Here is a 72,089-nt window from a genome sequence, read left to right on the forward strand (position 1 = left end):
TGTCACTTTAAGAGCTGCCCCGGATCCAATATACTTTTACACATGTGTTTTCATTCTCAGCTGTTTTTTCACTTAAGACCTTAATTACTGTGTTTACAATGCTACTTGCAAAGACAGGCATTTTGACACAAGTGTGTTTATTTTACCGCTCAATGCCTATAAAGCAGCAAAATTAACTCAATACTCAATACTCTGAGTCTTCACGTGCATACACCTCTCTGACAGTGCTCAGTCAGTGTGCACATACAGTATAACAAAATTTGTTTTTCTTTCAATGCTGACTTTTTTCTAAGCATTTTAACAGAATAAATTAACTTGTTTTAAAACCACAATTCGCAGAAGAAAAATCCGAATTGTGAAATATAAACAAGCAATAGCGAGAAAAACAAAAACAAAGATAGATGTAAACTCTCTTAATTGCTAATTTATAAAGTAATCATATTTGCAGAATTATAAACTCAGAATTGTGAGTAATTTCCATCACAGAATGGAAAAAAGGTAAAGGACTTCTTTCTCACAGTGAATGGCAACTGCAAGTTTATATGTTGCAGAGTTTATTTATGTTTGTTTGTTTGTTTTTGCAGAAATTGAGTTCCATAGGTGATGCATCTATTCTGGCTGGTATGTGAAGGCTTAAACTGAATTTCAAGCGAATGTTCCTTGAAAAAGAAATCACGTGGTCCACGTTAAGTCGACACAGACTAGACAGTGCAATCCCTAGTCGGTATTCTTATTATATCAGTTATGCTGTTCTGTTATTTGGCTTCATAATTCACTGAGACTCTGCAGCCTGAAACACTTTCATCATCCCAAGGAGTGCATAAATCAGCGCTAAATTAGCAGGGTGGTTTTATCAAGAGGCTGCAACGAGACTGTCTGGATGAGGCAGACAGAAAATGATCACCAGGACGCCACAAATTTCTCACCCCATGCCCTCTCGTTTGCATTTCATCCCATACATGCTAATTATGTGCTATGTTAATTTGTGTGATTTTTTTTTTTTTTTAAACTGGCAATCAAATTCCACAAAATGTGTTTTTTGTCTGTACAAAGCACCATCTTTATAATTAACTCACAGTTGCCATCCTCTGTATGAAATGTTGCCCATGGACAAATATGAACATCCACTGTATGATGTGAAGAGAGTACGATTGGATTAAGGAGACTATTATGCCCAGTTTGGGGGTGATTTTTCATGCATGATTTTATCTCTTTTCTAAATTTAGTTAATCAGGACCAGACAGACTCTGCAGGCATTTTTCTGCACATATTTTAGGAGACAAACTGCAGAATTTTCTGGAATGAATTTAAAAGTATTGCAGATTCACCTAAGAAGTACGCCACAAGTAATAAATAAATAAAAAAATAAATAAAAAAAACTTGTTTATGTCAGACTCTGTTCCATGTTTTGTGTTTTGCTCCCCACTTGTTCCATGTGCTGGTTTTCCAATGTGCCTTCCTTGCCCTTATTTGGTTTTTCCTGTTCCGGTTCCTGTCCCCATTTAGTTCTAATTGTTCCAGGTGTTCATCTGTCTGCCTCTCTTTATCTGCTCTATTTGAGTTCTAGCCAGTTCTGTTCTTCGTTGTCTGGTATTGTGAATGTCATCACCCTGCTCTATGTGTGTGTGTGTGTGTGTGTGTGTGTGTGTGTGTGTGTTCCTGGCTAGCCTTGGTTCATTAAAGACTGCTGATGATTCTCCTGTGTCTCCTTGCTCCAACACAATGCATGACTGTTTACCCTTAAAAGATACACATCTAAAATGTTCATATTAGTGCCCATTGAAGGGGTACAGCACCAGTGACAGTTTTGTGGACAGTTACCTTTATTTTAAGTGTATGTTGTTCACTGAAAACAGTACATACTATGATACTGTGCAAAATTAATAATAATAATAATGATTGTGTTGCAGGCTGTGTAAAAAAATGATACTTTAGAATTCTTGGCGATTCCCTATTCTGGTTATTATCCCCCTGTACTCACATTTTACAAATGTACTATTTGAAAATGTTATATATGTATATGTATAAATAATCAAACAAATGTATGAATATCAATACATTAAATAATATGAAAATTATATGAATTATATAAAAATGCAATGCATTATATTATTATTTATAAACAAAGAAAAGAGTAAAATAAAATGAATAAGGGGGAAGGTGTTGCCTAACCAATTACCTTGTCCTGTTTAAAGGAACAGTGCAACCAAAAATGAAAATTCTGTCATTTAACCTGCTTTAACTTTTCAAAGTCAAATTCTTATATATCTAAACTTTACTTATTATGCTTTCTTTAATGCTGCATAAAAGCCAGAGTAAGCCTGGTCTGACCCACCTCAGCCCCTATAGTATCAAAGGATACAGTTGTATTTGTATTTGTGTAAATGCATTTATTCCACCTCTAAGCTGCATTAAACACCTAAATGCCATTTCAGAAGCACTCCTGTGCCATCTTTGCAGTGTAAATTTGACATATGATTACACTTACATTACATTAGTGCATCTGGCAGATGCTTTTATCCAAAGTGAGTTATTTTGCACTTTTAAAGTGTGCATTTTATATTTGATGGATTCTGCTGTTTTAAATAGCAGGAAAGTTCTTTAAAAACTCTCTATGTATAGATATTCCATTGAAGGCTTCATTAAAGCATTATAAGTCAACCATTAAGCTACAAGGTGAATCCCATTACAAGACCTTTATTTAAAGAAAAAGCATGTGAAAATCAGACAAAAAGATTAGAAGACTTAAATGAGGGAAAGAAATACATTCCCAAAAAGCACTGCGAATGACGGTCAAATTAAAAACGATGGAGAAAAATAAAATTATTAAATATGAAACTTTTTTTTTATTAACACAATTTAATATTAACTTACAATCTGCACAATCAGCAGACAGTATATCTGGGACTCATAGTTCTGCACAGTTTGTAGTCTTTTATGCATTATTGTCAAGGGTAAAGAAGTAAGAAGCTAACCAGTGTTTTGTAGCAGGAAATAACAACAAGGCAGACTTTTTCAAAGCCAACAGATTTCAAAAGTGCGATCAAAGGAACTATTGAAAATATAATAAACTTGTCAGCCTTTTAGGTAGTTTTTCACTCTGATTGAGAGTTGTTAATACTAAAATGTTCTTTAAAAAAAAAAAAAAAACAGTCAAATTCTGCTGGAAACAGTAGCAGTTGTTGTGAAGCCCTTGGAGACATTCGACTTCTGTCAACATACTAAGAAATATTGCTGAAAGTCCTTGCGTGTGTCACATGTCCAGAACAGCTTAATGAGGTCTCTAATTTGACCCTCATCACCTCAAGCAATATAATTGCATCCCACAGAAATCCCAAGATCAAAGGTTCTTTTAAAGCTTTTGACACCCTACGTAGTTCGCAAATGAGAATCGCACAACGAATAAATGGAAAACACCCAAGCATCCCTTCAACCAACGTGGAATCAGTCATGATGGCAGCTTCTGATTCCTCTTTTTGGTTTCAGACATCAAACCGTGCCCCAGGCACCTGCTGTACTCTGTATTGTAGTTAATGTGCTGTCCTCAATCCCAGCATGCTTGGGAAGCAGCATCTTCTATTACAACAACACAGTGCAACATAAAAGTGCCATTTCTTTTTACATTATTCATTATTACCAGCACTTGGTGGACTGTAGAGCACAAAACACATATTTTATTGTGTGCGTGGGTGTACATCTTTCATGTTTTATCACAGAGACGCCCTTAACATCGGACTTCTCGCCATAATTACTTCTCGCGGGTTATCAGCACAAGCGGGTCAGGTCTCCAGTGGACTTGGCAGGCTACGGCAACACAAGTCTGGACGAGTGGCGGTGGAAATCTAGGGCAAGTTGGAGCTTGATGTTGTGATTGGCATCGCCTGGTTCAAAAGAAGGACTCGGGGAGCTATATATAGATTAATTATTGTTGCACAAAGACGTCCTTCTGGAGTGTTTGCAGATAAGATGTTTACAGACTAGGCTGAAGGAGAGAGGAGGGGGACAGGGCTGTGTGCCATTCAGAGCTGAATCAAGAAAGCCTTTTAAACGTAGAAATCAAATTGGAACAGAGGCAGCAAACAAGATTTGAATTTGAATCTGCACACTGTACATTTTCTGAAAAAAGGTTCAGTTTTGATATGAATTCAAAAAAATTGTAAAAATATCTAATCACTTCTAAAGTCTTCTATCTTTAGAAGACATCATTGAAAAGTAGTTCAAATTAATTAACCTTAAACACTTTATCATATGTACAACATTTCTTCTATTTTAAGAATAAGAATTTTTCGAAGTTTACACTAAAAAAAATAATTATTATATATATTACTTAAGAAGTGTGTGTGTGTGTGTGTGTGTGTGTGTGTGTGTGTGTGTGTGTAGTTTTCTAGGACATGATCAAGAAACGCCATTGTTGAGATTCTTTAGTTAATAGATAATAATTCCATCTCAACTTCCTATGGGGCGTGGCCAATTTGGTTCGAACTTAAATCTAAAGTGATCCAATTCTTAAATTCGGAATTTTCCTTAACTGTTCATGTGATAAAGATCAGCAGCAACACAAACCCCAAGAGAAACGACTCTTGCAACTTTTCATTTCCTCCCAGGGATCGTCATTTGCGTAGACGTTACAATGAGATGGACTAACAGTATGTAGGTTATCAGACGCACTGGAGCCCCCTTGAGCATTTCTGAAATTAATGTCAGAACGACGAATATGATGAAGGGCTGCGATGAATATTTCATGTATGACCCATATGAGGGAACGCGAGAGGGAGAGAGCAGGAGAGATGCTGAGACGCTGAGCGGGCTTCGGCGGAGCCTGGCTGCTGCTGCTGCTGCTGCTGCTGCTGCGTGGCGGCTGACAGACACCGAGGCAGAGGGAGGAAGGGAGGGAGGGTCTGTTCCACGCGTGGATTATTATTGCTCCGCATCGCGCTCTATTCATAAGGGAAGCAGCCGAGGAGAATCGGAAGAAACCGAAGCCCAGTCCCGAAAAGTAAGTGATTCATTTCCAAACCTCTGTGATTTAATGTGATGCATGTACAGTACAGTGTGGTGATCAGGGTTTTCACTGTTTACACTTGACAGCGAGTTACACTTTATATCGCAGTGATACTGTATATTTACTGTAGGCATATTTACTGTATAACTACTGTACTTTGTTATCCATTGTGCATGTTTTCTGCAATTAATGCAGCTTATAGCATACTGTTTACAGACTCGATTCAAACTTTACTGTGTGGATAATGTCTGAGTTGTGTTGTGGTTTAGGCATTTGTAAAAAACCTAAGATTAAAGTTTGTTAATCTCCGGTTCACTTTTACTTAGTTTGAATGCTAGCTGCTGTGATGGCGCCATCATTGTATTTGCATACTAAATCGCAATTGGTCTTCTTCACTGCATTTACTTGCAAGCATAGCTTATTTTCTTATTTCCTTTATTAAAATCAAATTTCATTATTATTATTATTATTATTATTATTATTATTATTATTATTTTCTGTGCTACAAACATTACTGCAAAGATTAGAAATTGCATACTCTTTGAGTAGGTACTTCTTTTGAGTAAGTACTTTGCAACCATTAAAAAAGTCCAGGCATACTACTGTACAGTACATTAGTCATGTTGTCACTGACATGTGACCTACCTGCATCAGTTGTGTCAGCTCTCCTGTGCCTTCATGGGATAGTAAATGTCCACTGGAGTAGTACAGTAGGTCATTATTGTACTGCTGTATATAGTAGGGAAGTATGCATATTTGAGTTTAAAAACAGATGTTTCCCAAGCTCTCACAATTTGTTGTGCTAATGTTGTTGTATCTACTAAAGACACATATTTTGAATCCATTGGAGGTCAATAGTGTCACAGACATAACATCCTTTTAAACTTTTTTTAAGTTGATTATCACGCATTGCAAACAGAGAGCTAGGATGTGACATTGATGTTTTGCAGAACACAGTACCAAAGCCATAAAACTTTATAACTATAGTTTTTACTGATATCTTATAAACTACAGTAACAAAGATTCTGCTTCATTTTCGAATAGGGTGAGGGTGGAGAGGGGTTGGAAATTGAGAGGACTTTGCAACTTGCAAAAATGAAAGTTGTTTCAGAAGCAGTGCAAGTTATTACATTTAGAGAAAAAGATTACATTTGTCAAACTCCAAGTCCCAAATTTATATTTAGAGGTGCAATGGGTGATTGATCTTCAGAAATATTTTTCAGGACCAAGAAATGTTCGTCCAATCAAAACGCTCGGTCCGAGTTTTTAATTGGCTTTCTACCTGCCTGTCAACATATTTATTAGCATACCTCTGTGCACCCGGTTCGCGCAGACAGGGTACATCATCAGTGCGTTCATGCACGCTGTGCAGACAGAGTGAGAATGGCATACAAACATCAATCACCCCATCTTCCTTCCTGGTATTGTAGTACTTTTAAAGTTTTCTCACCGGTGAATGACATATGATGTAACCCAGCGGTTCCCAATTCCAGTCCTTGGCCCCCCAAGCACAACCCCCCTCCCCGTTTTTTTAAGTTAGCATAATATTACTGTTAGCATAACATTAGTCAGTGTTGTTGGAGTGCCTCCTGTTACCACATTTGAAGCCCTTTTTGCATACTTAACTATTTTTTTATTTATTTAAAGCTGCAGTCCGTAACATTTTTTATGCTCAAAATTTACAAAATTGGTGGTAACAGGTAACTGGTGGAACCACTGCAGAGTAACCCAGTACCTGCATGATTCTTCATAGACATAAACAAAGAGAAGTAGCTCTGTCTACAGTGTTCTTCCGCAAGACACACACAGTTCTGTTTATTAACCGCTAGAGTGTCACAAGTTTCAGACTGCAGCTTTAAAATAATAACTGTGTGCAATATGACCAAGAACATGCATTCAGAAAGTAAATAGGGTTCATTCTGACCTTAAAGTAACTTTTGACTGTGTACCTGTGAATGTCAGGCGGACTACAGTAACTGAATTGGACGTTAGTAGGTCAAATGGAAAATAGAGCAGTACTAGTAAACTACTTTTGCTTGAGATCTCTCACTCTTTAGTAAAGATGTCACACCTTCATTCCCGACGACAAGACTTTAAGTATGGATCGCATTCGTCGATCTGAAAGGTCACAGCCTTTGCGAGCAGTCAGTCAGCCTTCTCATTTGAATGCAGCGGATAATGTGTATTAAAGGTTAGAGCACTTTGACTTGCAGCTCTCTCGCAGGGCATCTTCAAAAAGGGGAATATTTGCTCTGCAAGCTTTCCCCCCAAAGCTCAGCCTAGCCAATTTCGGAAGACTGTTTCAGCTTGCTTTAAGCTGCGACTGCATAATGTCCACCCGCTCCAAATATTAACTGTCTGCAGCATTGACTGCCTGCCAAGTTTTCAGAGTCGAGCTTCAGTGATTTCTCGCCGTACTGGTGTCTTTAAACACCGCGGGGGAATAGTCGGTCTGCTGATTAAGGAACCGCGGCCTCAGACTCATTCATATTGTAGGAAGGTATTTCCATAGCAATTAGCTATGAGACCTTTTGGCTCTCGCTTTAGAGAAATACATCCCCAGCTCCCATTTGTAATCGTCCTGCCGAATCCTCATTCGGACCAGTCTCATCCACATTGTTATCCCACTGCATTTATATTCAAATGGCCCACTGAAGCCCTTCGTAATTGAATCTAATCCACTCGGTTTGATCAAAGGCCTTTTACAGGAGTCACAGTTTAATTTGTTGAATCAATAGAGCAGCTATGGTTTTGTCCATGACTGACCTAGATTTCTCTGGGTTTTATTACACCGCCTAAGTTAGCCGGCCTTTTTTGGGAAAGCGTGTTGCAGGGAGTTTCGAATATAAAATCGTCACGGGAAGACAAACGCGTTTTATGTAATCCTCCAGGGAACGGCGATGGCAGAGTTGCATTATGTTCTGTATCATGCGCTCGTGTGCTGAATTCAGGGTTGCTATGGAAATGATCTGCTCTGCTACAGTTGACATTGGCCAGACAATGAGCACAAAGGATTAAGGAAGCAGCAGATGAATAAAGAAGAGGTCAGGTATAGTATTCTCATTCATTTAGCTCTGTTATATCATGATCCTTTGATACTAGCCGTGGGAGGTGGGAGCAAAATTAGATTGCAGGGGAGCTGTTTTATATCAAGATGATGTTATATATCACACTATAGATTTTGTTAGTTTTTGCTTCTTGCTGGAAATTTAACGTATAGTTTTATATATTAAATAACCATGTGGTGATGCCTATTTTTAGGTATTGCAGTGAGATACTTTACAAATGAGAAGTGCTTTCTCTCTAATGGTTATTTTTTTCTTTTTATTTGGAACTTTGTGGTGAAAAGTGAAAAGATTCACATTGTGTGATGCTTTAAAAAAGTACTAATAGTAAGAGCCTTATTTCTGTATGAAGATTTGCATTTAAATCTTGTGCATTTAATGAATGTTATATTTAAATATTTCTGAAAACTTTGTAATTGAGGTTTCTGTTATATATCTTTATGATAGTGACATCATTCTGTGAAGGAATGTTCATTTTTGACACTCTCTAAGTGAGTGAAAACAGGGCTTAATATACTGGTTTAATATGAAGGAAATTTCAATTTTGTTTTGTATTACATATTTTGAATTACGCATTGTATTATGTTGTGTTTTAGAGTCAAAGGTAATAATAGAGGTAAGGCGATATGACCAAAATCTTGTGTCACAATATGTGTCATTTTATTTCATTTATAGATATAGTAAAGTTGTCTTTATGATATTAAAAATTTCATAATTCTTGTCACCAAGATTACAAGTAACAGGACAAAAGAAATGTATTGCTTCCATTGTCCTCATTTATAGTTTGCTTTGTATAAAAGTGTCTGCTGAATCACTAAATGTAAATGTAAAAAAAACTACAGTAGAACAAATAACTAAGAAATCCTAGATACATTGTATAAAGTAATCAAATGTATAAAAACACTGTTTACATTCTTCACTATGTATTTCTTCTTATTAAAGTTACAAAAATAATTTAGTCGAGAGCAGTGAGCAGTTTTCTTTCTTTTGTTGTTTGATTAACATAAATGACAGATGCAAATGTTTGACTGCTGCAAATATTAGGAATATTAAACTGCTGTCACTTTAAGAGCTGCACGGATTCAATATATTTTTACACATGCGCTTTCTGCCTCAGCTGTTTGTTTTTAAACCACAATGCTTAAAAACACGTACAAGCAATCGGTTTTCATGACCATGTGGCGCAACAAGGTCACATGAGCCTGTAACCAAGATAGAGATCATAGACCAAAATCTCTACTGATTAAAAAAGTTCTACCAGTTTTCTGGTTTTGTATATAGTACAGAAGTATATTAAATCGGAATCATAGTTTTTTTTTTTCCTGTCTCCAGTAAATTATGTTAATAAACATTCCTAAATGAAGTTACTGAAAAACTGAATGGCACAAGTGAAAGTGAACTCACATATCATCACAGAGGTGCAAAGAAATTCCAATTAAATTCTAAAAATATTACAATTCCCTTCTAAAATGGCATTTATTCCTATGATTTACCAGCATTTACAAAAAATTAGCCTAATTTGTTTAAGTGTTTCCTGTCTGGTGTACATTCTTACCACATATGAAGCCTTTTTGTGTCATTTTTCACTTATAGATAAAATATATCTATATATCCACATATGAAGCTCATATAGTGATCCTTAGTACTATGCACTTGTAAAAATAAAGATTATTCATTGCCATCAATGGTTCCATGAAGAACCTTAAACATCCAAGGAATCTTTCCAAGGTTCTTTATAATGGAAAAATCCCTCAGACTATTTTAAAAGGTCTTTTTTCAATAAAAATAAATGGTTCTTTTAAGAACTGTTCACTTGAAGGTTCTTTGGGGAACCTAAAATGTATTTTCTATGGCAATGCTGCAAAAGCTTCCTTTATTTTTAAGAGTGTAGCCCATTTTCTAACCGCTGACACATTTCTATCATCACACAGTACTGTCAGAACGTTTTGTCTAATTTGACACTGAAAGCAAATGTAAATTGAAAAAGAAGATGGAACAGAGAATCCCCTGTAGAACTATAACAACGCTCTGCAGATAAACCCTCGTCCCCAGGATCCAGGATCATTTTGTTCTGATTAAGAACCGCACTTTTGTGGACTTTAGTGTTGGCGCTGTTTGAATTCTGGGAGGCTAATTAAATAGAAGCTGATAAACGCTTACCTGCTGGGGCCTTATGGATTCACCGGAGGAGGGAATGACAAGAAGACCTTAAATGGATCATTTGCGTAAAGTCTATTGGATGATACTCGCAACTAATAGCGCAGGTTAGAATACAATGAGGTGCAGAATTAAGCCTAAGTTACGTATTGGGGATGGGAGACTAACTAATTAAAAGTTTGAAAAGGATGCACACTGATTGTAAATGACTTCGGTGGGTGCTCGTAGGCCTACTGTTGATCTCAAGCTGTTCGAGCAGTTAATTAACCAAAAATAGGAGACGTGGTGGAGCAAATCATTACAGATTGCAATTAATGCGATTTGCAAGGCATGCCAAGAGTGAGCAATCCTGCTTCGTTAACAAGAGAACGTCAGCTCGGGTCAAAGGGGTAAGATCGCTGTGATTTTTGTTTGTTTGTTAATACATCATTAAAAGCGAAGAAGGCTTCGACGCAGAAACCCCGGTTCCCGCATTCTTGAGATCATTTCATTGTTTCTATGGCAACCCATCTCTGCATAACGAGTCGAGGGGGAGGGAGGAAAAACGAGACTTGAGAAATGTGTCTTTCCTTGAAGTTTCTGTCTACTCTTGGGTGAGGTGTATGACAGCTTGGCCTGTAAATGATGGTGGAGATAGCCGAAACCCCAGGTGAAAGACTGCGATTGGAATACAAAGGCAGGAAAAGAAAGGCAGAGGGTTGGACTCTGAGGAAAAAACCTTCTCATCTCAGCTCGCCTTTGACAGTCAATTTACATCTGAGAATATCTCCCCAAGATACAGCTCGCCCGGCTCGGCTTCGTGGCTCTTTGTAATTGTTACGTGAAACATTTATTTAAATCTGAACTGATAATCTACACTACAAACGCGCTTCAAAAAAGTATGTTTTTGTCGGTGACTGAACATCAAACAGCTAATTGGAAACAGATCCATTTTTCACATTCGAGGGGGATTTTATCGGAGGATCAAGGAATTTTAGGGGATTGTCTTTTAAAAAGCATACAAAAAGGCTGGTTAACCAAGGGAGGCTTGCTGGTTTGACTGGATAAAAAGCTTAAAAGTTAAAAAGATCTTTACCTATTCATGTGTTTTTTTTCCATGTTATGAGTTTCATTTGCATATCAACATAATCTTTTTCTTAAAACATTTTATTCTGAGTTTTGATGCAACCTTGATCTGTTGGAAGGGTGCTTAGTAAAACAATGTTTTTTTATATATATTTTTCACATTGTTATATATTTTAAAATGTATATTTTTCATATAAAAATATACAAATGTTACATATATATATATATGATATATATATATATATATATATATAATAAAACTAAAACTAAAAGTTTGTGATCAGATGTTTTTTGAGAATACTTTTTAACATGGTTTCTCAGCAAAGGTGCATTAAATTGGTCAAAAGTAATTGTAAAAATATGTATGACGTTACATTTATTTCAAATATATACTGGTCTTTTGAACTCAAACAATTCTTTAAAAAAACATAAGGCAAATGTTTTCAATCATAAATCAATATATGGATAATTAAATATCTGTTTTTCATTCTTACAAACTAAATAAAAAATAAAATGTAGTAAATATTGCAGCAAAACAAATGTTTTCTGAAGATTGGAGGAATGATGCTGAAAATCCAAGAAATAAATTCCATTTTAAAAGTTATTTCACATCATTTCAAAATATTACCGCTTTTACTGTATTTACGATCAAATAAATGCAGCTTTGGTGACAGGGTTTGTATAGTTTGAGGGATTTTTCTTATAACATGATGTTTCTCAATCTCTTAAAATCGATTGCTCCCCTTTGTCTATGTTTGATGTTTAATATACTTAAGGAACGGGATTTTTGGTCCTGTGAGCACCCTCAAGATGGCAATATGTTGAAAGAAAATGAGAAAGTCTGACAGAGTTAGTGATATTTTGAACCTGTGTGCCAGCGCAGGAGAAAGAGACACTGAGAGATCAGCTCATTTCACACTGTGATTGGACTTGATGAAGTGTTCACCACTCTCAGGGGTCTCTGTGTAGTTAACACAATCTCTAGAGGCCCAGAGCTCTCCACCTGTAATAAGCCAGCTTAATCAATAATATCTGATGGCTTACAATAAGAACAGAGCGGCCAAACACTTCTACTCGGTGATCAACTTTTCAGAGAAGCCCATCAGAGATGGGCACTGCGATGGAAACATTTCTGAATGAAGGTCCACACTTTCTGATGACTAGAAATGTAGGCTAATTACAGTAGCAAGCAACACTATATTAACTTTACTACAGTTGTCAGTAGTGTGGCAGTAGCACAACTCTTTTCATAGTAATAAATTTTAGCAGTTCAGTTTTTTTCTGCTTTTTTCCTTTTTTAACACCACAATGAATCATAAAATGCAAGCAACCAGAAGTCATTTGATTTAAATGAAACCTGATCCAGAGACAGAGGTGAGCTTTTATTGGTATATGGAATTAGTGCTAAAAAGGCATGGACACAGTCATTTTTATATTTTTGTATTTCTAGGAGTTTTCCTTTGAGATGCTAAAATTTATGGGTGGAGAGTACTAAAATGAATCACACAATGTGATTTACTAACATTTGCGCTTGTCAAATTACTGGTAGTATTTAATGCCCAAAAAGCATCTTAAAGCAGGTGGAAGTTTAAGCTGCTCTTGGTAGATTGAGCTGGTTATTATGGAAATAATCTGGCTGCTTCTGTGTTCTTTAATGTGCACATTGTAAGAAAATCACACATTGAATTTTTTCCTCCCATCGCGACTTTTATGAAATTGTGCTCTATGCTAATTTATGTTTACATTTACATTTAGTCATTTAGCAGATGCTTTTATCCAAAGCGACTTACAAATGAGGACAATGGAAGCAATCAAAAACAACAGAAGAGCAATGATTTATAAGTGCTATAACAAGTCTCAGTTAGCTTAACACAGTACACACAGCATGGGCTTTTAAATAATATAATAAATAAAAAGAAAAACGATAGAATAGAAAAAGAATAGAGCAAGCTAGTATTAGAGGTCTTTTTTATAATAAATCAAAAGAAAATAGATAAAATATAAAAAGATTAGAAAGTTAGTTAGATTTTCATTTTTATTTATTTGTTTTGCTCTGTTTAGTGAATGGCCCCTGATATGTGAACTACTTTGTTTGTCCAGTGCTTGGTAAAAAAAATAAAAATAAAAAAAGTTAACGGTTTTAAAGATTAAATTAAAAGATTAAATTCCTATTTCAGGTTTATGTTTTAATATTTTGTTAAATGCTGGACTTTCTATTATGTCAATTCATAATATGTATTGCATTTTGATGTATTATAATTTTTTTATGTAGTGTAAAAAATTATGAACAATTTCAAAAATACACTTGATCAAAAATACAATTAAAAACTATTTATATTGCAATATATAACTATATATATATATATAACTATATATATATATATATATATATATATATATATATATATTGTAATATTTTATCAAAATGTAAAATATTTTTATTTCATATTAATAATACATATATATATATATATATATATATATATATATATATATATATATATATATATATATATATATATATATATATATTTTTTTTTTTATTATTATTATTATTATTATATTGGATATGTTTTATTTTTTATTTTATTTAGTTTTCTTTCTTTCTTATTTTTTTTTTTAAATATAATATAAAAAAATGGGGGGGGGGGGTTGTGATGCATTTTATCCCAGATTCCTTCAAAGAACAGCTTATTTACTTTTTTGTGATTTCTTGTCACTTGATGAATTTAATACAACCTTGCTAAATAAAAACAAATAATTAAAAGTGTACAAAACAACTGAAAATAGTTCAGACGGACTCTAATTTACATCAGTTACTCAGTTTCCCTACAGTGGAGAGAGGATGTTTTCAAGCAAGGGTCAGATTGAGACGATTCCTTTCACATAATGAAGCATCTTTGTTGTGTGCATTTAAAAACAAACCAGTTGTTCAATAATAATTGGATTTCACTTTGAAGCTAATATGTGGTTTGTTGACATCTGCTTAAGTGATTAGCTGCAATACTTCAATTTTTTTCCCTGTTATGTTTAAGTCTTGCGCTCAAGCGATGGTTTGTAAGTGAAGGTGACCTGTCATTCAGGAAGCATGGGAATGGTTTCTCAAGGAAAGACGGGGACTTAGGGAGATATAGTGCGGTGAAGACCACAGTTGCCTGGATACTGGATGCTAAGCCGCGGTACAACGGCCCGCTTCAAGCTCATTGTGTACACAGCTGAGGAGAGAAGAACAGTTGTGTGAAATTGGTTGTGTCAATTGAATCAAGTGATGATGCTATTCTGGGCCGTCTTCCATATCTCTGCCTCCACTTGGAGGAAAATAGAACACAAAAAAAGTGTTTGCATAACTTAAGCCATGGACTTCACAGCCATAAATAACACAAAATGTGCCTGTCTTTGTTTGCTGGGATACATAATGTAACAACTGTGAGCTTTTCTTTCTTGGCTGAAGTCTTTGATATGCATTAACTGTCTGTAATTAGTTCCTGTATTATTTGGCTTAATATGATTACACAATAATTGTAGCGCTGTAATAAATAGTGCTTTGTATAGAAGTTTGTGCTAAAGGGAAAACAAAAACAAGCTTTAATTACATAACGTATAAACTATACTATGAAAGTCAGCATGAAATAAAGATGTATTTACTTTATGAAATGCATTGTATATATATATATATATATATATATATATATATATATATATATATATATATATATATATATATATATATATATATATATATATATATAGCATTAATGAAATAATTTGGCTAATATTTTATTGTTGGCTCACACTGCATTGTAGGGGCCATTAACAAACCAAAATTTGTTTTTTGCCTCGATAAACTCCTAATTTGCTGCTTATTAATAGTTAGTAAAATAGTTGTTAAGTTTATGTACTGGGTAGGATTAGGGATGTAGAATATGTGCTTTATAAGTATTAATAAACAGCCAATATTTGAATAAAAGGCATGCTAATAAGCAACTAGTTAGTACTGAGAATCGGTCCCTATGCTAAACTCTTAATGATTGTTGAATAAGAAATGGACAGATTAATCAGCAATCAAGACTGTTTGCCCTAAGAGCATTGGCAATAGCATATATTGGGATAAATGTTACTGAATACTAAATAGAACAGGCTGGAAAAGTGCAGCACACTCCGGTGAAGCCTCATATATATTCAGAGATGTTATGAGATGAGTCAAGCACCATATCCCAGTCAGCCGTGGGAATAGTAGGCGATAGTATGAGAATATATGGGCTTTGCGAATGTTGTAATCACTGTACACATTGTCATAATTGCTGTATGAATCACACACAGTGGATACAGCAGTGACTACTAAACTTCCAAGCTATTGTAGATGTGGGCTGAATGTAGAGTTTGTTTTACAGGAGCTGACGTGAGGAAGGGTGATGACGGTGCCCTCGGCCCATGAGTTTCACTGGCAGAGCCTGGCATGTCTATCCAGCGCCCGCGTCTATCACTCATTGGCTGATGTCGGGGGGCAGCTGTATATGGTGGGGGGTTGCGATGCTTCGGGGCGACCCACCAGCGCTCTCGAGCTCTACTCCCCTGAGGTAGACCGCTGGCTCAGTCTCTCTCCGATGCCCACGCCGAGAGCCGGGGCGGCGGTGGCTGTCTTAGGTAAGCAGCTGCTGGTGGTCGGGGGAATGGGGAAGGACCAGCGCCCCCTGAAGGCCGTGGAGGTGTATAACACAGAAGAAGGCAAATGGAGGAAGAGGTGCTCGCTCAGAGAGGCGTCCATGGGGCTCTCTGTCACTGTTAAAGGTAGAAAAACCTTATTTTATAATCAACATGGAGTGGTTTTATTCAATGAAAATGCAAGGACTTTTATTTTATTCATTTAAATTGACTTATGCTTATTTAATTAATATCTTACATTAATTTGATCTATATAATATATTAATAATATATGAATGGACAGTGAAAAGTGTCTCTATATTACAATTTTAAGAGAAACGTCCAAAAACAATACAAATTCGGATGAAAATGTTGTGACGTGAATATTAAAAGAATAGTTTTGTGTGTACAGTACCAGTCGAAAACGTGGAATAATTAAGCTTTTTCTTTTTGAAGAAGAATAAATGCTCATCATGGCTGCAATTATTTCATGTAAAATACCATAAAAAAATCTAAATAATAATAATGCAATCATTTAAATAAACTTTTTTTTTTCAAAAACATTGCAACTTAAATATATATGTGTGTGTGTGTGTGTGTGTGTGTGCGTGTGTGCATAAATGTATATTTTATGCACTGAAAAAATAAAGATTCTCTTAAACAATTTTCACTCAGAAATTGCTAGTAAACTTAAAGATTTATAGAAAAAGAAACAACAATTAAGATTGTACAATAATCTTTGTTTTATATATCACTGAACTATTTTTGAAACTTTTTAAACTGTTTTGAACAGAGTACAATTGAAATTATATTAGAAAACAAAGCTTATTGTATAATTCAGTGTTAACTGTTGTATCTTTTCTAATTATTTGTAAAGTTTTCTAGCAATGTTTGAGTGAGAGATGTTTCAAAGAAAACGTCTCCGGTTACTATCGTAACCTCGGTTCCCTGAGAGGCGGGAACGAGACATTACGTCAGCTAAGACGTATATGGGAACTCTTCCCTTCTCCACTTTCACTGAAATCTTATTGGCTAACGCCAGCTGGGGACAGCTGGCCAATTGACGCGAAGCATGCAAATACTGGTGGGTAAGCGTGCAGTATAAAATGCATGGGCGCGAAAATTACGTCAGAATCACGACTGAACGCTAGCACAGCTGATCAAACAGCGACCACGGCGGCTAACGTAATGTCTCGTTCCCGCCTCTCAGGGAACCGAGGTTACGATAGTAACCGGAGACGTTCCCTCTCGAGGCGGTAACTCAACATTACGTCAGCTAAGACGTATATGGGAACTGTATAAAATCCCGCCGTGAGAGCAGTGAAGATAAGCCCTGAACGGAGTCAATCACCCTCACACAAGCAGTACAGTTCTAGCCAATGGCCGTGTCGCTAAGAGTGCTTGCATCTGATAGGCGGAACTAGGCCAATGAGACATCTGCTCCGACCCTAACAAAATATGCATAACTTCAAGCAATATATCGAAATCTGCACTAACCAGGGCAGACACAAAGCAATAAGCACTCAAGCATGAGAGTTAAACAGAGTCGACGGCGTTTGCAGTGACTGCTGCATAAACCATTTAAACCATAACACAGAGTTAGCAGCCATGGTAACTACTGTATAGCTGGTTATAACAGCTTTAATGAATAAAACTTAACTCACCGAAAAACATGTGACGCTACAGAGGGTACATCCAGCTTGTAAAACCTGGCGATTGTGTTCTGGGAAGACCAGCCAGCAGCAAAACATAAATACTGGACAGACATACCTCTAGACCAGGCCCATCAGGAAGCATTTATAATGTCCTCGCAGAATGAGCTCTGATGTTGAGGGGGTAATCCTTCCCCTGGCATTTGATAGCGTCCACGATCCAGTGAGAAAGTCTCTGTTTAGAAACAGCACGTCCCTTATTACATCCACCAAGCACACGAACAGCTGGTCCGACTGACGAAAGGCGGCCGAGCAATTCATATACATCCGTAAAACCCTAACAGGGTCCCGGCGCTCTGAGTATCAGCGTCGCGCGAGGCTGACGGCTCAACAGATAAGGCGGGCAGGGAAACAAAACGGTGTATTGAGTGACTTCGAAACGAAACCCGGTCTCGGCCGGAGAGTGACATTACAGTCGCCAGGCCCGAAACCAATGCAATATCGTTCACCAAACACTCACGAAATTCTCCAAGGCACTTCGCTGAGGCGAGAGCAAGAGGCAAGGCAGTCTTCAGGGAAGCTCCTTAACCGCAATCGAAGCTAATGGCTCGAACGGTAATAAGAGATAGAGCCCTCAAAACTAGAGCGAAATCCCACGGCGGCACGGAGGGCGGCCATGAAGTACACAATCTACTTGCTCCCCTGAGAAAACTGAATACCAGAGCGTGCTTACCGATCGTTTACCCGTAACCGGGGAACGAAAGCGGCAATAGCGGTCACATACACCTTCAGCGTGGATGGTTTCAAACTCCCGCTATCCAACTGTGCTGTAGAAAGCGCAAAACATCCGACACGGAACAGGTCCCCGGGTCAATATAAATGTTCTCGCACCATTTTGTGAAAACTCACCACTTCTGCGCGTAGCAGCGAATGTTTGATGATGCTCGCGTCTCAGTAAGTGTGTTTAGCACTCGTCAGTGCAGAGTGTCCCGCTCATTTGGGTCCCCGCAGCGGCCACACATGAAGGTTCCACAGCTCGGGGCTGGGGTGCTATATTGTGCCATTCGCCTGAGACAGCAGGTCCTGCTTGAGGGGGATTCGCCATGGGGGAGCCCTCAGTAACTCTCTCAGGTCCGCGAACCAGGGCTGATTCGGCCAGTTCGGGGCCACGAGTATAACTGATGCTTTCTCCTCCCTGATTTTGCACAACACAGGCGGAATCTTCACAGGAGGGAATGTGTAAGCCTGGCTTCCGGCCAGCGCGATGTCAGAGCATCTCCCAGCAGGGGGGAGTGAGATAGCAAACGTGTTCTCGCTCGTGGCAAACAATCCACTTCCTCCCTCCCAAATCATTAGATCTGATCTTGGGTGAAGCCAACATCTCCTTAAGGAATCCCGTTCCTCAAAAGCATGCTCACTCCACGGTTCAAAGTACCGGGGATGTGCGACGCTCCTATGGAGATTAAGTGTCGGTCCGCCCACAACAGGAAACTCGCTGCCTGTTTGAATAGAGCTCTGGAGCGCACGCCGCCCTGGCGATTTATGTACGAGACCACAGACGTGTTGTCGGTTTGAATCAGTACATGTTTCCGCTCCAATTTCGACCGAAAGGCTTGCAGGGATATTAGGACACCGCTTCCATTATTCCAAACGGTTTTGTGTCACCTTCTCTGTGACTCCGACCACAGGCCCAGACGCACTGCTCCCCGGCCTAGATCGCGTTCGCAGAGAAAAGAACTCCTGGGCTGAACATATCCGGGCTGTTCCACGGTCTCAGAGTGCTGACGCAACCGTGAATGACCGTAAGTGCTTGTGGACCGAAGACCACGCCCTCGGCGGAACTCGAGTTACAGCCAAAACTGTAGCGGCCGCAATGTAGCAGACCCAGATGGCACACTGAAGAAGCCGCCGCCATCAGTCCCAGAAGCCTCTGAAATTCCCTCAGTGCAAACGACCTGCCCAGTCAGAAACAGCGCAGAGTCGATGAAATGCTCTAGAGAGAGATGGGCTCGCATCGCCATCGAGTCCAAACATATTCCCAGATATGTTACAGTCCGACTCGTAAAAACACGCTCTTCTGCATATTCACACTCAGTCCCAGCGTATCCAAACGGCGAAGCATTGTTTCCACGTGACTGATAGCACATCTCTTGAGTGGGCTAAAATCAGCCAATCGTCCAGATAATTCAACATGCGCATTCCGCTCGATCTGAGGGGAAATTTCGCTCTATCGCTCTCTCTCGAGCAGACTGAGAACTTCCTGTCGCAGAACAGGACGGTTTTGGGGCAAAGTCAGTGACGGGACCACGCCATTGAAGTGGGGAGGTATGCGTTTGAATTGGAGAGAATATCCGTCGTGAATTATTCCCAGTATCCACGGTGAAACGCCCGGGATAGCCCTCTTACCGTCCATGAGATGACACGGCGGACGCGTTACGTCTACAGCCACTGATGGCTTATTTTAATTAGGGCCCCGCCCCCGCGAGGCTGGAAGCACTGGCGGGAGGGCGGGCGCGTCGCGAAATGGTGTGACACTCTTGCGCCATCATGAGGCTATTATAATCATGGACTGTGGCTCTGCGCTGTTTGAGACAGGGCGAGTGACACAACGTTGGGTGCAAGAATTTGTATATATGCTTCTTTAGTACAATTTTTACTCACAAAAACATCATTTAAACACATATAGCAATCGTCACCCATAGTGATGTGGGGGACATGATGCATGTGTCTTTGTGGTGTTGGCACTCTCGCTCCTTCGCGAGGCCATTATAATAATAGGTTGTGGCTCTGCACTGTTCTGATACAGGGCGAGTGACACAGAGATGAGTGTAAGAGGAAGTAAAGCTCTTTAGTTGATTGTAACATGCTTTTATTGTGGAACTCACACAAACAGCATTCAAACAGACATAGCAATCGTCGCCTGAAGAAACATGGGGGACATGATGCATCTGAACATTGAGGGTGACACCGTGTTCATGTGGTGTTGGCACTCTCGCGAGGCCAGTATAATCATGGGTTGTGGCTCTGCACTGTTCTGAGACAGGGCGAGTGACACAGTGATGAGTGTAAGAGGCAGTAAAGTTCTTTCGCTGATTGTATACCTGTTTTTATTGTGGAACTCACACAAACAGCATTCAAACAGACATAGCAATCGTCGCCCGAAGAAACATGGGGGACATGATGCATTTGAACATTGAGGGTGACACCGTGTTTATGTGGTGTTGGCACTCTCGCGAGGCCAGTAATCATGGGTTGTGGCTCTGCACTGTTCTGAGACAGGGCGAGTGACACAGAGATGGGTGTAAGAGGAAGTAAAGCTCTTTAGTTGATTGTAACATGCTTTTATTGTGGAACTCACACAAACAGCATTCAAACAGACATAGCAATCGTCGCCCGAAGAAACATGGGGGACATGATGCATCTGAACATTGAGGGTGACACCGTGTTTATGTGGTGTTGGCACTCTCGCGAGGCCAGTATAATCATGGGTTGTGGCTCTGCACTGATCTGAGACAGGGCGAGTGACACAGAGATGAGTGTAAGAGGCAGTAAAGCTCTTTCGCTGATTGTATACCTGCTTTTATTGTGGAACTCACACAAACAGCATTCAAACTGACATAGCAATGGTCGCCCGAAGGAAATGGGGGACATGATGCATATGAACATGGCGCTTGGGGGCGGGGCCTCCCGCTCACTCACTCTTTCACCGTCAGGGAGACGGCTCGTATGGCGCGCTGGCTCTCTCGCGGCGCGGGGTCCTCAACTGACCCTGACGTTACCTTCCAGGCTCTTACCACTGCTGGTTTCGGCAGAAACGAGCGTCCGGTTCAGAGCGGGGTGCCACTGCGGGTTATTTTAGCTGGTTTCAGAGCCTGGCCCGGTGCATAAGAATCTCGCAGAAGAAGACTGAGGTGAGCGACGGGGTATCACATGGCTCATACTTTGGCGCGCTTTCTGCGTCTCTGAGAATAGCTCCATGACGTCACCAAAGAGGCCGGAGGGAGCAACTGGAACGTTTAGGAGCGGCCTACGGTCCGCGTCTTTCAGGACAGCTAGGGAAGCCATAGGTGCCTGTAAAGATGATCATGAGCTCCGTGAAACAGCTGAGCAGAGCGCTTAATAGCAATCAGCGCGAGATCAGTTGCCGCGTGCAGATCCTGATGACGTCAGCGCTACTGTGCCGCCGTTTGCCTGAAACACCTCGAGTATTGCCCTGGCAAAGAGCAGAAGCTGCACTCGCTCTTTCTAGACTGTGGTCCGGACCAAAAGAAGAGGGAGACGAGCACAGGTGTGTGGTAACAGTCTCCTAGACGGGGGGGGAGGGTTTCCGTCCCGTCCACGTGCGTGATATGGCCTTCGTAGCAGAGTGGGTGCGCGCCGATTGGGGTGCAGCCCACGATTTCACCACGAGCTCTTGCATGCCTAAATGCCATGGTAGCAGCTCGACTGGAGGAGCCACGAGTCTAGTTACCTATCACAGGCTCGTCATGTGCGTTGCAAGCGAGACTCAGCTCCGTGACGACCTTTCCGAAGACCCTGACGAGCTTCTCCTGGAGGTCTCAGGGCCCTCTTGGTCGGGGCGGTCCCACTGAGAGGCCCAAACCTTTTTCGACGTTGAAGCGACATGGAGTCGTTTTCCTCGCCAGCTCCGAAGAGGACGAAGTTCGCGGAAGCTATAGTCCACCACGCCGACGTCAAACTCGTCTTCGGGCGGGTGAGGGCCCACCAGCGGCTCGCTGGCGGCAGTGGGCCTCATTCCCGCCGTCCTCCGAGCCACTCTGGCTCTGAGGGCGCGCACTGGCTTTTTTCTTCGGTACAGTGGGCGCAAGTGTTGTCCGTGTGAGAATCCCAAGCAGGTCACACAGAACTGGGGAAGGTCCGAATCTAGCATTAGCAGCCATCGGATGCGGAGAGGAAAAACAGGGTGAGTAGTCCTCTATTGCAACTTCCACGATGACTTAGATGAGACTTCTAGCGTGAAGAAAGAGATTCTGACGTAATTTTCGCGCCCATGCATTTTATACTGCACGCTTACCCGCCAGTATTTGCATGCTTCGCGTCAATTGGCCAGCTGTCCCCAGCTGGCGTTAGCCAATAAGATTTCAGTGAAAGTGGAGAAGGGAAGAGTTCCCATATACGTCTTAGCTGACGTAATGTTGAGTTACCGCCTCGAGAGGGAACCCTTTTTCAAATGTATAAAATATACCTTTTATTTCATTTGAAATAATATGTACTGATGTATTATGCAAAATAAAAAAGAATGTTTATTAAAGGATGAAATAAATGGTTTTATTTCATGTTGACTTTAAACAACAACAAAAAAAAACATGTCAGTCACTTTAAATAGTCACCTCTATTTAGTGGCAGTTCTGTCAGTGCATGACATTTAAAGCATTTATTCATTGTTTACTTGACATTGTATTTGACACTGTAAGGTGAAAGACTGTTTTGTTCAAGAGTTCTTTGTTGTAAATAAAGACCTTGATTTGACTCGCTTCACCTCTGTTCAGACGGCAGAGCTCTTGCTGTTGGGGGAATGGGAGCAGACCTCCTGCCTAGAAGTATTCTCCAGCAGTACGACCTTCGCAAGGACGTTTGGGCGCTCCTTCCGGCCATGCCCACCCCGCGCTACGATACCAGCGTCTGCCTACTGGGCTCCAAGATCTACGTGGCAGGTTTGCTGAGCAGAGAGAATCCTTGTGTATCTGCAATCTACCCTTGAACATTACTTTACGTCTGTGTGTGTGTGTGTGTGTGTGCCTGACCTCACTGTAGCTGTGGGGACAACACTGCTGAAAATGTCTCCTGAAGTTCGCTAAATCTGAACAAAATTAATTAATGAGAGGGTTTCTACAGGTCTTAGAAAGTCTTCTACAAATTAAGGCCTTAAAAGGGTCTCAAAATGGAGCAGTAGGTTGTAAATTCATAAAGTCATAGCATTACATTTTGCATATACTGTTAGTTTTGTCTTGTTTTCCAAATATCTACATCCTCAAGATACATTTACATGAGGAAATGAAGATATTAGGTCATTTTCTGAGAAGCTGAACAAAACTAATTGGGTTTATACTTACCCAAGAACAAATATCCACCGCTTGAGTAGGAAAACTTGTTTTCCTTTGAATTTTTCTGTGCCCACTGGCAGATATTTGCTCTTGTTTTAAAGTTTCTCTGAGAACAAGACTTATTATATTACATCATTTTGCTTATCAAGTAAATGTGTCTTTATTTAAAAGTCTTTAGGCATTTGCAATGGAAAATAGAAATACTAAGGAAAAGCATTTTTTTGTTTTGTTTCCAGTGTGGTACAATAAAAAATATTTCAATATTCTAGCAGTTTTTGTAAAGTGTTTTTTTTTTTTTTCATATATTTGGCAAAACTGTTTCTAATACAACTTCTTTATTCCCTAGGCATTTGTATTTAGAGAACATATTGATATAATTGGTTATCTTTATAATTTGCCTTTATAAAACATGCGAAAAACCTGAAATAAAATACAACTCCAAATGATAAACTAAAACATAATTGGCTTATAAAATTTGTGTTTACTTCTAAATATGCCTGCTTCTCCATGCAAAAATCACCATTTACCATCAATACCTGTGTTCCTTCAGGAGGACGTCAGTGTAAGCGTTTGGTGAAGGTTTTTGAGGTCTTTGACATGGAAAGCCGTACCTGGTCCTCTCTACCCAGCCTGCCTTGTAAGAGATCTTATTCTGGGGTCTTGTGGGACAGCGCCGGGCGTCTCTGCTGGTTGGGAGGGCTCAGACAAGGAGGAATACACCAAAGGTCCAAGTTTACCAAGAATGTTAACATCTTTGACACCAACCAAGGTAAATTAGCTAGACATGCCAACAGAATGAGTACAACTATATCTCTCATATTTCCATCCAAATGACCATTAATTCAGATAGAACAAACCCAAACTTCAAACTGATGCTACAAAATGGTTAAAGGGTTAGTTCACCAACAAATTAAAATTACCCAATGAAAATTATCCCTTTAAATTGTCTGTATTCGGTCAGATTTGGGATTATTCTGATTTTTTTTTAGTTTTAGAAATGCATAATTTGTATCTGTTTATTTCAAATAAATGCTATTCTTTTGAGTTTCATATTCATCAAAGAATCCTGAAAACATATGCAGCACGGCTTTCATAAAATTATTAAGCAGCTTAACTGGAAGACTGGAGTAATGATGCTGAAAATTCAGCTTTGCATCACAGTAATAAATTACATTTAAAAATATATTGAAGTAGAAAATATTTCACACTACATACTGTTTATTATTATTATTATTATTATTATTATTATTATTATTATTATTGTTGATCAAATAAATGCAGCCTTGGTGAGTGTAAAATAAATTTAGCAAAAGATTGTGTTGATAAATAGGTTAATAGTGTATTTTATTCACATTGCTATGTTGAAAAAGGTCTGAAAGATTGTCAAAACCCCAATAAAATCAATATCCTAGACCAGCTTAAGCAGGCCCGGAGACTAACTAATACCATTAAACCATCTTATGCTGGTTTAATATGTTTTTTTTTTTTTTTCACTGGGTTTTCAGCACACAGTGCATTGCACAAATACGCTTAGTGTTGAAACTCTGGATATACTGTAACCTGTGAATATAAGCACCAAATTAAATCAGCTCTGCTTGTGCATGTGGCATGAAACAGACCTTAGTTGTAATCTGTGAAATCTCCGAGAACAATTGTTTTAGCTGTTGAATGCATATCAGCAAAAATGTTTTTAACGCACAAATATATTAGTAATCTCGATAACTGTTCCCTTTTTATTAGATTTTATTTTTCTCAGATTAACCCAAATAAAGGAGGGTGGAAAGATACAAGGTGTGACAAAACGTAAGACCTGCTGAAATGAGTTATTGATTTCTCTCCAGCTTCTCACGCTTTTTCTTCCTCTGCATCATTTCCGCTCAAATTTGATCTTTTCTAATCAGATTTAGCAGATGGGAAAATGTGACTTTTTTGCCCCCAAGGGCAATAAAAAAAGTTCCTATCGTGAGTGGGCACCGAGGAGGTCATCTGGAAACAACTGAACTTTGCACACTGCTGTGTGAATCATTTCTCTCTTTTTTAATTATTCCATTACTGGCACATGTGTCAGTCAACAGGTGCTTGAGCCGCCGTTCACAGAGCAGCACGAGGGATAGCCTCGCTATCTAATTTCCTTCTGCCCAGATCCGCCACTGTCTCCCAGTCTAATATAACTAGGCGATAAGATTATGGGATAGGAAGGGGCCGTTAAATGATGCTGTTCAGAAACACATTGTCATCCCTTAACCAGAGCTCATCCAGATAGATAGTTGAGCCCATCTGCTCTTTTGTCTTAACACTTGCTGCCATGGAGAGGGTTATGTCCCGAGAAAATCCCAGTTCTAGGCGAGATGGATGTGCTCTTTATTAAACATCCAACTTGACACTGTATACTTGCTAACTGAGCAGCGGTAGACCCAGAACAGCAGGTTTTTATAACTTTATGCCAAATAAACAGGCACCAGGATGGACTCCACCACCTGTTTGAAGGGAATATGAGTTTGCATCTGAATAAAAAGCATGCTTGGCATCAGAAAAAGTGAAAGGGCATCACAGTAAAATAGAAAAAGCGTCTGATTTTTGGCCAACAACAGAGCGAGCGTTGCACGCCAAGGGCTGAAATCAATATCCTGTCCAAAGCTGACAGACCCTTCATTGCTCATTCAACTCGGACACTTTGATCCTGATCCAAATTGCCAAATTAGCAGCAAAACATCAATAAATGATTTAACTGAAATCAACTGAGAAAAAGAAACTCAGCGAGCATCCTTGTTGTCCACTGACTACATAGGCAGCTAACTTTAAAGCAGCTTCCTGGATGAATATTGCATAAGGTCTTTAAATACTATAAAGTGAACATAGCAGCTAATTTAGGGGGCGAGAAGCACTCACTTATATCAGAAAAGAACATCTTATGCCGCGTTTCCACCGAAATTACCCGGAACATTTTTACCAGGAACTTTTTTCCCAGGAACCTTTTTCCCCCCAGACCTGTTGCTTTCTGCGTTTCCACCGCGGTGTAAAGTACCGGGTAGATTAGGCAAATGACTGGTGACGTAGGTCTGCGCGCGTTTCTCAATACAAAGTACCTCTGATATAAAAAAAAAAAAAAAAGTACGCTGATTTTGGACGTGCATCCTCTGTAATTAGTTCAGACTTTGTGCATTCGACTGGGGAGTGTGATGTCTGCAACTACGCAAGTCCGGTAAATCTATAAACAGCAGCGTAACTATATACTATATATATATATGATACTTGATAACTTCAGTCAGCTCATCTTGGCTACTGAAATTTTCCCTACTGTATATTTACAATAAAACGAAATATGATATCAAATACCACTGCCTCCTTTCGTTTTCATTTAAGCATAATAACAACTGCAGAAATGTACTTAGGTCAGGGAAATGTGTATATGCAGCCATTACAATGAAAGAAATATTATATAGACTTGCCTTTTTTATTTTCATTTTAACATATAGATAAATTGAATACAGACCAAAGAAAACCTGTTAGATTTACCCCGCAGCTGAATTATATTTTATGTTTAACCACTAAAGACACATCAGAGCCAGCGGCGCATATCAGAAGGTCTATCCCAGGAGAGGCTGCTCTCTGCGGATACATGAGGACTGAGCTCCCGCTGATTGAGTGGAGCTCACCGTCTACGAGATCGGCGAAACACATTTTTAAATAGGCGCTGTCTTTATAAATAAACCATAGATTTGAGTTTTAAACAACTACATTCTCGCCTGAAATACTTTTAAAATTACATTTCATGACACAATAACAGTAATATTTGAAAATTATCCGAATAAATGGTGGTTGAACTCAACCAATGCTGCATGAACTCAGATCGCTTTGGCTACTGCAATTTTCCCCTCAGTATATTTACAATAAAACGAAATAGGATATAAAATACCACTGCCTCCTTTCATTTTCATTTAAACATAATAACAGCTGCAGAAATGTACTTAGTTCAGGGATAAGTGTAACGTTATATACAGCCATTACAATGAAATAAATATTATATAGACTTGCCTTTTTATTTTCATTTTTACATATAGATAAATTGAATACAGACCAAAGAAAACCTGTTAGATTTACCCCGCAGCTGAATTATATGTTATGTTTTAACCACTAAAGACACATCAGAGCCAGCGGCGCATATCAGAAGGTCTATCCCAGGAGAGGCTGCTCTCTGCGGATACATGAGGACTGAGCTCCCGCTGATCGAGTGGAGCTCATCGTCTACGAGATCGGCGAAACACATTTTTAAATAGGCGCTGTCTTTATAAATAAACAACAGATTTGAGTTTCAAACAACTACATTCTCGCCTGAAATACTTTTAAAATTACATTTCATGACACAATAACAGTAATATTTTGAAAATGTTGATCCGAATAAATGGTGGTTGAACTCAACCAATGCTGCGTGAACTCAACCAATCAGCATGTTTAGCGCCAAAGTCCCGCCCCCGAAAGTTCCGGAACTTTAAAAAAGTACCACCTCGCCAGCAGGGACTTTCTGGGGGGCATTTTTTTACCCGGAACTTTTATTTAGTTCCTGGTTCCTGCGGTGGAAACACACCAAGTACCGGACCAAGTCCCTAGTTCCTGGGTAAAGTTCCTGCGGTGGAAACGCGGCTTTACTGACATGTAAAGCAAACAACCACAGTTTGTCTACCTTTTTACAGTACCTAACCTTAAAAACATTTTTTTTTACAGCAATGTCAGCATGATGCTAAATTAATGATGTTAGAACTATAGGGTAGAAAGTAATTACTGGGTCAGTTTTATTTAGGATGATCTTTTTTTCAAATAAATAAATATATAAATGGACACACATACAGTATCAGAGAGGCAGTGCATCCTCAAAATATTGAATAAGAAAAAAATCACAGTACAAAAATAAAGCAACACTGATATTACAAAATATAACTGTAATTTTATATATATATTGTGACGAGTCAGCTGCCTCCTCCCTGATTGTCACCGGCACCCCGTCCTAAATCGCCGCCCTTCACCAGGCTCCCGACTGGAGTGGGTGTGTGAGAGGAGGGGCGCTGGACGAGTCAGGGCTGGCGGCGTGTGATGGGGCACACCTGATGTGAATGGAGCCTCATCCCCGCCGCTGTTTAAAAGCCCAACGCGCCTCTCCTCGGGAGACCGGTCTCTTCCCCGTGCATGCACACTGGTGTCCTCGTGGGTCCAGGAAGGGTGCGTTGAGGGACTCCCGCGCCACAAGAGACGTGAGCAGCCGGACCCGCGATCCGGAGGAGAACCGCACCCGTTTACACGGCCGACGGGCCAGGATGCCGGGCCGTCCATCCCCTACCAGCGCCGCGGCCGTCGAGAGAGATGCGGCCGCTAGAGGAAGCCGCCGCCCCTCGCGCCCCGGACCAAGGAGGGGAGCGCGTGCGGCCGCCGGACTCCGCCCCTTACCTGGACCCTTCCTCCATGAACACTGCCCGACCCACACGAACCCCGAAGCACAACGAGGACACCAGATCCCCTGTTATTTTGGACACTTCCCCCTTTTGGCCACTTTTATTCCCTGTGTTATTTTATGATTTCTGTTAATAAAAGCCTCTCCGAGGCCTGACGCCATGCCCACTGTGTCTGTCTTGTGCTCCTCCCGTGACACTGGTGGAGAATGCGGGCAAGGCGGAGCCTAGACAGCGCAGTTGGGAAACACCTGGTGACGTCACTCCCTCTCGCTTGCAAATGTTCATGAGAACCCGGACTGGGACGGAGGAAAACTGGGGACAGCCTCCCAGCCACAAAAGGGGTAAGTGACTTCCGTTATTGTCATTTTACCCTGTGGTTGGTTGAGGCTGTCACTAAAACCCGGTTTCTCTGTCCCTGTTCCGGTGCGCTGCGAGAGGGAGGACCGCCCGGAGAGGAATCCCCGCCCACTCCGACCGTTTGGAGTCTGGTTGAGGATGGTAGCACTCCCATGTGGGTGGCGCTCTGGGGACGGGGATGTCGCTTGGGAGGGGGAATGTGACGAGTCAGCTGCCTCCTCCCTGATTGTCACCGGCACCCCGTCCTAAATCGCCGCCCTTCACCAGGCTCCCGACTGGAGTGGGTGTGTGAGAGGAGGGGCGCTGGACGAGTCAGGGCTGGCGGCGTGTGATGGGGCACACCTGATGTGAATGGAGCCTCATCCCCGCCGCTGTTTAAAAGCCCAACGCGCCTCTCCTCGGGAGACCGGTCTCTTCCCCGTGCATGCACACTGGTGTCCTCGTGGGTCCAGGAAGGGTGCGTTGAGGGACTCCCGCGCCACAAGAGACGTGAGCAGCCGGACCCGCGATCCGGAGGAGAACCGCACCCGTTTACACGGCCGACGGGCCAGGATGCCGGGCCGTCCATCCCCTACCAGCGCCGCGGCCGTCGAGAGAGATGCGGCCGCTAGAGGAAGCCGCCGCCCCTCGCGCCCCGGACCAAGGAGGGGAGCGCGTGCGGCCGCCGGACTCCGCCCCTTACCTGGACCCTTCCTCCATGAACACTGCCCGACCCACACGAACCCCGAAGCACAACGAGGACACCAGATCCCCTGTTATTTTGGACACTTCCCCCTTTTGGCCACTTTTATTCCCTGTGTTATTTTATGATTTCTGTTAATAAAAGCCTCTCCGAGGCCTGACGCCATGCCCACTGTGTCTGTCTTGTGCTCCTCCCGTGACAATATATATATATATATATATATATATATATATATATATATATAAATCACTAGTTTAAAAAAAAAACATTGTCCAACAGAGACACATGCAGGTAAAGTTACAGCAGCGAATTAGCATCTGTCATCCTCCCAAGTCCATAGACAATTTTCTCAAGATAGTGATGATGATGCATTTCAACGATCATCAGCATCGTAAATCCTAAAAAGTTTTTTTTTTTTTTTCTATTTAGTTTTTTTTTTTTTTTTTAGTATTGTATGTACATTCCTAACACTACACTTTGTACCATTTTGTTACATCAAGACTTGAAATGGCCTGAAAACATGATCCGTGGGGGTTTTAGTGAGTAATTAGCTTGCTGGAACTGAAGGTAAATCATCGTGTCTGTGACCAATATTTACCGAGCTTTGATGAACGCCCTAATGAAAAATAAACATACTAGAATGTATTTGAAATAAATTTATTTAATAACAAGTAGTACTCCAAATGAAGTTAAATTATAATTTTTATATCAGTAAGTTTCGAGCGATGTCAGTAAATATTGTATGTTTGTGTGCATGTGTGTTACTATCAGAAATAATTAATAATCAATTAATTAATAATTGAAAAATAATATTTCTCTCCACTCAACCGCCATATTTTTTCACAGCACTTGTTGCAGTGTTTTTAGGGTTTCCTGATTTGTGAAAATTGCCTGCATGAAAAGATGTGTTGCTCTTGCATTTTGAAATGGTTTTGATCAGTAAAATATACTTAAGTGCTGTGACCATCCGCATACATGTCTTTGCAATCAAAAGCTCATCACATGTTTCCCAACAGTATATAAACAGGCATGGCAGAAGGAGTTGGCATCTCTCAAACAACCATCATTATTCTAATGCCGTTTGTGTGTTATTAGCTGTAATTGTGCTTCTTGGCTGATTAGGTTGACTGAGAAATGTAAATAATGTGGCAAATTAACGTTCTACATCTGTGAAACACAGAAAGCTGCACAGCTCTAACCTCCTTTTCAAAGCAATTAAAGTGTTCTAGCTCAGTAATTTTTTTTTAGGAATGGTGCTTGCATTTATTACAGCTAGCCATTGGCTTAGACAGATATTAGATCTGCAAATGGAAAACAGTCTGTCAGCTTTAATCGACAAGCTTGCAGGCTCTAATCTGCAGGAAAGCCCTTTATTTCCATTTCCTCTTTAGACATTTTAGGAAAAGCTGTCAAATAAAACTGTTTCAAATCACATATAAGCCAGTTCATTTTCTTTCACTCGTTGTATAAATCTGATTTCTTTTGTCAGATTTTAAATCACACCATGTTAATGGTGAATAGTGTGTAATTTATTCCAAGTTAAAATACTCTCTTGCATCCCATTTTAATGTACAAACTATACATAAGCCATTGCTAAAATGACATTTTGTAAATTGCTGCTAGAGGTGGAGAAATTACCCACTTCATCTTTAATATTTATTAGCATTTTATTATTGTTATTTGTGTCCGTTTTGATTTGTAGGAACTTGGTTGAAATCAGAGGACACCATACCCTTGAAAACCAAGCGAGCAGACTTTGCCGCAGCCATAGTGCGAGGCAGAATGATTGTGGCGGGAGGCTTAGGTATGGAAGTTGCATCATAATATATTTATCTACTGCACAGTTGCTGTCACGGTTGGTGTCATCCAAACATCTGCTCTCTCCTACAGGCCATCAGCCATCAGTGCTGGACACCGTCGAAGCCTTCCATCCAGAAAAAAGAAAATGGGAGAGGCTGTCGCCCATGTCGACACCACGTTGCTCTGCCTCCAGCATTGTGATCCGTGATCGACTACTGGTAGTAGGAGGTGTCAATCAAGTCCCAAGCTCCGCCCATGAGATTCTGTATGTAAAAGAGGAGGAGATTCTTTAACCATAGAACTTTAGGTTTACACATCAGAAAAAGTTGCCTTCAATGATCAAGTAAAACAAAAAATGTCACGCTAAATGTGTGGTCACGTTTACCATTGCTTCGTGAAATTTAGCATCAAAATCCTGTCTGTGCAACTGGGAGTTTCACATGAGGGCGAAAAAGTTCTCGATGCAGTTTTCACTCATGTTCAAATTTTCATAACCAACTTGAATTCTAGCGAAAACTGCGTGAAGAAGTTTATCAGAACCAAGAAGCTTCCTATTGGCCTTACTAACTTCTCTGCACTGGGAACTATATTTGTCCTCATTGCGAAACTCCCAATCATATGGAATAGATTTCGCCAGCAAAATTTTGCTAATGTGACCGCACCTTAAAGCCTGAAATATACTCTACTCAAATACGCAAATGTGAATCATGCAATGCACTCCAAATGCAATAGGCAAAGGTATACAGTTTCCTTCAAATATTTGTCTTAAATTGAATTCAGGTAGCTAGCTACAAACATGTCAACAGTTTAAATTTAAAATATAATTTTTGCTAGCCCTAGCACATGATTCTCTTCAAACTGTTGCTCCGCCATGACTGTAGTTTAGCTGATACAGAAAAATTACTGTAGAAGATGTTTAAGGCCCCGGTATACTTCAAACAAAATTATACAAACTGATATGATGTAATTTTTAACAATTTCAATTTCAGGCTGAAACTAAGTTTGTTTTGAGTTTGAGTGTTTTGAGCAGATCCCAGAGTGAACTTTCTGGGGGAGTTCATTTTGGCTCCTAAACACCTTTGAGTTTCCATTGGTCCATGGCGGTTACGTAATCGGTGGGTGTGTTCTGAAACGCCCCCTTCTTTGGCATGCTATTTCTTTCCCGGTTCGTTTCTCATTCAACTGAGGTCAGGCAAGAGAGAACAGTGTCCACACCTGTACGATCGCTCGAGGAGAGACTTTAAAGATTCAAAGAAAGCATTTCATTTCTAAAAAGAAATTGCAACGAAGCTTGGTGTCGACGACACAGAGTTATGCTAAAATATAATATGGAGAAACATTCGAGACAAGTTTTCCAAAATCCATGAAAAGAATGAAAGAAAAGAATAAATACAGTATATAAGGTAGCAAGTACCAAATACATGAGTTTCAAATAAATGTTACACCATAATGCTGCTGTTGTTTTTCTTTCAGTAAGCGAATTTAAAAGCTATACAATAAATGAAATGCCAAATGAACATAAAATATATATATATATATAAAATAAATATAATATATATATATATATATATATATATAAAATAAAATAAATATATATATATATATATATATATATATATAAAGGTGTAACAATTTATCCAGTTTAATAAAATAAAGTAACTAACGTTTTACAGACTATGAGACATTCACACTTCCCATGAAGGACTGATTATGGTTATTTTGCATTGCAAACATCATACTTGACTCTGAACTGCTGCTAATCATTATTCTTTTGTCTATAAACTTGACTGTTGGTGCCCATCTCACACCTAGATTTCCTACAGTTCATCATTTAACCATCATTTAATCGTTGTTGTGTTTAGGGGATACGCACGAGTCATGTTTACATTCATCTGCGGAATGGATGTCGGAATGTTTGAAAACAGTAAACCGTCAGGCCTTTTCGAACTTCTTTTTGCCCCCAAACATAGAACGAAAACAACCTTTGTTAGAAGTATACTGGGGCCTTTACACTGATGCCTACTATAGCGCCCCTTGTGGCAATGCTGATATATTTCATATGACAATGCATGAAATCAAACTAAGCTGTTTATGTACTTATGTAGACATGTTTTTGGGCTCATTATCAGCACAACATGGTTCTTGAATGCTAGACTGTTCAAACAAAGAAGCTGCACTATGTGACGAGGAATAACTAAAGCACATTATAGGGAACAACATGTATTTTAGTTCCACGAAGCTCACCGTTAATTCCATTATTACAAAATGCACAGCAACGACAATCTGCCTTTTAAAGCCAACAGCACCAAACACCCACTGAATGATCTAAGCCAACAACATATATGCACAAACACACAGAGACACGATAAATCAGTGTTTGAAATAGAAACAGATTTAGCAGTCTCCCTATAACAGTGTCTTCAGATATTTTTAGGGTATTTACAGGGTTGCTAATTAATCTATTGCTTTTTTTTTTAGCATGATCATTGAATAATACAGCAGAGGTCTTGTTAATAATAAGTGTTAACTTTAGGATATTATTTGTGCATACCTCACTGTATTAGTTGTTTAGGAGGTGTTATGTGAACAGATTTTGGTGGTTTGTATGATGAATATTTTTGGTTGTTTTCATTCTGGTCAGTTTCATCTTTGTCAAAGGTAACTTGCACTGCTGTAGCACATAAATGCAATCATTATTCTATATATTAACAGGGTCTTCAGCAATTTTCAGTAGCATCAAGTACTTTGTCTTTAAAAACCCCTTTGAAAATAGGTAGTTTTATTACCAAGAAAAATGCCCCAACATGACCAAAAACTCCAAGGATTTCATGGGGTTTTTAATTCTATACTAATAAGTATTATAAGATACTAAGTGTGTTTACATGCATTACAATCCTGGCAATGCAAGAAACGTTTACATGAGTTTAGAAATGATTGGATTGTGGCTTAAACAGTTTATGACCTTCAACTGATAAAAGATAACCATTTGTGTGTTAACATGACCTTACATGCTGCTGGGTTATTAAGCATAATCAGTGTAAGACTGTGCAAGTAAACACACTGATTGTCAGTACGAGGTTCAGAGATGCGGTATTTTGAATCGAAATAAAGTTGAAAAGCCTTTAGGGAAGTCATCATAGCTGTGCCAATATCATTAAATGATGGTTACTTTTTTTCTATTATGATATTTTCACTTAGCAATTTGCTCTCATTTTGTTAGAATAATGTCTTGGATGCACATAGCAATAAAATGAAGCACTGTTATATGTGGTTTTCTACAATGCTTGTACATTTGTGGTTTTGCCATTAAATGAACTTGTCTCCTGCTCTGGTCTTCTTGCCTCCTTGTTTCTTGGTTGAAATGCACTCTTATCTGAGGGAACAACCGTTGGGTCCAAAATTGCATCATCGAAGTTACTGTAAAAATTCATAAATTGTGTAACAGTGAACATAATGTCAAACAGGGGCTCTCTTACTTGAGTCTTGAGTAGGATGTCTGGTTGACACAGAATGAGGAGCGACTCCAACCATGTGGACTCCTGGCCTGAGGTTTATTTGTCTCTATTGATTTCTTTCACCTCAGTAAAGGTTGAATGTGTCTCGCGGTCCTGTCGGCCACGCTCAGTCCTGCTGAAACACTGCAGAGATGCCGTTAAAAAGTGCTGCAGTGCTTCTTCACAGTTTATCTGCAAACTGAGGCTAGTGCATGTGTTACTGTGCTTGGAAGACTTGGCCAGCTTTCCAGGGAGTAGTAAACCAGTCTGAATTTCAACAAATACTGTCACTGAATTTATCAGTTATAAGAAATTAAATGATTGGTGAATCATTACAGTACAAACATGCATACAATTGATGTAGCCTACCAGAAAACACAAATGATAAGCATCATGAACAAACAGCAATTTATAATTGTACATTTGTATCTATGTCCACTCATCACTTTGTTTCATTCTGTGCTCCAGTGTGAGTGCAAATTGAGTGTCTGCAGTGTCCGATTTGTGAATTGTTCGTTTGATCGAACCAATTTGTGGGCAAATTAGTGATGGGTCGATGGAAAGTTCAGTTTAACTTTGAATTTCTTTCAACAAAATGACTTGTAGGCTATACATTTTCGTTCCTTGAACGACAAAAACACAGCATTTCTGATCAAACTCCAAACTATTATCATTATAATACAGGCAGCGAGCCAAAGATAAATGATAAGAAACAAGAAATAGTCTACCTCGTTCATTTGTCACGTGACAAACGTAAACCGAACACGTAGCCTACTGTAATTCATATAAATGAAGGACACGGAGAGTAAAAGTCTCTGCAAAATGTATCTAGTGCTGGTGTGTTATATGGAGAGATGCATTTTAAAAGTTATTTAGACCTTCCTCAAAGTCTTCAAGATGCCGTTTCAAACCAGCCTGACAAGGAGGTGTTTAACCGGTTGGCCACTAGCTGGTTTCCCCACCTGGCTTGATGAAAAGTTACTAAAAGCCAACAGACCAGCTTTACCGTGCTGGAAAACCAACTATAACTGTTACATTGTTGTCTCGTGTGTGCAGGTTGTGAATATGAAATACAGCGATGGAAAGAATCAATGAATTTGAACCAGTTCATTGCAACGAACCGACTCGTTCAAGTGAATCGTACTGATAACCCTTCTGGTTAGTAAGCCTGCATTTATACTGTTTACCACATGGTGACACTGTTAATCAGTTTATGAATGCTTATAGTCACTGAAAAGTCTTTTTTATACAAATGCCTATGTAGTTTGGCTCTAAATATGGCCTACTAATTAGTTAAAGTTATGATATGAACTCTAGAAATCCTAGTAATATCTGGAACATCCGGAATTCTGCATTGCACTCAGTTTTATCAACAAACTTGCATTCTTTTTTTAACAGGCACATCATTTTTGTCTAAAGTGAAACAAATCTCTAAACTCTCAGTTGGGAATCACTTCCTATTCTGGACATGAAGGCGCCCCGAGGACACACAAGGTGAAATGTTGTGGGGCTGAAGTACCTTTTTAAGGCTACTCTGTGACCAAAGCTTCCTGTGTGAGGTGCCTCCTGTCTCCATCAGCCTGGTCAGTATTCTGATCACGTGACCTCGGCGAGCTCAGGACCACCGGGAGGCCGTCAGGGACGACTTTTGCACCTCAGTGGAGAATTTTCCACATTAGTAGCGTTAAGCTATCTGCCGCACACCTCTGAATGTGTTAAAGCAGAGCTTTAATGATGTTTAAGAGTAAGAACAATAGGGTAAAATTTAGCAAAGTCTGTCTGAAGTGGAAAATGCTTACACTCTTTGCCAAACTAGCACGCTTATGACTCAGAATGGGGAACAAATTATATGATTTTCTACTATTTCAGAAAACATGATTGCAACAAGCACGGTTAGAAATAATATTCTGTTATATTTAATAACAAATCGAGCGCTCTGATATAACACAATTTTCATTCCTCATATTGAAACAAATAGAAGGCATGCTGCTACACGCTGAAGCTAAGTAAAGTCACATAATGGGATTTGCGAGCTTGAATCAGATATGTAACTCTCGCTGAGTTTGGGGGTGGAAAGAGTAGCTGGAAGAAAAATAAAGCAAACGTCTTTATCTACCAAGAAGGTGTTTGTCATAATCATGATGTAGAGCTAGATTTGTGAATCCTAACCACCTGGGATAATCTTTAAATCTGGACAGATATGAGAGTTTGTCTCTGAAAATGGAATATAGTATTATCGTTGCTTGGTGCTGTATTTGAAGTTTGTATCAAACTTGGGTGCATAGTTCATCCAGCACCTCATGAAGATGCTTCAAATCGCATGGATGTTTGAGGAGAGCTGTGCTATTACTTTTCTAAACCATTAGACATCCTTTAAGTCTGGTAGATGATAAAATAGGAACATGGTTTTAAGGAGAGGCCCAAACTGTCACATACTGTTGCAGACACTCAGAAAACCCCAGCAAATGTTTAAGTAACATGCTTAAAATAACCATTAAAAAAATATAAAAATATAAACATATATAGAGAGAGAGTTTAATTAATAATTTAATTACTTTTAACCTAATTTACATATTTAATTTAATTTAATAATATTTATTTATTTTAAATCATTAAAATATTATATTTTACACATGTCCTTAAACTAATATACCAGCAGGACAAATGTATGAACTGCAAAGTCACTAGGTTAGTGAATTACTTTATATATAATGATAATATTTTATACAGAGGTGTGGTATTTCAAATTTATTATTTACATAACAAACATACATTATATATATATATATATATATATATATATATATATATATATATATATTTAACACAGACAAAAGTATGATATCACATCACATTAACTTAGTGAATGTCAGTTCGTACCTTTGTCCTGCTGGTATGTATTTATAGAGTTTAAGGTCATTTTTATTTGCTCAGCACTGAGTTAGATCCTTGCATGTTCTTTGTTGACTGGGTAATGACCAAAGGTTTTACTCACGCTGACATCTGAACTTGATGACTGCAAGGTGACCATGTACAGTATGTCCTTAAATTCCATAAATGTAAAATTAAACCTCACACTTCTCTAAACTATAGTCAACAGGGACAAGAACATGTTAAATCAGCAGTTATGGCTGAAACTGATGAGGTTTTAAAAAATTTAAATATATATATACATTTATAAATAAATAAAACCTTGAAACATTTTATTTTGATTGCGAGTAAAAGTGAGTTTATCTTCAGAGTAAATGGCTAGTATTCTAGCTCTCTCATTGGTATTATTGTAATTGGTAAAATCGTTTTTTTCATGTGGTCTTTCAGGGTAAACAAGGTCAGGAGGTACATTTCTGCACACCACTATGTAGTAAAACACCCGGTTCCCCACGATCAGATAATGCCATCAGAAATATGGCCAGTTTGTTGTCAAGTACGCAAAGCAAACAGTTCATGTTTCCAGTAACTCATGTCACTAAAGCTGAAAGGAGGGCATGTCAGGAAGGACAGCAGGAGTTTAACATACGTCAGATGCTATTATTTATTCAGAATGATGACCATGTAACTCATAGAGCTGAATTAATGAAAAACATAATGCATTGAAAAAACATTAAATACTGTAAGTGCTAGTGAAAACCATACAAATGTAATTCCTTGAAATAAACTTACTACATATATATATATATATATATATATATATATATATATATATATATATATATATATATATATATATATATATATATATATAATTTGGTTCAGAAAAATACATTTTAGAAGAAAAATTGAGTTGGCACTTTTTTAGCATGAACTCATCATATATATATTTTATTTTAGATAGTTGCTAAGCTTGTTTTCATTTAAATGAAGATGATCTACTAAAATAACTCAAATGGAATTAAAAATGAATAAAAACTATATAGACATATTGAAAACAGCATTTAAACTATATAGACAAATGTAAAAAGAAATAATAATGATTACTAAAACATTAATAAAAACCTTGACTATCATCTCAATATTAAACTTACATGACATAAAAAAAAAAAAAATTGTAAGTTTTGTTAAATTTTGATTGTAAGATGGTGTATGAACTTAGGCCCAGAATAAACAGATGTAATCTGTAAAATCAATTCTTGCTGTTCTTTCAATGCAATTCGAAATGTGTGCAGTTATGTCATTTGTGGCATTGGACCTTGTGCCAAATGTCATCTCAGATGTGAGCTGTGTTCACCCTGTTCTGAAATAGAGAAACCCTTTTACATAAGAGTATTTACACATTCGGAAAACTTTTTTGTTCTCCACAATGCATGCAAGGTTTACGTTTTTGTAGTTTTGTTTCCAATGACATTTCTAGTGCCATGATATAAGGTGTATATAATTTAAAGGGATAGTTCTCCCCAAAATTAAAATATTAAAATAGAATATATACCTGTATAAGTTTCTTTCTTGTTGTAGAACAAACAAAGATATTATGAAGAATGATGTTAACCAAATGGTTGATAGGCCATTAATTTCAATAATATGAAAAAAAAAAAAAAAATGTCTTCTTTTAAAGTCACAAGAAAGAAACTCATCCAGATTTGGAACGACTTGAGGGAATGATGACAGAATTTTCATTTTTGGGCTGAACTGTCCCCTTAAGAGACGATTTACACTGTTTAACTGCTTTAATAGTGAGTACCCAATTATACAATTTAGTAACAGACTGTCCAAATCCAAGTGAACATTGCCAGGAGAGAGTATTGGCCATAATAGTGTTGCTATGGATGGATTTGTTAAGGAGTGAAAACACTTCAATACTTTGCTGGTTTTTAGATTTAGATACATAGGGTTATCACTTGACTAGAGCAGGCTGCGCTTATCTCAGACCTAGAGAGCAAAAATGATGAACCCTGTCTATCGAGTAAAGTTATGGATTGTGAGTAGAGTTTCTGTTGCTTTAGTCTCAAATGAACACAATAGTTTAATACCAAACATACAGATGATATAACCATCCGTTTTGTGTGAGGGAAAGCTGTGGGTGTGAAAACAACAAGATATGGTGTGATAAAAATATTGCACATCTAAACATGGTGTTCTGAAAATATTACAGTTTGATTTGGATTTGCAAAAGTCTAGTTTTTGTGTCAAATGAGAGTATATTTCTGGCAAACAGTTTGTGGCCAAACATAAAACAAGGAAACGGTTTATTTGTTATATATATATATATATATATATATATATATATATATATATATATATATATATATATATATATATATATATATATATATATATATATATATATATATATATATATATATATTATAAATAAATACTTTTATTAATGATGCTGAAAATTCAGCTTTGCATCATAGAAATACATTTTAAAATATGTTAAAACAGAAAACAGTAAACATTTTACTTAAGGTTTGATCAAATAAATAGATAAATTGGTGAGCATGACTTTTGAACAGCAGTGTATGTGGATTAAAACGTAAATTCAATAAAATCTTTCTGTTGGTTCCATATACCCAGATCAATCAGTTCCCATTTTAATCCGCATTTATTTGTTTTGAAATTGTGTATTATGTACTGTTTCTGGTCACTGCATAATTATAATCTATAATTATAGGTATAGTTATACTCTGTTTTTCACTGCAGCACATACAGTACAATGAATCCCGCTGGCCCCAGGCTTATAATTAAGATCCTATTCTATTCATTTATATTCTCTTATACTGGGAATGCATTCATAGTGATGTTTCACTTCTGAGTTTTTTACTCGCATTTCTTAACCTAGATGAGTCTTGCTGAAATTTGTCAGTGACCTTTACATTCCATTCATTTAGAGCAGTTCAACAAACTCAACTACTATCAGCTGATGTGTACTTACTGAATTTAATGTGACAGAATTTAACTCCAAAAAACATTATCTGCATGCTTTGGTTAGTTCTCACGAGAATGGCAAGTGTCTTTTGTAATGTGTTATTTGGGCTTTACAAGCACATAATTAAAGTCAAAGTCTTTTGAAAGTGTCTTAAAAACAAATACAAGCTTCAAAATACAGGTCCGTAAGGTCACTAAAGAAGCAGGGCAAGTAGCAAGTAGCACAGGGCAGTAAACACATGTAACTTTTGAAATAATGTTTGTCCTTTAGAGGGAGACAAGAACATCCAATTAAAAACCACAAAGGACTCAGTTTTGATTTCTTGTAAACTGATTTCTTAGATCTTGCCCAAGGCTAGAAGCTTTACGAGTTCAGGTTTTCAGAAACAGCTACTTTGGAATTTACGATAAACATTCTTAGTCCTCTTATTCTTAGACATTCTTGTTGGCAAGCAGAATAATGACTCCCAAAGCAACTTCTCCTTTTTTTTCTCTCTCTCTCTCAAGTCCCCTGAGAAGCAGTCCTGAGCACAGAGCACCAGGGGATCTTGTTAGGGGTCAGTTTGTGGATCGTGTTGATGCCTTGGGGCGAAAGCATGTTGTGGTGTCCCGGTTGGCCAGCTGAGATCAGCTTCCCATCATCCCGATAGCTCTCAGTATAAAGCCATGCCTTGTGACTTCTCAATACTAAGGCTTATACCGCATAAAAAAAAAAAAGGTTTTAATTTTGTTTTCTTAATGCAGGCATTCTACTGTTAATAAATAAATAAATAAATCAATAACATTTTAAGTTTTGTTAAATGCGCATTTAAATCATTAAGGTTTTCCAGGAGTTCTTTGGAGTTCTTCTATTATAATTGTATGGCTGTATGGGGTTTTCAATTCATATAATGGTTCTTATGAGAACATATTATATATATATTTTTTATGTTCTTTTTAAGGTTTGTCAAGTCAGTGTTATGGTTTCAGCATGTTAAAGCATATTTTACCATAGCACTGCACACACACATGCTGGGTTTCCAAGTTTTATGGGGACACTCCATATATGCTTTTTATACTGTAGAAACTGTATAGTTTACCAGGTCCACATACACTCAACTATATAGCCTACATAACTATATAATATTAACTGTAAATAACACCATATTCTATTAGGAAATAAAAATCCATAAACATTCATTTAGGAGTTTATTTTCTAAAAGCAAAAAAAAAAAAAAAAAGGAAAACGAACCACACACATATATACGTAAACATATATAGGCCTACATGTGTACATATGTAAATACATCCTTTAAATTAATAGAAAAAACAATAATGGATAAAATATAAAATAAAACATTTCCAGAGATTGCTGCTACATTAAACCAAATATTTTTATTGCAATTGAATAGTAGTTACCTTAATAGTTTCCTCTAGTGTGAAGAATAATTCATATTGATTCATTTTCTATGGGTGTACTGGGTGCAGTGAATGTATTACAGCCGTCGGAAACATTTTCAGGAAGACAAACATTATTTAGTTTAAATGATTATCCAGGGTGTTGTTAAATTAAAATCAACCGCTTCCTGATGCTTGTAAATGAACTCGTATTATTAACACACACGAATCCCGCGATCTCGGCTCGACCTACTAAAGCGAAGGCTTGTCTCATGAATTGTTAATTATATGCGGTGACGCTCGGCTTTCTGATTGGCTGAAAATAAGACTCTTCTCAAGCGTGTGCTCGTCAGTTCGAGCGAAGGCTTTGGGTTCATGAATATTAATTATGTTGCGTGACTGGACGCTCCGGAACGGTTACCAAGCAACGCCTGTGCAATCTATTTAGATATTCATAAGCTAAGGGTTTTCCATAGTAGGATTCGTAATTCGCCAGCGTTGCCCGCCTAGTGATTTCCTCCGGTCATATAGATGCGCAGGATCGAGCGTGTGTCAAATGGAACAATGTAACGGATCAGAGTTGACAGCCTCAGACGAGAGGTTACTGATTAATCTCAGTCCGGCTCCATAACCATAGATAAGGGCTCGAGATCCGCCTGATTGACGGGAGAATGACCGCAGGTCTGCATTGAGCATTTAGTGTCTTCTTTTCAAGGTAGGCGCAAGATGCGACTAATTTACCTGGGTCTTTTAATACCACATTGTTAACTGTTATGACAAATAAATCAGTTTAACTGTAATTTGTTAGGCTATTTATTTTGCTTCACTGGCAATATATTCGAACACTGCATTAGCTTGTATAGCCGTAAACGACACTTGGTTTGTAATGGTCTAATATACACTGAGTCTTTAAACTATTTAAAACTCTCTTTTTTAAAACCCTTAAAATTCTAAATATAAAAGTTCCAATCTGAGTCTAAAACAGTTGCGAGAGAATCTTTGACAGTGCCAGAATTTTCATTAGTTTGTCTTAAAAAAAAAACTGTAAACCTCAGACCACTGATGCTATATTCTGAATTAGTTTTAAAGGACTTTCTACATCTCTAACCGTGTAGCAGTCATGGACTCAGGTGCATCACAGAGTTTTGGGTTTTAAAAGAGCCAGATAATATTACACAAGTTGTACTGTTCGTCCCTAAAATGTAGGCTATTTTCACCACTTTGTTCCAGTTTGAGTTCTGAAGTCTTAAATGAACAGAATAAATTTTCTTTACTGAGGGATATGGGAGCGAGAAGCAGAGCGAAGCGGCACCGAGCCGTGTTAATTTACGTCGTCCCATGCTGCGCTGGATTTGATCGGACTACTAAATAGGGATTTTGTTTAAGTGTGGAGGTAATGAGCAAATTGTTGTTGGCTCGTATCCTCTCTTCCTTCTGCCGTGCCGAAGAGACTTTTCTGGGTGCTTGTTTCTCTGAAGAATCGCCCTATGTTTAAGTAATTTTTCAGTGTGTTAAATTACGCACTAATTTCCATGAGTATAATAGCTCAGTCATTTCTAGACAGGTTTATAGTTTTTCAAAATTTTTACTTGATTACCATCTTAAGTTGTTACATAAAAATTAGCTTATGGCTCATTTAATTAAATTAAAGCAGCAATTAAACATAAGTTTTCAATTTAGTAGGTGTATGTGTATGATGACTTCTGAACAAAACTATACTTTTTAAAAGCTAAAATAATTTAGGAACTTATAATAGATGTAGTGCCCGTTGGCAGCTGACAGGTCGACCTTATCAGACTCAGTGAGTTGTAACATTACCCTGGCTCCAGAGACCTTTAAATACATTTCAAAAACCAATTTACCACGTGGTGTAAAGTGAGACTTCTCCAGCCCTCAAACTGCTCAGAGCTGGTTAGAAACTTTTAGCCAAGTGCCTCCATAAGACTCTAGCAGTGGATGTTCATTACAACACTCAAACCCATTATTTTATTTTTATTTATTTTTTTTTTTTTTTTTCGTTTTGTGACATTTTGCAATTGTGGGACATCGGCTTTGTGAAGAATATTTAACTTGGATATTTATTTATTTTTGCACACAGACTAACATGTGGCTTTCTGTTGTTATGTCTTAAAGGAACATTTGCTTTGAATGGGGAACGTAATTTGCATGCTACCCAAGTTCAGGCAGGATCTTACACAAGCCTGGAGACGGGGAACGCACCTGCCTCTCTTCCTCCACCTTTAGACTCATTCATCAGCACCAGCCGTCCGTCTTTAATGGGATAAACTATCTCCAGAGATCAGGTGAACGGCTGATCTAAAGTCAAGTTAGAGCCTCAAGCTTCTTAATTTCTTCTTAATTAACACTTTACATCCTAAGGTCTCCGCATGGTACTCTGGTCGAAAGATCAAGAAAAACTATCCGACATGTCCGCCGGGATGGAAAGGATAGAGATGAAGAAGGAAGGGGTGCTGCCAGCTTTCCACCACTCCAACGGGTCGGTCCATCCAGTTATACTACCTGACAACCCAGAGGAGTTACCCCAGACCCCCGGAGAGTATGAACTCACAGAGGTGACCTCCATACCGGACCGCAGTGATCAGGAGAACGAGCGGCCAGACATGGTGGTTCTTGACTGTCGGGCCAACGCAAAGGGCCAGAGGGAAGAGGACGCGCTCCTGGAGAACAGCAGCCAAAGCAACGAGAGTGATAACACTAGTATGGACCAAAGCCCGGTGCCACCGGCTCCACTAAAGGAAACGTCCTTTTCTATTGGACTCCAGGTGTTGTTCCCTTTCCTGCTGGCAGGGTTTGGGACAGTTGCAGCTGGCATGGTTCTGGACATTGTTCAGGTGAGTAAAACCCAATTTCTTGGTGTTTAATGTTGGATTACAGAGTTCAGTCAATCAATTCAATCAATAAAAAGATCATAATATTTGAATATATGTGAACATTTTATACTCCAATTTCTGGAATACAGCTATTTTTTGGGACTTTAGTTCGCTATTAAAAATAAAGGCTCCAAAAGTTTTTTTTTTTTTTTTTTTTTTTTTTTTCAGTTTGTCATATTTCGATCTCCCAAAAATAACTTTTCAGTGAACCATCTTTCTAAGTGTAAATACATTTTTTTATAATTTAAATGAATTTTTTTTTTGTATTGTTTTTTTGTGCGTGTAATGCAAAGGTTTCATAGATGTTAAAGGTTCTTTATAGAACCATATAATCCAATAAAGAATATAATTTCTGTTTAAAGAAGCACGTTATTAAAACATAAACTTTATAAATGTTAAAATCCTTTAGCAACTCATTCATAGGTTTGCATGTTTGTGATGCAATTGATAGATAGATAGATAGATAGATAGATAGATAGATAGATAGATAGATAGATAGATAGATAGATAGATAGATAGATAGATAGATACATACATACATACATACATACATACATACATAGACAAGACAAAAACATTAAAACCCATTATAAACAAGGTATTTGTGGCATCCAGTGGGGACATAATTACATATTATAATGACTTATACTGTCTTTTTACACGTTGTGTTGCGTATCTCACAACACATAATTGTAAAACCATGTCTACATTTGTGATCAGAGAAACGACAAAAAACAAGTGCTGCTCTACACTGCTCAAAACTCTTGTCTGAATCATCAGTGGCAAATTCTTTACATATGAAAACAAACTTACAGACTTGCAAAGTTGGAACTGCCCCAAGTATAGAATCAGACATCGACATTGTAGTCTACTCTCCCAGGATCAGGAAACAGTGCCTCGCAAAATGCGCCGCACACATCAGAATATTTGGGTTGAACTGTTCTGGAACAGAGTTGTAAATACAACTTAACCACTGATTTCTAGTTGTGTCCTCTTTTGGAACGCCAAAACAGTTACACTTTCACAACGAAACACACAGCGACCTGGCGGCGGCGAGAATAAAAGTGACATCTTCTTTCTTTGCATGAACATTTGGGTGGTGTTATGCAAATCTTCCCACATTGTGATGTAGACATGTGGGGGCGTGTTAGAACGAGGTGTTTTAGAAGGGCGTGGTTAACTCTTAACTTTTATAAAGAATATATATTTGGATTTGAGACTTTAGTCTTTGTAACTTTACAGATCTTCTTTATGCACCAAGAGCTTGTAACACTCCAAAGAGAATGGAAAAAATTGATATCACATCATATGACCCCTTTAAAAGAACCATTTTTTATTATTGAAGAATATTTGAATGATTGAAATGAACCTTTTCCACTATAAAGAACCTTTTTAACTATTAAGAACCATTTTCCACTTTTTAAAGAACTTGTAAAGGTTTTTTATGGATCTATAGATGCCAGTGAATAACCTTTATTTTTAGGAGTGTTAGTGGGTAATCTTTACTACCTTCAGAAAATGCATTACTCTAGAGATAAAACATGACTTCCTGATGTACCCTGGTAGATGCAAAAATAGTTAACCGCTTGGCGTTTTCAAAAAAACCCAAAAAACTGTGGGTGCAGATTCTCTGAAGAAGCGGGTTGTTCCATGTAATATACCTCACTTCCTCAGTTTCCTCTATGAAAGATAGATATCACATATTTAAAAAGCCAAAGAGTTTATTACTTGTTGTTTTTTAAGGAAAGGGTGTTGACCTGTGGATTGGCGTAGGGTTATTTTATAACCAATTGTGAAAGAGAATTCACTAGTTGTTATTCACGTACAGCATTGTAGAAGCCATGAGGTTTTACTGCACTACATTATACAGTCCAGGGCTCCACATCCTTTGTAGTCTTAACCAGCATGGAAACTTGTTTTTCCGCCGACTTGGTGATTTTGCCTTTTAACCATCTGATGTGAAATGTATTGTCCTAGAAAACCTCTAGTAAGACCTGTTTGTGCTAAAGTCTGAATGTATGAAACTATTTTTACCACAAGGACAACAGACTAAACATTAAAGCCTGACAGGAAGCCAGTAAAGGTTTACCACATCCACCATCGTCTGATTTTGACAGGATTCGATGCAGACAGACAAGCATAACCTGCCCTGTCCTAACCTTCCATCAGCTGAGATCTTATAGTGAATTTCAGTGTATTTCACTTTAATGGTTGATCATATCATTGGCTTCTATGATTCAAAAGTGCAGCTGACTGATTTTGTGTTTTGTGCCAAATGTCCTGTGGGGACGGGAACAAGTGCCGAAATTGTGCAAGTGTCTGAAAGATCAAACAAATTACTTGTTTTGTTTGCTAAACTGCTATAAATCATTGAAGTTTCTTAAAAAGTTAACATGTAGATTTTAAATGAATACGTAGCCTAGCCACGCTACTAAGGCTAGTGTCAATATAACTAAGGATTTAGGGCAGGGATGCCCTGTCCAGTTCCCTAGAGGTCTACTGTTCCAACTTGGCTCCCCGGGTTTAGGGTGTGTTCACATCCTTTCCGTATTGACTTTTACTTATCCCTCTGTGTTGTTCATCCCACATTGCACATATATAGGTATTCATGTATTTATTAATATTTTGCATTACTCATTGGGAAACCCAAAATGGTTCTTTTATGTTATCACTCTGAAAATCCCCTTTAGAAACCTTATTTTAAATAGCATAGGTTTGGAACAACTTGAGGTTGAGTAAATTATTTTTTTGATAATCTGTCTTGAAAATTGTAGCATGCACATAGACCACTGCTGGTGATTCACAAGTGGTGTTAAACACAACCCAGGTTGGTAGAACGTCTTCAGAATTCCTCTGTGACCTTACACACTGAGCCTTGGAGACCAAGGTGCTGTAACCGGGGAGCGTTGCCAGCCAACATTACACAATCCTGCAATCCGAGCCCCTCCTTCGGTTGCATGCCTGCACTGCTGTGCGTCAAGTTCGCAGAACCCTTGGAGGCACATGGAGGCATTGGCCAGGACTGCGCTGTTCCCTGAAGACAACACCGTACTGGGGGAGGGAGATCGACAGAGTAGAGGAGGATCAGTCACAGGGAACCGAAGACCAAGTGGCTGGGTGCCAGCTCCCAATTGATGTTCGTCCTTTTTTAAAAGTGGCCCCTGCACTGCCAAAGACTTAAGGAAAAAGAAACGGCCATTAAAACCCACCCACTGGAAGCTGAGCTGTTCAAACTCCTTAACTAGTGCTTTTTGCTGCTATTTGTAGAAGATTTTGAGTTGTTGTGTTATGTTTACCATTCGCTTTTTCTTCAATGTTATGTTAGCAGTGCACGCCACGCTTTCTCGCTCTCTCCATCTGCTGAAAAGATGTTAGAATTGATTTAACTAGTCAGTGTCAGGGCTGTAATTGCTGTGCACCAGTGGGAATGAGTCTAAAGATAAGCACTCCTTCTATGTATTGATCTATACTGCCTGCTGCTGCTGCATTGCATCTAAGGCACTGCAGCCTAATGGAAAAAAACAGCCTGCCAGTTACCGGAGTCATCAACTTCATACGTCTCAAGTCAGATGCTTGGAAAAGGTTCAAATGAACGAGGTCATCAGTAGATCTAAAATTGGCCTGGATTTAACTTTGGATGATAAGATGATAAACCCATTGAAAACTATTTATATTTGTTAGAAATGGAGAGGTTTTGTTTCTTCGGGTCTAATCGTACATGCAGTGATCCTCAGAGGAAGGTTTAAGTATTGCTTCTTTATAGCTCAGGAGATATAATAAAAAGAGATTTCTGTATCAACTTTATCACAAAAAAATCTCTTAAAATACAGTAGCAAACAGATCTCATTAAAATAACCTTTCATTACAGATCTAATTAAAAAAACTAGAAAATCAATTTTCACAGCTATAATACCATCGTAGTTTGCAGAAGATCTCTGGCTGTTGTTGGGCTTTAATGTTCAGTGAACGTTCGAAGTAAAAAGTGTCTCTTTCTCAATAGCATTGGACGGTATTCACAAAGGTGACAGAAGTCTTTATCCTGGTGCCTGCTCTCCTGGGCCTGAAGGGGAACTTGGAGATGACCCTCGCGTCCAGACTGTCTACCGCGGTAAGTCCTTTAGTATTAAATTCACCACATGAGCTTTCCAATGGGAATGATTCAGTTCGATTTTGAGCTTGTGTATTCTTGAGGTCAGCACAAGATGCAGATAAAAACATGGGACCTTTAAATAAAATCCAGTCTTTAAAAAAATCACATACGCAAGCATATTTATTGACTCGTGTCACTGAGATGTTTAAATCAGTCTGAATCAGTATATGAATTTCATGATGCAATTTCGGTTGCATTGTATTCTTTCTTTAGTCTGTATGGTGACTTAATATTTACTAACGCTTTACTTTCAGAGGTGTGTTTGAGTTTTATGTAACTTCAGCTTGAAATATGAAGAATCATACCTGTTGTCAGAATTAATGCTGTAATATTCCCTTTTGAAGGAAAATATTGGTATACCAGGGGTTAGAGTATTTCAATAATGAGCCATCTGTGGGCCATCATGAGACGTGTGCTATTACTTTTAATTCAAAAGACATACAATTTTTAGCCTTTCTCTTTAAACGTGCCCGGATAAACACTCCAGCAATGCCCTGGCAATGACCTCAGTTATACTACTGTTCTAAAGCTGGTCAAAAGTGACAGCAAAGACACTTATCATTAAAAAAAACTTTCTAATCATCAAAAAATCCTGGAAAAAAAACATCTCAGCCTTTCCACAAAAAATCATGTGACATTAAAGACTGGAGTAATGATGCCGAAAATTCAGCTTTGCGTCACAGAAGTAAATTGCATTTATTAAGGAGAAAAGTTATTTGAAATAACTTGAAATAATATATCACAAACATTACTGTTTTTACTGCATATTTGATAAATGCAGCCTTGGTGAGCAGAAGAGACTTTAAAAGTCATTGTAAAAAATCATAACACATCTTTTGAACAGTACATATTTAGAATATGTTAAAAGTAAGTTTGTTTGCATGTTTTCATTAGTTTTTAACTGTATCTCTGTACTCAGTAAATGTGAAAAAATGTAACATTTTCACAATGCTTCATTGTCCTTCGCTGCAGTATGTTAAAAGTAGGGTAATAACTTGGGCCATCTGCCCTGTTCTCCAAGAGCTTAATAGGACATCATGTAGGACACTATGGTCAAATTAACATCATTTTAATCCTGTTAAGCACATGACCGTGCACTTCCCCTCACTCCGTGTGTCTCGGCTAGACGTGGATGTGCCAGGTTTGTGGCAAAGCCAGACATTCTTCTGGGCTGTGGTTCTCTGCTCTCCCACCACATGATTACAGATTTAATCATAACACATCCTTAAGCAGCCCACGTTAGTTGGTTAAATCTGGAAGCAATGCTGTCAGATAACATTGTTTTTCATTATTTTTGTGAGCGATGATTTAAAGTAACTATAATTAGTCATCCCAAAGTTTAATTTTGTCATCATTTGCTCCTTTTCATGTCATTTTGACCCTTTATTCTTGTTTTTAGAAAATAATGTGGTGTAGGAGCAACATGAGAGTAAGTCAATAATGTGAACATGATTGTTTTTTGGTGAACTGTGCCTTTAAACAGTTCCTAATTACATTTTCTTGTTAAACGCTTTAAATTAGGTGCAAACCCACACTCAGGGAAAGTTTGTCTGCCTTTTACGTGGAATCCAGTGATGCACAAGTAGTCAGAAATGTGTCAGAAAGTGTCTAGAGGTCGTCTTTGTGCTGTAAATCTACACTGTGTGCTCAGTTTCTCCGAGCCACTGTTTATTATCAGCAGATTAAGAACACTGTTGGTTTCTAACGCTGTTACTTCAAAAACAGAATGAATTCCTTTCATAGTCTGAATTTTTTTTCATTTCTTGCCTTTGAAAATTATTCTTCTTGTTCATAATTGGTGTAGATGCTCATCTCATTGTGGGTCTTTTTGAGGCATTCGAACTTGACCCTTTTGAACAGCCTATCAAATGGTGTGACTTATTTTCAGTCCTGTGTCAATGTATTTTCTGTGGTAACAGGAATGTGGGACGTATCAAAGGGCTTGTACTGGTTTTTTTTTTTAATAGCTTTCAAAGGGTTTGTCCTTTTTTCAAATAGCTATGATTTGCTACTCTGTGGCAAGTTACATTCCTAGTGAGCATTTTATTGGACAAAGCTTAAGAGACTGTATAATGTCACAACAGTTTTTTTTTTTGCCTAATTTTTCTGGAAGAGAAACACTTTATAATTTAAATGTGTATATTTTCTCAATTTTGTTTTGTCAACATGGCCACAGACAGGCCATGAAATTTAGTTTTTTTTATTTTTATGTGTGTGTGTTTGTGTGTGCATACATAGGTTTTTTTTTGTTTGTTTGTTGAATGAATTAAATTGACCAAAAGTGACAGTAAAGACATTGATAAATATTACAATTTTAAGTAAATGCTGTTGTTTGAAATTGATGTCCTTAAAACGTGTACCACAGTTTAATATATATATATATATATATATATATATATATATATATATATATATATATATATATAATTTAATTTAATTTAATTTAATTTAATTTAATTTAATTTAATTTAATTTAATTTAAATTTAAACAGTTTATTAGTAACAATCAAAGCTGACTTTCAGAGCTGAATTTTTAGCATCATTACTCCAGTCACACAATCCTTCAGAAATCATTCTATTATTCTGATTTGCTGCTCAAGAAAACATTTATTATTGCTATTATTATCAATTTTGAAAAGAGCTGAGAATATTTTTTGATGAATTATGTTTTCATCACTGAAGTAATGATCTAGTAATGATCCTGAAAATGTAGCTTTGATCACAGGAATAAGTTACATTGTTAAATATATTCAGATTCAATAATATTTCACAACATTACTGTATTACAGTATTGTGATCGAATAAATGCAGCCTTGGTGAGCATAAGAGACTTTAAAAATATAAAAAATATATATTCAATTATTATTATTATTATTATTATTATTATTATTATTATTATTATTATTATATATATGTTTACTGCTTATTTTATTCAAATGTTCTCTTTGCCAGAAAGAAGCTTTTCCTTTATTCGATGTAACACTGGATGTTTAAAAAAAGTTTGAAAAGTTTGTTTCTGATTCTAGCCATTTTGAAATATGAGGTCATTAAATCTGCAGTGATAGTCTTGTTTGTCTTGTGTCATTGCACAATGTCTGGAAGGTGACGAAGCGCTCTCTCTCTACAGTGTTCCAGTAATATTAAGTCAGAGGGTGTTAGCTCTTGATCCTATTAAGTATTACATCCCATAAACCCTGTGCTCGCTTGACAACTTGTTTGTCAAAATGTTAATAGTCACATAAACGTATATCTTCTTTCTACAGCACAAAGCACTTGCTCTGGCTTTCTGCCATGCGTCTTTTTATCTGAGTTTGTGGACTAAATACCAGACTAAGCTCAACGTGTCTCCAGCCGCTGCCAGAGGTTCCTCCCATGTCTGCTTCAGAAGTGTGCGGTTTATCGTTTGTAGAAGTGTTGTGTGCGTGACCACCACAGAGTGATTTGCGTAAAGCTTATCATCACTGCTCGGACCCCCACTTATCAGTAAGCAACACCCTGTTGAAGGAATAGTTTACCCCCAAATGAAAAAATGCTATTTACTTATAGTATATACATATCATTCCAGTTTTATTATTTTATTATTCCTGTGAAGCAAAATTTTTAGATTTTAGGCAGATTGTTCACGCTCAAAAAATCACAGAAGCTAAAGCTCCATAAAAGTATCATAAAAAGACAGCTAGTGAGATTTATTAAGTCTCCTGAAGTCATATAATAAAGCTTTGTGTGAGGAAAGATCAAAATAATGTCACTTTTCCTCTTTCCCTCTAGCAAAGCCAATTATTCATATCCAATTTGTGAACAATACTTATACTTCAACTGTTGGGAAATAAAACATCCCAAAAACAGTAACACCACATAAAAATACATTGTTTTATCATGTTTTTCAGTAAAATACTATATATATATATATATATATATATATATATATATATATATATATATATATATATATATTATTATTAGTGCTGTCAAATGATTAATCAAATGATTAATGTGTACTGTGTATAATTATTATGTATATATAAATACACAAACATACAGTATATATTTCAAAAATATTTACATGTATATATTTCTATTAATATAATTTATATTATATATAACTTGTTTTTCTTAAATATGTACATGCCATGCATGTGTGTGAATTTATATATATTTTGTAGTACATAATAAATATACACAGTACATGTACATATATTATGTAAACAAAAATTTTTGATTAAAAAAATTGTGATTACAGCATTTATATATATATATATATATATATATATATATATATATATATATATATATATATATATATATATATATATATATATATACTTAATACATTTTTTATGCTAAATATTTCTAATATTATAATAGTTTTATAATATTTGTTAATATAATATGATATTTAATATAATCATATTTTATAATATTAATATTTATTTATAATTGAGTAAGGTTTATGCAAAAAACACTATGCTAGAAAGAAAATATATTAAATGTAAATGTAATTATTTAGAGTGAACATGTTCAGGTTCAATTCACAGACTCATATTCTGATGCTATTTATTGTAATTCGCTAGGAAAGAGTGACCATCACATTATTCTGAGTTTAGTGGAAGAAATGATGTCATGAGGGTGAGTTAACAATGACAGTATTAAAATGTTTGGGGAATATTTTTTTTAACCTTGCATGAGCAGTGGAAGTAGCTGAGCCAGCTGTTGTTTCCTCTTCACGCTGTGTGTGTGAGTGCTACACGAGGCAGGACGCAGTGCGGAAGAATCGCTCTGACCGCCGGAGTGAGGTCACCTCAACGAACAGCAGGCAGTTGGCACCGACTCTAAAATGTCTTCCTTTTCCCTCATGGAGGCCCATTGCACACACACACACACACACACACACACACATTTACTTCACTTAAACATAGGCGACAACCGCCCCTATTACAAAGGATATTTGTAATATACTGTAGAAGCGTAGCTAATTTGCTCTTATTATAGTTTGAGTTAGAATAGCAATTAGATTGCAGGAAAAAAGAAAGAATTGGTGTTTTTCCTTCTGGTGAACACTAAATGGACTACAGTTATTTGTAGACACGCAGTAGGCTGTTTTATTACTAATGCTAACACTTAGGGTTAGTGATCTGAACAAACCTTGAACTCTGAGAATTAAACTTCACTAGGAATGCATCCTGCCTCAAATTACGCCGTTTGTTTGGGAAATATTATTTGTAGAAGTGATCACATTTTTTTTTCCATTGAGCAATAATACTTACATTTTCAGTGTTTTCTGGTAAAAAAAAAATCCTTCAAACCAAGGTACTTTGATTTGAAAGCAAAATATTTATGCTATGTTTTTTATTATTTATATTTAGATAAATAAGTTGCGTAATCAAGTATTGGTTACACTTCAAAAAAAAAAAAAAACTTAAAAGCAAAATATTTATTTGTTATAAATATTTAGATTTGTGTTAAATTAAAATAAGTAAATAAGTAAAATAATAAAATGTTTTCCAATAAAAAAATACCTAAACATCCTTGAAACAAAAAAACATTTACTTGAAGCTAAATATTTATTTGTTCATTTATTTGATTGATTGATTTAGGATTTGCCAATAGGTTAAGAAAATGTATTATTGGTGGGCTGTTTTCGGCCAGGAAGTAACCACCTAGTGACCATCAAGAACAGCAAAGCAACTGCAAAGAAATTAGTAAAAAAATAAAATAAAATACAACAACAACACCCTGAGCACCTTAGCAGCAGCTAAAGAAAGGCAAGACAGCACCCTTGCATTGGCAGTGACTTTTATACTGGCAAGCAGTGCCAAAATAAAAATCTGGTTTATTTTGCCATGCAGTGAGTAATTGAGTTTTTTAAGCAGTGAAGTTCACAGGAAGCTCAGAAGTGCTACAGCTCTTTTGAAACATAATGAAAGGCTACAGTGAGGTGCACTGAGCGTCTAAAAGAAACTGCTGGGCTGTCAGCCTCTGTGAAATGCATTCTGTCCACGTACTCAGGCTATTCTACTTCCTGTCTCATTTAGGAAAGAGCACTGGTTCCTCCACATTTGTGTGTTGGGCTGCTGTACCAGATTTGCAATTTAGAAAGTGTCTGCCAAAGTGTACCTCTATCATGTAGATTTACAGCTCAAATATAAATTTTGACTTGTCCATTTTTTTTTATATAATTTCCAAATTTTTTAATAGCATGCGGTACCATATCTGCAATATTTATACTGTGCATAAATTTGGGATGCACCCTCCACTATAGCACTGCTCATATTCCACTGCAATAGCCTATGATTTGTTTTACGCTGTTTTATTAGCATATACGTCAACTTTATAAGTATGCTACCATAATGATGACCTTAATGAGTTAATATCCAGAAAACATTTTGTGGTTTGTTATCCTCCTGGGGCAGGTAGTTTTGTCCCAGGTCAGGAAAGTCCTCATCCTATGATACAGTGAGCTTCTGATGGGCCGGAGCACTTTGACATTAGTGTCTGTACAAAGATAAGTAGAGATAGATAAGTATGGAGAGGAGGATAAGATGCATCTGTCCAGCTCATCAAGCCCTCTTTTGTCTTGTGAACTGACCACTGTTTGTTCTAGTGGAAGCTGGCCCGAAGGCGCCTGAGCACCAGCAAAATGTACGTTTCCTACCATGTGTGTTTCATTGTGTCATTTTCATGGAAAGATCACAGATGAATGATGATCCTATTAGCACTACTAGCTGATTTGTGGACAACATGAAATATCTCCTGAAGTGTATTTCAGAGTGAAACAGAATATCCAGTGGGAAATAAAGTAGGACAAAGATTTTTTTATCTACTGAGATTTAAAAGGATCATGGAATGTGTAACTATGATAATATTAGGCTTTTGTATACTCAAAGTATTCTGTTTTAGCACGCAACCCATCATACACCATTCACGCTATGTATGATTCCTCTAAGCATGCATCTAAACTCTTAAGCGAGATCGGGGTTGTTCACTCAGAGGAAAGTGTGCAGCGGTTAAACTATAATGGGAGCATTTGTAAATGGACTTCCTGTGTTCTCTCTTCCCCCTCTCACAAGGCTAATATTGGACAAATGGATACGGCCAAGGATATGTGGAAAATGATCATGGGAAACCTCGCACTAATTCAGGTTGGAGACCTTCTAAAAATATCAATCCTGTTTGTCTAATGCACATTGCCAACTCTTCAATTCACAAGGCTTTGTTCAGACAAGCTGTGAAAATCTGACTGTGAAATAAGTAAATAAGCATATATAAGCTGATGTTTACAAAACAAGTATGAAGTTACATTTTTTTAAATCTGAATAAATTCTAAATGGGTGCTGCCCATGAGGCTTCTGGTGCCGATTTCTGTTTTCGTTTTAATTTTAGTTTACATTTTTGTCATTTTGTTATGTGATTTTTGTCATTTTTATTAGTTTTAAAAAAATATTAAAATACTTAATATTTCAACTAATATTTTAAATTTCCATTTATTTTTTCTAATATTTATATTTTATTTCAGCTTTATTTACAGAAAAAAAATGTTATCGTTTTAGTTAACACAACATGACTGAAGCTGTGTCTAAATGCATATTTTTCACAATCTTTTCTTATGTAGTGAACTATATAACATTCCCTGTGCAGAGCGTGTTAAATTAATGAATGAGTCAGCAGTTTTAGAAGAAACAGATCAGATTTAATTATTTACAGTCGGGGTGGTCATTCCTAAATATCTGTCAGATTTGTGCGCAATGTGTGCGCCAATCATTGGCGCCGGGTCACATGTCCTATGAGGTTTGACTTCTCCAGATTGCACGCTTGACTAAACAATTATGTAATGATTGGGTGATGCATTTCTTGGAAATGACCCCTAAACCCTATAATGGAATGTGTACACTAATGATGAAAGAGAACAAAGTAAACTTGACATGAAGACTTTGAACTTCAGGAGGGTGGGAGGATGTCCGAGTTCATCGTGCCTCTCCTGATTTCAGGTTCAGGCCACAGTGGTCGGCTTCCTGGCTTCCATCGCCGCAGTCATTTTTGGCTGGATTCCAGAGGGAAATTTTAAGATGGACCATGCCATCCTGCTCTGTGCCAGCAGCGTGGCCACCGCATTCATCGCTTCTTTGCTGCTAGGTGAGAGGGTCGTGACATCTAGACTCTTAAAAATATATTTTTTTAATGGCATCAATGGTTGCCATTGAATGAAGTACAGTTAACACCAATGTAACATTTTACTTACACAGAAGGTTCTATAAGGGTTATTTAGATGTTCTTCATGATAAGAAATTTTTTTTTTTTTAAGTGTTAACTGAAAAGTTCTTTGGGGAACCATCTATGGCACTGCCGTGAAACCCCCATTTTGCAACCCTTATTATGGGGAGTTGAAACTCATACTGTGCGCTTAAAACTACATTTGTGTATGTGGCCACATCCCAATAACCATAAAACATTTTAACAATGTTAATCGTTTAAATTATTTTCAATAAAAGTAAAATATAATACAGATCAGTTTTTCCAAAACAATTAAATTAATCAGCCCCAAAAATTCAATATAATATATATATTATATATATATATCACATTAATGTTTCTACGTTGTGTATTGTATTGTAGTGTTACTTAAAAAAAAAAAATCTGTCGTATAATCCATGTAGAGTTTTGAAATTTTATGTCACCCGAAAAAGAAACGTACCAGCTGAGGTGAGTAGTAGCTAATGGTTGCTTTTGAACCTAGAAAGACAAAGCAGCTCTGCTGTCTCATTTCAGCACTAGAGTGGAAATATATCCTCCAACAGGATGTATCAAAAACCAAGAATGTGTAGTCTTCATTGTTTGGGATTGACACAATCTCCTGTGTTAATTCCACCATATCATCGCCAACTTGACAAATCTTTCCTCTTCTCTTCTGGCCAGGTCTGATCATGATCGGGGTTATCATTGCATCCAGGAAGGTTGGCATCAACCCAGACAATGTGGCCACCCCCATCGCAGCCAGCCTCGGTGACCTGATCACCCTGGCGCTGTTGGCTGGCATCAGTACTGGCCTGTATAAGGAGCTCGGTGAGTGGACACCTCAGTTCTTTGGCTGAGCTCTTTGGGAACATTGCCGTTATCGGATATCTACTGTCAGTGCATTTTGTGATCCAAGTGCAGGCAGATATATGAGCAGGAACACTAAAGTTTGTAGCTTCACATACATTTTAGAAACTGAATGGCCTAGAAACTTAATTATCTTTCCTCTGTTTTTGAGTCAAGTTCAGTGGAGGAATAAAAAACTTGGCAGCTCCAGAAATGAAATATTTGCATGTCTTAACTGAAGAGATCAAATGTCAGTTTCTTCTTTAATTAGCCATGTTTTACCACTTTCTGTATCTTAAAACTTCTGAAGAGTAACTGCTATAGTCAGTGAGAAAATGACATGTCAACCTTTGCTTTACTTACTTTTTTCAACAAAACTCCAGAGGAAAGTGCAAGTGTAATCCAAGAATAAGCTCAAGTATGTAAATGTTTATATGTGAACATGTACATTATATTTATATTGACACTACCTTTGAAAGTTTTTTTTTTACTAAATGAATACTAATTTATTAAAGATGCATTACTTTGATCAGAAGTGACAGTAAAGACATTTCAATTACAAACTTTATATTTCAAATAGCTTTCTAGCCATCAAAGAATCCTGAAAAAATCTATCAGTTTCCACAAAAATATCAAGCAGCGCGACTGTTTCCATAACTAACAGTATTGATAATATTTCTTGAGCAGCAAATCAGCATATTATAATGATTTCTGAAGGATCACGTAAAACTTGTTACGTTTCCATACAAAGTTGCATAATTTAACTTATGCTCAAAATTGGAATATCGCACAAAACATTTGCGAACAAGTCCCGTTTCCATCCAACGAATCAAAGAGAACAAAATCATCACTTCCTGATAAACTGTCACTATACATCACTAAGAAAAGTACATGGAGCTACTCAATATGATACTTTTCCTAAATAATAAATTACTTGCATCTCAGAACGAGCAGACGAAATTTTTGCTTTTGGAGGTGGATGCTGCTGTTTGGGAACAACGCAGTCGTTGCTGGGAGGCAATTATACAGAAATATTTTGACAGACTTTGCTGGCATTTCCGAATGACCATATAACAACATTTCAGATGCTGTGATACAAGATCAGTCCACTGGTTAGTCAGGATTTATCGTCCCATAGCGCAAAGTCACATGATTTTTGATGCGCTTGGATGCATTTCCATTTCCCACTATTCACATTAACCCTTTTTCGCAAAAGTCAAAAACCATCGCAAGCGAGCGTAAAACCGTTTTTGCTATATTCTAAATTCATCGTTTTCAATCACTCAATTCTAATGCGATATTACAAAATGCGCATAAAAGCATGGTGATGGAAACATAGCTACTGAAGACTGGAGTAATGATGCTGTAAATTCAGCTTTGCATCACAGGAATAAATGACATTTTAAAATATATTCTAATCTAAAACGGAACACTTAACCGTTTCTTCTGTTGAGGGTTATCAGGGCTTTTGTGTACTTTTGATTCTCATGAGTAATACATTCAGTCAGATTTCCCAAAGTCATCATGCTGAGTCATGTTAAAGCATAGTGGGGCTTGTTGGGGCTTTTGAACACCACCTGCTTTGTGAGTTTCTTTGGTGCATCTGCAGTCTCTCCCTTTAGACTCCATAAAGAGACAACACCAAGTGGCAGCAAATATTCTAATTTAGATTGCGCTTTGCAATGAAACAACACAAGAACATATTTATTGTTCGTAGAGCATTCTTGTGGCAGCCCTTTTGAATGCATTATTGAATTTTGTGCATAACAATGCGATTAATCACAATTTAAAATTTTAATACTTGCCCAGCTCTAATATATAAATATATATAACATTATATATAATATACTGTATATATTTAAAGTATTTAGTAGGGCTGTCAAAAATAGCGCGTTAACGGCGTTAATTAGTTGTTTGTCGTTAATTACGTCAACATTTTTAAAGCATTTCACGCATGCGCAGTGTGACAAATTATTCAGGTTAGGAAAGTCTCGTCGATCTCTGAATTCTCAAGATAGTAAAAAACAGCGGCGAGCGCCGCGACGAAAACACCGAAGAAGCTTAAGGTTTTACCCCAGTTACTCTCAAATACATTCATGCCAAGCGTGAAAATATCGATCCTAAAGTATTGTGGCAGAGCAAATGAACACCTGCCAAAAACAAGAGTGCCCAGAGTGCTGCTTATGTGATTGTGGCGCATGTTTTTGTTTCTGAGTTCATTCTTTCGAGTTTCTCTATCCATAATTTCATAGATATGTGGCTATATTTAACCACTGGTTCACCTAAAACTCTTACACTATCTGTAGTTAAATGGCATGGTTTGATATAGTGCTCAGGTAAATTTGATCTAAGTAAATGTTAAATTTTTGAAATTCAGAAAAAAAGAACCACATGATGAAACAATACATGAAAATTATGTATCTGTATCTGTGTCCTGTTATAAAAAAAAATGGTTAGGATTCAGGTGTAGTGGCAAATAGTGATTAATCATGATTAATCCACTGAAAATTCTGATTAATTTGATTAAAAATTTTAATCATTTGACAGCCCTAGTATTTAGCCACATATAGGTGTATATTTATCATTTATAACTAATGAAAATGTATTAAATTAATGTCAATAAATTTTTATTTATTTTTTTCATTACAGAATTCAACGATTATGCCAACCCAATGGTTTGTGCCTTCTTCATCGCCCTGACACCCATCTGGGTACTTATCGCCCGGCGGACACCTTCCACCCGGGAAGTGCTATACTCAGGCTGGGAGCCTGTCATTATAGCCATGGCTATCAGCAGGTAAGAAGAACACTGATTAACAGAAAGATGCTCCATTTCCTCATTCCTCTTTATGATGGATGGATTACTCGCGTGCGGCTGACAGCAGTATGTCAGTCATTCACCTGACACCACAGATGCAGTATCTTTGCGTCGTTACAATTAGATTTGACTTCTTTTGAAACAGTGTTGGAGGCCTCATTCTGGATAAGACTGTATCTAACCCCAACTTTGCTGGAATGGCAGTTTTCACTCCTGTCATTAATGGTGAGACTCCTTATTACCTCGTATGTCACGATTCAGTGTTTCCATTAGTTGTGTTTACTAGCCACCTGAGATCATTTCACACTTTGTTTGTTTTGCCCTGCTGCAGGTGTGGGCGGCAATTTGGTTGCGGTTCAAGCCAGTCGAATCTCCACCTACCTGCACATGAACGCCTTGCCCATACCAGAGCCAAACCCAGCGCCACGGAAATGTCCCACTCCCTGGAGCACGTTCTTTGGCTCAGGTGAGCGATGTAAACAAACAGCAGCCCTATTTTTAGCAAAGACGTAAATATTTATAGTTACATATTTCCCTGTATTGAGTTTCAATAGCTATGGTTCCATCTGCACATTTTGGCGTATTGCATAAAAAACCCCTGGATGGAAACACCAAGATGCACATAAATTCAAAAAATGTGCATAAAATCTTATGCGTTCAACTAATAGCGCTTTTCCACTGCATGGTACGGCATGGTACGGTTCAGTATGGTTCACTTTTGGGGGGTTTTCCACTGGGTACAATACCTGGTACTTTTTGTAGTACCACCTCGGTTGAGGTTCCAAGTGAACCGTACCATTACCAAAACGTGACTTGTAAACTCTGCTGATCACCCATTGGCCGGAGAGATTCGTCACTACCTGTGTCACTGAACTTGCGACACAAACACAGAAGAAACTTCGATTTAATCAGCACAGCCATGGAAGGAACGCAACTGTTTTGAACGAGTACACCTTTCTTTAACAACTTAAAAGTTTCGTTGACTGTTGCGGAAGTATAGACATTCCTCTCGTTGATAGCAGAGGAACAGATCCAGCGAGAGCTTGATGGAGACGTGGAATGAAAAAGTTTTTATCAGTTGCAGCAGTAGAGCCGGCGTAACAATAAGGACGTGAATAATCCCATTGCTAGTTTTGTCAAAGTGTTTTCTGTGTGCCCAAACAGCAGGCTGCAAATCATCTGCGCACTCTGATGCTTGGAATTTATTATTTACAAAAATGATTATATACAGTGTCTTCTCCCACTGCCCCTTATGAAACAAAAATATATTGCAGTATATTGGAAAATATCATGTAATATATTAGCATATATTCTTATATATATTTATTTTTTTCCAATATATTGCAATATATTGAAAGCGGCAATCATTTGTATATTTTGCAATATATTATAGAATATATGTATCATCAATATATTATTAAATGTATTCAAAAATATAAAATATTAGAAAATAAAAAGGGTAAATAATATATTACAATATATCACAATATATTTTAAGAAATATATTGGTAAATATATTTTCCTTTCGTAAGGGGCAGCAAATAACATTTTTCTTCAATCAGGAAGTCAATATTTTGTTCTCTTCGACTCAAATGGATGGAAACGCTGCTTTATTTGCAAAAGTTTAATGCAATATTCAAATTTTGCACATAAGTTTAATTCGTAACTTTGGATGGAAGCATAGCTAATGACTTCAGTCATGCTCCTGTAACAGTGCTTACACAGACTCGCGCTACATTTACTCTCTCATCAGGTGTAAACGGACGTTCTGCCCGAGTGCTCTTCATCCTGGTCGCTCCTGGTCATCTGGTCTTCCTCTACACTATCAACTCTATGCAAGGTGGACACACGTCGATCACCTCTGTCTTCATTGCATTTTATCTGGCCGCAGCTCTGCTTCAGGTATAACCTGAGCTTGTTTCTCATTACATGGAAATGGTTCAAATGCATTAGAGTGTTTCTGACCTAAATGAAGGAAGTTTGAGTCAATTGTGTGGGGAAAAAAAATGTCTGGGTCATGTTTCAAAAAGAAAATAATTATACTTTGCATGAGGAACATATTAACAAATAAATGCAAAAACATTAAATAAATAATTACCAACCCCAAACTTTGAAATGGTGTATATCAGACCCAAAACAAATGTATTTATTTATTAAAAAGTTTTCATATGTTGAATTACCCATAACTCCATTATTTTGCGTCCGTTGACACATTCTCTTGTCTTTCGGTCTAGGTTGTGATCCTGTTGTACCTTGCAGACTGGATGGTAAACTGGATGTGGTGTCGAGGGATGGATCCTGACAACTTCTCCATTCCCTACTTGACTGCTCTGGGAGACCTGCTGGGGACAGGCTTCCTGGCTCTGTGTTTCCACATCCTGTGGCTAATTGGAGATCGGGACACAGATGTGGGTGATTGATCCACACTGCTTCCTTTGACTCTGTCCAAGCAACATAATCGTCTTTATTTATAATGCCACATAGATAAATAATATCTATATTGTTATGGCTACAATGGCTACCATGATTTTATTGATGACAATTTTGCTTTAGTATTGATATGTCATTTCGTTGTTGTTTAGCTACTGGGAGAACAACGATCCTCATTATTTTTCAATGGGGATGTTCGGCCCTATCTTATGGCCAGTCGCATTGGCTGCATGTAACGATGACATCGACCTAAACTTGAAATATTTCACGAGAGGCAAATGAACATAGAATGCTAAATCACCAAGTGCTACAAAATAGTGATTTGATGGTGGAACTGAATCTCTAAGGGGACCTTTTAATGATAAAACGCAGAGAAAACAGCCCTATTTAACATGCAATTTTACGTTTTCATGCTCTAAATTTGCTTTAGTAGCTCTGCTTATGGTTACAGAGAGAGATTGTAACCTGAAGTGCTTTATCGTTTCAGTGAAATCCCTGAAATACTCAATATATCAGACTTTGCCTCATTTGCGTAGGTACATTTCCATTCTGTATACAAGACTTTCACCCAGTCAAAGGCCTGTAAGATTGTTTTAAGCTTCTCAGGCCGTTATTGTGAAGTCCACATCCGTTAATCTCCAAAATCTCTTCTGTGGACTCAAAATACTGGGACAGTTCATGTATTTGTAGGGATGGTTAACAAAGTGGTTATTTTAAAACAGCTGTGAGTTAGAAAATGGCATTCAGGACCCTTTTTATTAAACCAGAAATCATATTTGACAATGTACTTTTAAAGGCTTTCCAAATCTAAATTAATATTCTAAGATTTTTAGTCAAGTGGGCTCACAAAGTCTTCAAAATTAATTGAAAATTATTATCATGTGAGTTGAAAGGAAGTATACATTGCAAAGCACTTTATCTGCCTTTAAAGAAATTAAATTACCCAGTAATATGATTAAAAAAAATGCAGAGCCTGCAAACTCGAGGCAAAAACGCTTATCACAGTCAATTAAAAAGAGAAAAGGCCCATTTCATTGCTCAGTTACCTTATAGATAGGCTATATTTTTGCATAATATATGTAAAAGGCAGTCTAAAACTACACTATAACATGATTTTTCGAAGCTGAGAAAATTCCTACACCAATTTTGTAACGTCTTTGTTTTAACACAAAACTAGCAAAGAGTCAGTTGGTGAATCTAGTTAGTTTAAATGGAAAAGCACCTGCTTGTTGACCGCAAATGTGAAATGCTATGCCTCAAAAGCCTTTTAACGATATGATAATTATTTCTGTAGATTTATGCAAAAAATGCTTATGAAAAGGGCTATTTAGATATCTCTTTACCTCTGCATGCTAGCTAAAAAAGTGCTGTTGTACCGGCTCTCCGAATATGTTTGAAGCCATGCTTGATTACATTTCTTGAAAGAGTTTCTTTTATACCGAAGAAGAGAGAGGTTTTGTTTTGAATGTTTTTATGTGTTTAATGCCACTCAGAAACACTTGTAAGGCTAACAGGAATGCTAGCAGCTAATCCGTACCTCAGCTCTCTGCCATAAAAATCTCTAATCAGTAGTTTACAGTAAAATAATGTATATTTTAATGACTAGCAAGGTGTAATAAAACAAGTGACCTCCATATGGACGGTGTGTTAACGTTAGCCTGCCATTGCTAAAGGGCTGCATAGAAATCGCTTAATTTGCGCACATTTCATATAATTCACGATATATTAAACATACCCACTTTATTTTCTGTCTTTAAATGTCTGTTTTCTTTAATTGTGCAAGTATGTTAAGGCGAGTCCTAGTGTTGTTGCGGAAAGCACGTTTAATGTCACAATAGATCACTGTGCACAAGATGTACTGTAATGTCAGAGTTTGCCACAAGAGGTCGCGCTTGTGCAAGAAGAGCATGTTTATACCATAATTACGTGTTCAAACATCACAAATCTTACTGTGTAACGGATCCTGTGCTGCCATTGTACCATCTCTATAGTTGTGAATATTTCTTCAGGGGATGGGAGGCTTTGTTTATTTATTTCTATAGATGTGACAAAGCTTTTTGTAAATAATATATTTATTCTATAAATTTTTATTTTTCAGTTTGTTGCAGTTTTCTTTGCATTGGACCAGTAGAGATGTTTACTGTACGTTTATCAGTCTTTTTTTTTCTTCTTCTTCTTAACAAATATATCAAAGTTTGGTGCCTAATATCCAGCAAAACCTCACACTCGATCTGGTTCGGTGAATTGAGCGTAATATGCCTTAACAAATCACAAGCAAGGCCCGACACATACTGTAGGTATTATAGGTTTTCTGATTTGTCTTTTTTTTTTCTTGTATATGATTTTTTTAATTGATGGAGTTGATTTTCATAGTGTATTCTGTTGATTTGTGTACTCAAATCATCCCGTCTGTTGTGTTCTTCCAGGGCAGATGTATCGGTGGTAAAGTCATCCAAAGCAAAGCCACTGAGAGCTCCATAAGTTTTAGAGGAAATTAATATTCACTTATGGGTTGTCTAATTTGTCACATATTCCCTCTAATCTGTAATCTGTATGTAACTTCCTACAAGAAAACATAACCTTCTTTGAGTTAAATTGGCCTTGAGAGTCAGATCCCAGCCTCTCAAGGAAGACTAAAGCAAATTTACCAGTTTATCCAAGAGTGTACAGCTAGTAATGGTAACTGGTTATCTGAGTTCTTTGATTCTTCCCCATCAGTTTCTGGCCCAGCAGCTTCAATCTGACACTGGTAAGGGGATTTAACAGAGGTACTTGTAAATTGATGGAAATAAAAGATGATATTATTTTGTACGACTGCGCTGTGCTTTTCTGTTTCCATTCCATTAGACACACAAGCTTAGTAGTAAATAATGAAAAAAAATCACACTGACATTGATCGAACTGATTGAAATAAAAAATTTAAATTGTATCAATACTGTGGTTTTAGCTAAAAATGTCTGCTTATTACAGCATTTATTGAAACTGAGCTCATTACTGAAATTGTATTTATAAATACAAACACATGCATGTATATATTTAAGAAAATATGTTGTATCTGTATAATAAATATATTTGCATATAATATAAATTATATAAATATATAAATGTAAATATTTTCAAAATATATACTGTATTTGTGTGTATTTATAAATACATAATAAATATACACAATACACACACACGTTATGTAAACAAAAAAACTTGTATTTTGGATGCGATTAATCATTTGACAGCACTAACCAGAATTCTCAGGATAAGAAATGTCTGATACGTGGACGTTTAACGTCATTGCCGATGACCTTGCATTTGGAAGTTACTCCTGTTACTCAGATGTTGCTCTACTATCAGAGTTCATTCAGTTCCACTCTTATCATTCATAATGCAGAAGAAGTAACTCAGCGTGAGAGTGACTCAGTCAGATTGGTGTAGGAATAATAGGGACTGACACGGATAAGAGTGGAGAGGGACAAACACCTGCGTTGGACAATGAGGTCAAAGCTAGTGTGGATGGACAAGGACGTTTCGAGATGTTTCTAAGTGTCTAAATACCTTTCTGAATTCTCTTCATGATTGAATGTTGTTAAGAGTTTCATCCGCACAACAGAACACAATGTGCCTGATGCATGAGACACACTCACACTGAGGGTCTTTGTCATCTAACAGATATTTGGGCTGGACCTTCACAACACTAAACAAAAAACAAGCTTATTTCTAAGAACAGATTATTTCTATTACATAATGTGATCTATAAAGTAGGAAGAAATCTCGTCTTCTAAAGCCTTCTGTGTTATAGTTGATACATATATTTCCAGGGCCAATAAATAATGTAATAAAAAAAAAATCACCATATTTAAGCATATTTCATTTTTGCTATGAAAGCGTTAATGACTTTTAAAGTAAACTTAATAAACTGTTACATTTTAGTAATATTTCAAGAAGAACGTCTTACTTTTTGCCGATATAAATATCAGCAACTGCACTAAATTGCATATTTTTGTTGATTTTGCACCTGAAGTGTATATGTAAAGTGTAAGTATAAGTGCATTCTATGTATATATATATATATATATATATATACACACACACACACACACACACGTGAATTTTATATATATATATATATATATATATATATATATAGACAATGTGTCTATATATATACTGTATGCAAACATTTAAAAAATATTTTTCTATTTTAAAGACAGAAAAGGCTTTACAGAGATTAAAAGAAATAATAATAATAATAAAATATCAAATTAAGTATTTTTGTGTTTGTTTTTATTTTCTAAGTTATTGTTAATGATCAGATGGCCCTGAACTCCTTTGTGAGGAGTCACATTGTCTCATCCTGTCCTCGTCTCAGTGAGCGACACACTGTAGCAGCACGGAATGGAAATGTGACACTATGTCACATTGACTGACATCGAAGACATAGATGATCTCATATGATACGGTATTCAGATATCAGATATAAGTCACACATCCACCTCCACATGAACATGCACAAAAATAGAAATGCTTTCTTTAAAAAGTTTATTTTGTATCTTATAAAATATACAGATTTCATTTTATAGCACAATTGTAAATGATAAAAATCATTATGTAAGAGGGTCATATGAGAGAATAATGTTTCAGACTAAGTGCTTTGCAGGGAAAAGACTGAACTGTATATCCACACACTGAGACTGAACTCTAAAGTGTCTTATGCTGTGCACTTATTCATGTCTTGCACATAACAAGTGGAAAGATTTCAGGAAACTAATATGTGATTGGACAAGTCAAAAATAGGATTCAGATATGAGAAAACAAGGCCTCATGTTCTATACAGAAGAACCGATTAAGACACTTTTCACAAATAGGCTACAACATAGGGCTTGACACTTTTAAATTCAGTTCTTTGTTTTTTAAAAGAAGGTGAGAAAGTGATGTTTATTCACTTGAAGAGGTAAACCTAATTATAGAATATGAACAGTTTCATTTTTAACATTTATTTTATATTAATTTTGACATTTCTGCAACACTTACCACCATTTTGGAACATGCGAATACCATTTAAAACCTCTTAAGCACAAATGCTATTTTGGGGATTTCCGTTTTTCATTTTCCTACCTAATTTTGAATGCCTGCCTATACTAATGCTACAGTGTAAGCTCAGAAAGTTTGGTATAATTTCAAAGGAAACCCTTTGAAATTACATAAAACACTGTTGAAATTGATAAAAATGACAATATATGCTGTCTGTGTTATAATAAATAGTGAAAAAAACAAGGCGCTTTTTTATTTATTTATTTATTTATTTGTGTAACCTGAAGTTTGAAATAGAATAGCTCAGGCAATGAAAGGCCTAGCAACTTCAGACCAATGTCATTTTTTTCTAACATTTGTCAGCTAGTAGAGGAAAAATGAAATTTCTTTCTATCCTAATCTATGCTAAAGTTATTCTATTCCAACTGAAGGAAGGAATAATACCATTTTTGTATAAAATTTTAGTCTAAATAAGTATGAAGTCATCTTTTGCACACTTGCAGTATGGAATAATGTTATCTCTGTATATTATTTTACAGAAAACACTCAGAAGTTACATAAAAAGCTTCTGTTTGTGACAAATAGTATTATTAATCTTGTTTCACATATGATGAACCATCTCAATACAATGTGCTTTTTGTGTGTGTGTGTTTTCTGAACAGTCTTTGAAAGAGAATAAGTCAAATTACACAATAGCAACATGCATAAAATTATAAAAAATATCTGGTCTATCAAAATCTAAAATAGAATCCACAATCTCCAGCTTCATATCATTTCATTTATGTCTATTCTGCATCGTGTAAAGATTGGGAGACCTCGCCTGTCTCATTCATATTTAATATTTTGATGTTTTATCAGCGTGTCTGTTTGTTTTGATTCTGATTCAGCGCTAACACGCTCCCCGAAGCTTTTACGCGAACTTCGGAGCGTCAACAAACTAATTTATGTTTATTCCCCCAGTACTGTACTGTTTACTGTACCTTCACTGAGATGCGGTCAAATACTGTACGATATTGAAAATAAACAGATTAGCTTATTGCTAGCGGAGCTTCCAGGCCTCAGAATAAAGAATCATATGTATAAAAGGCAAGTAGCACGCGTATAGGCTTACCAGATGCGCGTCCTGACCTCTCCACGGCGAAGGTGGTCACCCATAACTTGTTTTATGAATATTATGCATTATAAATCCGGAGATTCGGCCGCTTGTAGTTTCGCCTCGCGTGGTCTTTGTTTAGAAGCAGCCAAAAACTCAATTTCCCAGAGACCAGCGCTTCTCTGGCGTCACACCGGCGGAAAGGACTGGGCAGTCGCTGTCCAGTTCCTGTCCCTCCCGCGGTGCTGAATTCACACCTTCGATTGGAGGGAACGACTTGTGAATGGCAGCTATTAGGACAAATAGCGCTTCACAAAAGAGATCAGATGTCTATAGCAGAAGAAAGGCTTTTAGGCCCATCAATATGAGTTAGAGATCTTGTCAATCATACAGCTCTTGGATCTCTTTTGCGCACTTGTACAAAACGCTTTATATCTCAGCAATGGAAGCACGCAGAAACGTAAAGATGGTCTTGTTTGAAAGAAGAGATTCTAATCTAAAAGATTATATCGAGTATATAGGTATGCGTGGCTGTTTGCGGCTGACTGAAGCGGTGCAAAATGTATAAATAATAATTTGCAATGAGGTGAGAAATTTTACATCGCGATTCTGTTGAAGATCATTCGATCTGTGATTGTCACACAATAAAATGATTCCTGAGAATGAGAGCTTTCTTGTGATATATGACTTGACTGTTTTGTGAAAACTATTTTAAATACACATTCTTATGAAAACGTATTCGCAATCGTTAGATGGAAATTTATGGGGGGGGGGGATATATTTCTTAGCTTAATTTGACTACTTTATGTATCATAAAACCCCAATTAATGGTATTCTTTGTAAAGAAAACACTCTAAGCTTTCAAATGAACCCATTTATGGGCATATACCATATAAGGAAGGCTATGCAAATGAGACACAAACATCTGGCATGCTATTTTCGGACCGGTACCGGGTCTGCAGAGTTTAAGTTAAAGCAACTATAGCCTATGTATTTTTGGAACTTGAAGCCCCAACAGTTAGGTGAGAGGAATTGACTGTTGTGAAAACGCTGGACAGCTGTACCACGGTACTTTCAAGGAAAGTCATATACTATATTGTCAATTAATAGTATATTAAAAGTCTTCGGCTGTACACATGCATTTGTTGCTGCTGTAAAGCAGTCCTCCCATTTCACAGAATTTAGTAGCCACTCACCAAACTTACTTAATGTACTACATACCAACTTGTTGCGAAGGGAGAAACACAAAGCTTTAAATCAACTGATCTAATTGTTTTGCAAAACGATTCACTGTTTCGAAGCTTCTGAAATAACACACGCTGGTGACGCCTGCTGGTCAGAACGTGTAAATGCAACAAAACTCAAGCCAAACACGCTTAAAAGCTTTCCAAAAAAATGTTTCATTGAAACTATCATCTATTTATTGTAATTAACGAATAATTTAATACTATTAAAGGGATACTCCACCCCAAAATGATTTTTATGGGTTTGAAATGACATGGGGGTAAGTGATTAATGACAAAATGTTCATTTTGGGGTGGGATAATCCTTTAAATATGAAGTTTGTGTACAATATGTGTTCTTTTATCAATTAAGGGCTTGTTTGGATTGTTTTATGTGTGCCAGTAAGAGACTGTTAACTACTGCTCATCCTTTTAATTACACAAAAGCCTGATTAAATATATCTACAAATTTGTAAAACTGATCCAAGATAAGGTAAAAAACTTTAGATACTGGTTGATGGTTCGCTAGAGTTGAAAAAGCACCTGTAACTACCCAAAACCGATGTTTGGAAAGAAACAGAAGCAATTCTCCTTGTGTTAAGTCAGATAAGATAAAAGTAGATTTAAGCCCCCTGATTTGTGGTGTGTTTAATATTTTCTAGCAATAAATGTTAAATAAAGTTGCTTTTTTTAAAGAAAAAAATAAGTAACTCACTATGGG

At 37.4% G+C, this 72,089-nt stretch overlaps 3 protein-coding genes and 1 long non-coding RNA gene across 5 annotated transcripts in view; 2 read left to right on the plus strand and 2 right to left on the minus strand.

Annotated features, from left to right (window-relative positions):
• The first annotated feature begins 4,867 nt into the window (after nucleotides 1-4,867).
• On the plus strand, nucleotides 4,868-33,442 carry klhdc8a (kelch domain containing 8A). Of its 2 annotated transcripts, none has more exons than XM_052569889.1 (6): nucleotides 4,868-4,996; nucleotides 15,681-16,077; nucleotides 23,093-23,257; nucleotides 24,198-24,416; nucleotides 31,833-31,934; nucleotides 32,021-33,442. In XM_052569889.1, exons 2-6 carry the CDS (start codon nucleotides 15,702-15,704, stop codon nucleotides 32,221-32,223), a joined length of 1,065 nt encoding a protein of 354 aa, XP_052425849.1. In that variant the 5' UTR covers nucleotides 4,868-4,996; nucleotides 15,681-15,701; the 3' UTR covers nucleotides 32,224-33,442. The 2 variants fall into 2 exon arrangements, with proteins under 2 accessions (XP_052425849.1, XP_052425850.1); XM_052569890.1 differs by lacking the exon at nucleotides 4,868-4,996 and adding an exon at nucleotides 7,898-8,046.
• A 9,715-nt stretch (nucleotides 33,443-43,157) lies between these two features.
• LOC127968267 (solute carrier family 41 member 1) lies at nucleotides 43,158-66,838 on the plus strand. Its single transcript, XM_052569345.1, has 12 exons — nucleotides 43,158-43,378; nucleotides 44,797-44,966; nucleotides 45,043-45,515; nucleotides 49,555-49,662; nucleotides 56,772-56,843; nucleotides 57,690-57,834; nucleotides 58,615-58,761; nucleotides 61,429-61,576; nucleotides 61,743-61,822; nucleotides 61,929-62,063; nucleotides 63,351-63,499; nucleotides 63,832-66,838. The coding sequence occupies exons 3-12, from the start codon at nucleotides 45,051-45,053 to the stop codon at nucleotides 64,015-64,017; spliced, it is 1,635 nt and encodes a 544-aa protein (XP_052425305.1). The 5' UTR covers nucleotides 43,158-43,378; nucleotides 44,797-44,966; nucleotides 45,043-45,050; the 3' UTR covers nucleotides 64,018-66,838.
• LOC127968268 (uncharacterized) lies at nucleotides 66,343-67,412 on the minus strand. Its single transcript, XR_008155940.1, has 2 exons — nucleotides 67,229-67,412; nucleotides 66,343-66,856 (listed from the first exon to the last, which is right to left on the minus strand). It is a non-coding gene; the product is annotated as an uncharacterized LOC127968268 (long non-coding RNA).
• A 3,417-nt stretch (nucleotides 67,413-70,829) lies between these two features.
• si:ch211-112f3.4 (EF-hand and coiled-coil domain-containing protein 1) overlaps nucleotides 70,830-72,089 on the minus strand; it is a 9,226-nt gene continuing 7,966 nt past the window's right edge. Inside the window, exon 8 of the mRNA XM_052569752.1 lies at nucleotides 70,830-72,089. This exon is cut by the window's right edge and continues 352 nt beyond it. The gene's annotated coding sequence lies outside the window, so the exon portion shown is untranslated.

Source organism: Carassius gibelio, chromosome B11 (assembly GCF_023724105.1).
Source record: "Carassius gibelio isolate Cgi1373 ecotype wild population from Czech Republic chromosome B11, carGib1.2-hapl.c, whole genome shotgun sequence".
Lineage (NCBI taxonomy): Eukaryota > Metazoa > Chordata > Actinopteri > Cypriniformes > Cyprinidae > Carassius > Carassius gibelio.

What these genes read in the sequence shown, in the direction of transcription:
- klhdc8a (XM_052569889.1), top strand. Translation starts at nt 15,702, where the DNA reads ATGACGGTGCCCTCGGCCCATGAGTTTCACTGGCAGAGCCTGGCATGT. An exon ending in CATCTTTGACACCAACCAAG is followed by an intron (nt 24,417 to 31,832) that starts GTAAATTAGCTA and finishes TTTGATTTGTAG; the next exon opens with GAACTTGGTTGAAATCAGAG. An exon ending in GATTGTGGCGGGAGGCTTAG is followed by an intron (nt 31,935 to 32,020) that starts GTATGGAAGTTG and finishes TCTCTCCTACAG; the next exon opens with GCCATCAGCCATCAGTGCTG.
- LOC127968267 (XM_052569345.1), top strand. Translation starts at nt 45,051, where the DNA reads ATGGTACTCTGGTCGAAAGATCAAGAAAAACTATCCGACATGTCCGCC. An exon ending in TGGCCTGTATAAGGAGCTCG is followed by an intron (nt 58,762 to 61,428) that starts GTGAGTGGACAC and finishes TTTTCATTACAG; the next exon opens with AATTCAACGATTATGCCAAC. An exon ending in ATAGCCATGGCTATCAGCAG is followed by an intron (nt 61,577 to 61,742) that starts GTAAGAAGAACA and finishes CTTTTGAAACAG; the next exon opens with TGTTGGAGGCCTCATTCTGG.